Raw genomic sequence first — 72,089 nt, 5'->3', positions numbered from 1 at the left:
CCAGCCGGAACCCAGCTCCTCTCCTCAGGACCATACCCCTCCCAGTCCACCAGGTAATGGAGCCATCCCCCACAAAAGCTGGAGTCCAGCATGTCCCTCACCGCAAACGCCGGACTCCCGTCAATGTCCAGGGGTGGGGGGGGGGGGGGTCATACCCCGGGTGCAGCATCCGCCAGAGGACCAGGAACCACCGGCCTGAGGAGAGACACATGAAAAGTGGGTGAGACACAGTAGTGAGGGGGAAAAGCAGCCGGTATGATACCTCATTTATCGGCCAGAGGACCTTAAACGGCCCCACAAACCGGGGTCTCAGTTTCTTGCAGGGCAGGTGGAGAGGGAGGTTTTTTTTGTGGACAGGCTGGAATACGGGGGGCCTCACTGCGGTGGCAGTCGGCTTCGTCCTTCTGCCAACGAATGGCCCTCTGGAGATGGACATTGGCGACGTTCCAGACCTGTCTGGCCCTGCGGAACCACTTGTCGACAGCCGGCGCATCAGTCTGGCTTGGTGCCCAAGGGCCGGCTGGTACCCCAGGACGCACTGGAAGGGAGTGAGCCCCGTGGAGGAGTGAACGAGGGAGTTCTGGGCATATTCTGCCCAGGGAAGAAACCTCGCCCACTCACCCTTCCGTTCCTGACAGTGGCAGAGGATTAGGGTGCGTTGGGTTTCCATTCCAGTGTTGCCGAGGTGGTGCGCTCAGACCGGTGGCTCAGTAGACCGGCGAATCAGAGCGCCGGAGGTGAGCAAGGGGAGGAGACGTGACACAATGAGCCCGTCCTCCTAAAGCCCTTCCCACCAGCCTCCTCTGACATTGACCCATATATTATTTCACCAGCCGAAACACATAAAAAAATGTTTTGCTATAAACTTGCATTGAAGAGAATAATCTAAGCTTTCCAGTGGCCAGTGTCCTTCATAATTGTGTATGTGATAATGACACAATCAGGGGCTGCATTACCCAAAAGGGCTTCCAAAAATCCCTTTAGTTTTTACACTGGGATGGCATGCATCATTGATGATTAAATAGTTGGGCTAGTGGTAGACCTGCCAAGGTCAGAAAATACATAATTTTGACCACTATGTTTGTTAATAGCTGTCACCCACAGAAAGTCAATGTTCTTTCAGCCCCCAATAAAATTAAGCATAGCAACTATACACAGGGTACTGGTGAGTGTGGGGCTCTCTGCTAAGTAATTACATATTAGTTAGTGTTCCGTGGCATAGGTTAGTACAGAAGTGGAGCAAGGTATGGCGAGCAGGTCTCTCCAGGCTGAAGAGAATGTGGTTTAAGGGCAAGTTAAGGTTGTGTTACCAAAAGCTGGGTCTCAATGTGTTGAGTCTGGGGCCTATCATGGGTTTAATTGATGAAAAAAAGATTTGGGTTTCTATTGTCATATACTATTGATCTGATTGGTTAATTTCTTTGTTGCATATTGCAGATTTGCACAGGGGCTACACTTGAGGCAAGTTGATATGATAGAGGATGGCATTGCACGGAGCTCAAGGACCCTGACAAGAATGACGAAAAGCCTGAGAAAGGTGAGAGGTGCTTTGTGATTGTTACAGTTGTCGATCAACATAGAATTATGAGCAATTTTGACACTAAAAAAGCCACCAGCTTTGTTTACCTATATTCACTCTGAGGACATTTAAGCTCACTTACAAACTGTATGTGAAAGGGTGTTTTTAATAATCAGGCTTTTGGGATATTTCATGCGTTATTTACTGGACATACTTATGGGGCTCTCCAAGATTTTCAACATTTAGCTTGCTTTGCCACCCATCCTGACCAGTGTTTAGGTTAATTGTCATGGTGGCAGGCCGGGAAGGGCAGCATGGCGCGCTGGGGCGGCTTGCACCACTGCTGCTGCACTCATTTATTATTCTTGTGAGCCTACACTATTCAGACAAATGAAGTAAAAGCTGTTACAAATGTGTTTTGAATACTGTTTTTAGAGATGCAACTGATTACTCAAGTTGTTTGAATTTCTAAAAGCCTGTTTTGATGACTGAATATAGGCTGAGCGTTTTATCAAATATTAAAATGTTTACAGTGCATTACAGTACAAATAGCAACAGACAAACTGAAACTCAGTTATTTTGTGACAACTTCCATTGAAGTGTATTTCCACATGAGACAGTCAGCTCAAGACGATTTAGGACCCTAAATGAGATTTGATTTAGGTGCCCCTCCTATAGAAGTTGATGGTCATGCTTCCCTGGGACACTCAAGTCTTCTCATTTCACTAACATTTGTCTTACCTCTCATTATTGAAGGTCTGCAACAAAGCCCTGAGGAGGTTCAAGAGGAGGAAGGGTTTCCAAATTGGGTCAAGTTGGTGGTGATAGATGAATCCAAGTTCTCACACAAGAGAAAGGTATAGCATTATCCATTTTGATGTAGTAACATTCATTATCTGGGCTTTGGAACTGAGAGATAATTTGTTGAAATATCTAACTTATGGTAATCAGTTGCCTTTTAAAGTTCTCCTCAGCAGATATACTGATATGGATTTAAAGAAAGAGAGGGCATACCCATTTCATATAATGGATTATTTGATAAATACATCTCTGTGCTCTTGGACACATAATCAGTGATGTTTCTTAGGATCATGTTTCGTGTCTTTCAACACTATAAAACTTCACCCATTAGACCTTAGCTTGTGTCATAAGTGACATTATGCTAGTTCCCATGGATTTACTGATCCACCGCCATTTCAAGGCATGACGAACCACTGGCCAACTCCCTGTCACAAAATAACGATATGCAGTTGTTCCTATCTTTCAGTACAATCGTGGAAGGATGGGGCCAACGTGGAGAAGACAGGTTTGGGTGTTTGGGATGATGGAGGTCAAACACAACAGACGGCACCCAGTTCTTAAAATGGTGGAAAACCGTTCACATGAAACCTGTGCGAAGAGGTTCCACCAGTCTGAGTGACTGCTGGAGAGCGTATGTCAGGTCTCTGAATAGGCTGGGTTACAATCACCAGACAGTCAACTACACAAACAACTTTGAGGATCCTCACACAGGATGTCACACACAACACATGGAAAGAGCGTGGCAGACAATAAAGGGACAGGTCTGGAGGCTAAGGGGCAATCGGACAAAAAAAAGCTGAAAGAAGCATCTCCATTTTATTGAGTGGATGTACTGGTTGGGTAAAGAAAATAAGAAAAGAGTACTCTCTCAACTCTTCAAAGACATCCAATTAGTATCAGCTGTAAGATTTTCACTCTTAGCATGCACCCCCTAGAGGAACTGTTTTGTCAAGATCATTCCAAGCTGTAAGATCAGACATTGTTTTTCACATAAGTAGGGTCAATGTTATCTTTCAAAAAAGAGCCTACTGTGATGAACTATCCAAGTTATAACTGAGACCTTTCCATTTCCTTTCAATGTGAATAGAATACTTACAGATGAGTTGTTTGTTGCACAGGACATTCAATTCCAAATATTTTTAGATTTTTATTTTTTTAAAAATATAAACATCCAACCAATTTCAAGTGTGGTTGCATTTGTGAAAAAATGCCAAACACTTGCCAGAAGGAGCTGGGAGTACCCGGTGCCGGGTACTTTGCAGAGTCAATTTAAATAGCGGTCAATACCGGCCCTTTAAATGCATGTAACCCCTGAAAGGTCTATTTTGCCGAAAACAACAGAATCTCAACTTTTCATTAATATCAACCAATACGATGTCTTTGGAACTACGATCCTACAGCAAATGAATGTGTTTAATTCTTTTGACAGGGTTATAAGCATGTTTTGTTGCTATCAGCGTTTTTTGGGTCACTCCACGTAAAAATGTCTGATATCACATGAAACGGGAGACTCTGGATTCCATTGCTTCCAAACATATAACTGTCTGATCAACAGGCTATGCACCAACCCTCAAGAAAGTGTATTACCAAACTTCACCTACTACAATCAAAAACACGCTGTAACGTAGTAACTACATATTAATTACATGAGTAAATCAAATGCGTTTCACTTTAGATTAAGTTGCTTGTTCCTGTGTAGAAACATTGTAGTTATGATACTTTTCTTTAAAACGACATTGTAATAACAAATGTTGATATACCCTGCAAAATGTTGAATAATGTTGAAAGTACATAGTAATTACACTTAAATGTGCTGTAACAACATTTTTCCTAGATTGAGATGGATGCTCTTTGATCACAACTACAAGTACTGTATAGGGTGTCTGCCATAGTTGTAACATAGTAATTGTATGAGTAATTCACAGTACATTTTACTTTACATTAAGTTGCTTATTCCTGTGTAGAAACATTATAATTACAATACTTTTCTTTATAACAACATTTTAATAACTGACATTTTTATATACCCTGGAAAATATTTAATAATATTGAAAGTACATATTAATTACACTTAAAGGTGCTGTAACAATGTTTTTCATAGAATGAGATGGATTCCCATTGATCACAACTACAAGTACTGTATTGGGTGGCTGCCATAGTTACATTTTACATTTTACATTTTAGTCATTTAGCAGACGCTCTTATCCAGAGCGACTTACAGTTAGTGAGTGCATACATTTTCATACTGGCCCCCCGTGGGAAACGAATCCACAACACTGGCGTTGCAAGCGCCATGCTCTACCAACTGAGCTACAGGAGACTAGTTGTAACATAGTAACTACATAGTGATTACATGAGTAATTCACAATGTGTTTCACTTTACATTAAGTTGCTTGTTCCTGTGTAGAAACATTGTAATTACAATAGCAACATTGTAATAACTGAGATGCTTCTATACCCTGCAAAATATTTAATAATATTGAAAGTACATATTAATTCCACTTAAAGGTGCTGTAACAATGTTTTTCCTAGATTGAGATGGATTCCCATTGATCACAACTACAAGTACTGTAATGGGTGTCTGCTGTCATTGTAACATAGTAAATAACCACATTTTTCTTTATAACAACTGTGTAATAACTGACATTTTGATATATTCTGTGAAATATGTAATTGTATTGAAAGTGCAGTGTAATTAGACTTATAGGTGCTGTAACAACAGTTATTCTACATTGAAGTGTATTTTCCCAATGATTGTAATAAAAGGTTTACCCTACTGTGTTTCACTTGACTTGAAGCTGCTTGCTTATGCGTACATTAACATTATACATTATATTATTTTGAACAACATTTCACTTACATTACACCTACCGGTACCCCCTGTATATAGCCTCGTTATTGTTATTTTATTGTGTTACTTTTTATTTTATTTTTTACTTTGGTGTGGTCCTCTGTAGCTCAGCTGGTAGAGCACGGCGCTTGTAACGCCAAGGTAGTGGGTTCGATCCTCGGGACCACCCATACACAAAAATGTATGCACGCATGACTGTAAGTCGCTTTGGATAAAAGCGTCTGCTAAATGGCATATTATTACTTTATTTTATTTAGTAAATTTTTTCTTAACTCTATTTCTTGAACTGTATTGTTGGTTAAGGGCTTGTAAGTAAGCATTTCACGGGAAGGTCTACACCTGCTGTATTCGGCGCATGTGACAAGTACATTTTGATTTGATTTGATTTTAAATAAACCCTTACATCCCTTTTCAAAGGCAGGTACATAGTATTTATAAAAGTCATAACATTATGTGTTTCACTTTACATTAAGTTGCTTGCTCCTGTGTAGGTACATTATAGTTACATGCATATCCATTGTAAATACGTTGCTCTTACATTTAATTCAGTGCATCCTTTAAGCCAAATAATATGGAAATAAGATAACTGAAGCTGTAATTAATGATAGGGTGTGCATTGTTACAACAGCTGATGGGGTCCTAGCCTAGCTTATTTTGGTGGTAGTGACTTATGTAGTTACATGTAACAAGGTTTCATATTAGGATGCATTGTTAACATGGTGCTACACAGGAGACTGCAAAAGTGTAATTACAGAACATGTTAGTTACATTTGGAACAAGACATCTTGTAATTACATATACATAAATCATGAGTATTACACATGTGGAATAACCTCTGACAAGCTGATTTGTAATTACATATCCCTGTTCCACTTGTGTAATAACCTATACCGTTAAACCCTTATTACAGTGTAATTACATAGTATTTACATAGTAATTACATGTAACTAGTATGTTATAAATACATGTATTACTATTTAGTTACATATTAATTAATGTACACTTAAGGTAAAGTGTTACCAACAAGTTATATCTAGAACCTAAAAGGGTTCTTCGGCTTTTCCCATACTCGGAGTTGATATTCACGTAATAATAAGGAATTCCCATCCTACGGTTCGCAATGCTCCCACTTAGGGAAATAGAGCCTGTGAGAAGAGCCCTGTGGCTTCAGGCTATTTGGCGTGAGAGAGTATAATTTTTCAAAACATTTTTGTGAATCTTGCATTCAATTGCCTCTCCCTTTTGCACACAAGCTTGTCACAAGGGGATTCATGGCTGATTTAACCAGGGGCGCAACATTGGTTTTAGAAGTGGGGGGGACATAAATGTGTATTTGTATTTTTTATCCAGTTGGACAAACACTCCAAACAGCCTACCCGACCGCTTGGAGGCATCCACATGGTGCTAAAGCACACCGTTGCCTCAGTTTGTATCACATTACAATGATAAAACTGTGGGGGGGACAAAAATACAATTTCAGAAGTTGGGGGGGGGGGGGGGACATATCCCCCCGTCCCCGGTGAAAGTTGCGCCCCTGGATTTAACTAGTAATTACCAGTTGGCGGGCCATTCAAGTGGATTTTTCCCAGATGTGGTAAATTCCTACTTCGTTACAAAAGCACCATAATGCCGCTAACCAACTACTGTCGAGCTGTATAATACCTCTCATTGGAAGCACATGACATACAAAGTATAGTTTTGTTTAAATCGATAAAAACTAAAATAGAAAAAAAAAAAATAATAATAATAATTAAGCTGAAGAGAGGCACTTACTATTTATTTATTTTTACTCACCATCCCTATTTAAATTATATCACTAGCTAAGTTTCCATCTAATTGGCGACAGATTTTCATGCAAATATTCTAAAATCTGCATAAATCAATATGCACATTTTCCCACCAGAGATGTATTTCCATCAAATTGACTTGCAGATAAAAATACCCTTTTCTGTTAAATTCCCATGTACCAAATAAAAAAATACAAGTTAAATAGGTTTCCATCGCATTTTCAACTCAACTGATGATTTTCTCACAAAAATGTTTGCATTATATAGCGAGTGTGCCCACTCTGGTATTGGCACGTGTGCCCTAGCCAACAGCTCGCAGATTCAGAGCGGGTATAGCCTACATGACGAGATTATTATGTACAAAAATAATCATGTCACCAGAATAAGATCCTCGATATTTATTGGAAAGGAACATCAAGCCTTGCACTTTCACCACCCTGTGAAGTTAGTCATAACTAATTTAATCTGCAAGCCTAATAAACTGCATGCTTTCCCGATGAGTCATAATGGGAGGACCACACAACATGTCATAGCGTGACTCCAAGTTTACTCCGATATGATGGTTATTGTATCAATATTTGCGCATAAAAGCGTTTCCACCGCATAATACATTTTACCAGACACAAAAAGATCCCACCTTGTCTAGCATATTTTATTTTGTCGACATATGGAAAGTTTACAGACAAATGTTCTGTTTCCATGAGGCCTGTCGTAACATTTACTTTACTCACATTAAAGGTTGGATGAAAACCTAGTTACCTAGTTAAGTTTGGTGGCTCGGTGGCCCAAAAAATGATCTCTATTGATCAATATTCAGAGTAATTTAAGAAGCAAAATTAGGAACCACTTTGGCCACCCTGTAGACTAGATGTCATAGCCATGCATTTCTGGAATATTGTCAGACATTACATGCATTTGAGCAAAGATGCAAATGTCTCTACATGTATTTGAAATACATTTTATGTGAGGTTAAATATATTCAAATGTATTTTTTTCCACATGGGTACAAAAAAACATTACATGGAATTCAACAGTAACAACATATTAATTGTTTGTTTCTTTTGCAATAGGCTAACTAAAGCAATCAGCCCCACTAGGCATACTGTGAACTATTCACTAAGAGGAATATAAGAGTTGGTCATCATTCTTTCAGTTTTAAAAGTACAAGCTTGTGATACCAATAACATAACCAGTTCCTATAAGCAGGAAAGGCTCTTATTGTCCGGGTCACATGACCTTATTAGGCAGTCTACTCTGGAATTGACACTGCCCACAACACACCACAACAACAGCAGGCAGGGAGCTCCTTTCTTTTATGATGGAGAGAAGAGCTATATGGTGGTTAGGGAGAGGAAGAGATACCGAGAGAGGAAAGGTGGGTGAGCGAGCGAGAGAGGGGGGGAGAGAGAGAGGAGGAGGAGAGAGAGAGAGAGAGAGAGAGAGAGAGAGAGAGAGAGAGAGAGAGAGAGAGAGAGAGAGAGAGAGAGAGAGAGAGAGAGAGAGAGAGAGAAAGAAAGAGAGAGAGAGAGAGAGAGAGAGGGTGTGAAAGAGTGGTAGAGGTAGAGATGATCTGTGACTTTGTCCCTAAGAACCTAGTATAAAATCCAGAGCAACAAGACCAAGATTGAATGGCTGCTGAGATCATTTTCATTTATTATTTTCTCATAGCCTGACAGAGGCTGGTAGTATTAATAAAAACACAGTTCAGTTTAGGGCCAACCACAGTAGATTTCACCGTCATTGTTAATCTTATCACTAGAGTCTTGTGAAATGCCTATATGATTGCCACAGAGTGACGCATGGAAAAACTTTGTATCTCTATAGTCAACAGTCGACATTGTCCAATTCTCCTACCAGCCTCCATGATCTGTAACCATTAGAATTGTTCTTAAAGCGAGTTTGATTGAGGCTTGTCTGTCTACTCTGGGTTTTGACTGTGCATTGCTGTGTTCATGCACACAATGCAGTTATCAATAGCCCTAACAGACGTCTTCAGGACAGAGCAGGTCGATACAGTGCTATTCCAGTCCCAGCTTCAGATCTTTTTATAGAGATAAAAGCCTGAGAATCGTGTGGATTTTTCTCTGTGGTTCATTTATGAGAGAAGGATGGAGGAAATGATTGATGCTCAGTAGTACTGCTGATAACTTTATCTCAGTAGTCCTCGTTTCCTTTCCTTCATCTGATTCTGCACTGAGAAGGCGACCCTATTGCTTTCACCTCTACTGTTATTTCAAATCAGTGAAGACAAAGGGAAAGGAGATAAGAAGACGAAGTTAGTGTAGAGAATTGAGACACTCCCAGGAGTATTCAAAGGTTTGTGAGTTGTTAGACTTAATATCCAGGAGGTGGCAGTATTGATTTATATCCATCCTCCCCTGTTACTGTCCCCTCAGCAATAGCTACAGTATCTACAGTACCAGTCAAAAGTTTGGACACACCTACTCATTCAAGGGTTTTCCTTTATTTTTACTATTTTCTACATTGTAGAATAATAGTGAAGACATCAAAACTATGAAATAACACATATGGAATCATGTAGTAACCAAATAAGTGTTAAACAAATCAAAATATATTTTATATTTGACATTCTTCAAAGTAGCCACCCTTTGCCTTGATGACAGCTTTGCACACTCTTGGCATTCTCTCAACCAGCTTTATGAGGTAGTCACCTGGTGCCATGCTCTTACGAACTGAGTCACGTACAGGACCACTACAATACATAAGTACAACACAATACCGTAAAATACAATACATGATTACAAGACAGGTGGAAGATGTATCATTGCCATCCCCTAGATGGGTGGTACACCCTCCTTCAGGCCATGGATAAGGCAATGATTTCAATCCAGATCTACAGTACCAGTCAAAAGTTTAGACACACCTACTCATTCAAGGGTTTTTCTTTATTTTTACTATTTTCTACATTGTAGAATAACAATGAAGACATCAAAACTATGAAATAACACATATGGAATCAACCAGCTTCACCTGGAATGCTTTTCCAACAGTCTTGAAGGAGTTCCCACATATGCTGAGCACTTGTTGGCTGCTTTTCCTTCACTTTGCCGTCCGACTCATCCCAAACCATCTCAATTGGGTTGAGGTCGGGGGATTGTGGAGGCCAGGTCATCTGATGCAGCACTCCATCACTCTCCTTCTTGGTAAAATATCCCTTACACAGCCTGGAGGTGTGTTGGGTCATTGTCCTGTTGAAAAACAAATGATAGTCCCACTAAGCCCAAACCAGATGGGATGGCGTATCACTGCAGAATGCTGTGGTAGCCATGCTGGTTAAGTGTGCCTTGAATTCTAAATAAATCACACAGTGTCACCAGAAAAGCACCCCCACACCATAACACCTCCTCCTCCATGCGTTACGGTGGGAAATACACATGCGGAGATCCTCTGTTCACCCACACCGCGTCTCACAAAGTACGGCGGTTTGAACCAAAAATCTCAAATTTGGCCCAAGCAAGTCTCTTCTTCTTATTGGTGTCCTTTAGTAGTGGTTTCTTTGCAGCAATTCGACCATGAAGGCCTGATTCACACAGTCTCCTCTGAACAGTTGATGTTGAGATGTGTCTGTTACTTGAACTCTGTGAAGCATTTATTTGGGCTGCAGTTTCTGAGGCTGGTAACTCTAATGAACTTATCCTCTGCAGCAGAGGTAACTCTGGGTCTTCCATTCCTGTGGCGGTCCTCATGAGAGCCAGTTTCATCATAGTGCATGATGGTTTTTGAGACTGCACTTTAAATGTTCCTTATTGACTGTCCTTCATGTCTTAAAGTAATGATGGACTGTTGTTTATCTTTGCTTATTTGAGCTGTTATTGCCATAATATGTACTTGGCTATTTGAAGAATCTCAAATGTAAAATATATATTGATTTGTTTAACACTTTTTTGGTTACTACATGATTCCGTATGTGTTATTTCATAGTTTTGATGTCTTCACTATTATTCTAATAAATGTAAAAAATTGTAAAAATAAAGGAAAACCCTTGAATGAGTAGGTGTGTCCAAACTGTTGACTGGTAGTGTATGTCAGGTTTGAAATCACCATGCCAAAAGGTTTTAGAAAATTCACCACGTACTTGTGAAAATAGGACTTGAAAAAAAATAGTGATTGAAAAAAACTCTACCTTGATAAATTACTTGTGCATGGTTTAATTTAGTGACATTTGTGTGTATGTGTGTGTGTGTGTGTGGACCTGCATGCCCATGTCTGTGTCTAACTCTTAATAATTGGTGCCGCTTCCCTGGTAATTTGAGAGGAAAAAAAGTTCTAGTGGTGGAGCCCTATCCCCTCCTGTCACACACTGTCGTACACACCCTGGCACGTACACACACACACACACACACACACACACACACACACACACACACACACACACACACACACACACACACACACACACACACACACACACACACACACAAACACAGTCGGCTCTCAACTTTAATCTATACTTGATGAAAATGAAAATGTAATGAAAAAGCTACTCATCTGTGTGAGGGGGGTGTGTGTGTGTGTGTATGTATAGTGTGTGTGTGTGTGTGTGATTGCATTCATGTTCTTATGAGTCAAGTGAATTGAAGTTCTAACCGTTGCAGGGCAACAACATATTCAAGGCTGTTAAATCTTTCAAGGGTAAATATTGTTCAAAGAGATTAGATAATCAGATCTTAGTGCAGATTACAGCAGCGTTTCATCCGACATGTATTCCTAGACAGTGTCATGACTCTCCTGGCTGAGGATCCAAAGGCCTCAGATCAGCTCTGCAAATGGCTGATAACAACCAGACCCCATCTCACCCACAGAAGAGGGGAGGGGTGGGGGGGCTGTGCCGGTTTTGACACCTTAACACTCTTCCATAAATTATGGAGGAGGGTAATCTCCCTTCTGCTCTGCAGTATTACTAAAGGCTTTCTTTGTTCCAGAGAGTTTTGCCACCCAAAACCTTTTATGTCCAAAAAGTTAACATTGGAACATTATTTCTATCATCCGAATGTTAAGAATGGTCAGTGGGAATCTAAAGAATAATCATGTCATATTGTTTATTATTTTGTGATGTTATTAAAACCAAATACTGTAATTTAGGATGGATACCCACTTTACCTGTCAAGTTTCCATCCAATACGTTGTCTATGTGATATGAAAATGGATGAAACTATTTTTGTTAAGATAGGAATGTGATATTAGGAGTCTTAAGAGATAACTTCTAATCATATCCTTTGCACAGTAACTAGCCACGCCCCAAGTGCCATCAGAAATCGTGTCACCATAAAGGATTGAAAGACAAATTAACATTAGACCAGAAAACATGAGAGTGGCATCTGCACGTTTAGAATGGTTAGAACTTTGAATGAGAAAGACCAGGAAGCTTGGAGCTGTGGCTACACAGCTTAAAATGGTCAGGCCAGAAAGACAAGCTGACGTGAAGCGCAAGCTAGTCTAGAACTTTCACTAAAGACACGAGTTGGGAAGGACAATCCCATCTCAGACAACCGTTGGTACATCTGAAGTACCTATTCTAACAACCACTTCACTACCAGAGAAGCTCTACAAAGGACATTGTGACCTCTGGTGGACAAACCAGAGCCTTACACCCATCGACACCTTCCCCATAGGAGTGATTGGTTTCAACAGAGAGACGACAGAGAAGACATTCTACACGTAAATACATTGCATTTCTTACCCAAACGGGCGGTGGTTCGGGTGCTAAGTATTCTGATTACCTTGAGCGTAGTTTCCAAATGTATGTACGATAAGTTTGACTCTCTTTGTCCCTCTCTCCCCTCCTTCTATTGACCCCTCCCTTTTTGATACCCAAGCAGTCATGCTGTTGTTAGTCCGCTAGGGACTTTTCTCATGTATTAAGTATGTATGTATTCTGTGTTATTATTTAGTTAGCTAGTAAATAAACAATTAAGCCAATTTGTGTATTGCTGACTCATAAGTAAGGTTAGGGTTCTTGCAGGTTCAAGGATTATGTGACGTTCAGAATGAGACTGATGAGGTAATGATTAATAGGTGACTGTTATCGATATATAACATATATATATATACAGTATATCTCTTCTAAGAGTTTAATTTGGGAGATGGTAACTCGCTAAACAACTTCTTCCGTGGTGCCCCAAATTCCTAATGAGTTCATTGTTACTTGATTAATTTAATCGAGTAACAATTAAACATAGTTAATTGATTTGACAAATAACAGTCATCACATTAATGCAAGTCACGTCACGACAACAGGATAATGAGTTAGTACCCACTGGGCACAGACGTCAATTCAACATTCATTCCATGTTGGTTTTAATGTAATTTCATTGAAATGACGTGGTAACAATGTTGATTCAACCAGTCTGTGCCCAGTGGGTAGGAACCTATGAAGTTCGCTAATGCTAACAGATAGAGAGCTAATAGGCTAGAACAAATTAAGCTCGCTAACACTAGCAGGCAGCACCACTCTTAGTAGTGAGTTAGTGGTAATGTAAATGTATGAAGCTCACTTGCATTAACAGAACACTTATTTGCCACAACACATTGAGCTAGCTAACGCTAGCAGCCAGGCAGCATCTTAGTAGTGAGTTAGTGGTCATGTAAATGTATGAAGCTTGCTAGCGCTAACAGAGAGAAAGCTAATTAGCTACAACACATTGTGCTCACTAACGCTAGCAGGCAGCTCTAGTGCATTAGTGGTAATGTAAATGCATGAAGCTTGCTAGCGCTAAGAGACAGAAAGCTAATTAGCTACAACACATTGAACTCACTAACGCTAGCAGGCAGCCAGGGTTGGGGAGTAAAGCATTACATGTAATCTGTTACATGTAACGTATTTTAAAAAATCTAACTGTAATCCATTACGTTACCAGCAAAAATATTGTAGTCATTTTACAGACACTTTAGGATAACTTTTAAATTCAGAAAGGATGTTTGCGCAACATTATTTGAAACCTTTCAGTTTTCTCAATGACATTCAAATCAGCATTAAAATAAGTTTACGTTTGTTCCGCCTGAACGAGTCTGAGCACAAATTAGAGACCACTATGACACACCAAATGCGTTTGATGGATCGCAGGAAAAGAGCAGGAATAGGATTTTGTTGGCTACAGTCTAAGCTATGTCTTCTAATGGTGTGTGCTGTCGGCATCCAAATATTATCCAACTTGAATAAACGCTTGGAGGTAAGGACGACAGCAGTGGTGTGGCCTACGGGCGATACGGATATCACTTATTATTGATATCTAGGCTACATAGCGCATTGATGTGATTCACACAGCTGCATCTCTCCTTTAACAATTTGCGACTTACGGATTGTGGTTGTTCTGGATGGCTGTTCACAAATGTATATGTGTATTTTAACCAGTGGGGGGGGACATAATATTTTTATTTAGTTTTTGGGGTAGATCAGCTTAATTTTGCAGATAGATTCTATGGAGAGAACAGCGCCGGAGAAGATGGCTGCCGTTTTACAGCCCTCTAACCAATTGTACTATTATGTGTGTTTTTTCCGCGTTACTTGTAATTTATTTTGTACATAATGTTTCTGCCATCGTCTCTTATAACCAAAAAGAGCTTCTGGATATCAGGACAGCGATTACTCACCTCGTATTGGACGAAGATTTTTTCTTCAACGAGGCGGCCGCGAAGGATATCCTACAGACACCCGACAAGGCCCAAATCCCCGTCATTCGCATGAGGAAGAGACGGAGATATCGTGGACGTAGGTCGGGGTGCCTTGTAAGGATCCGACGGCGAGCGAGTAAACTGCCGCTCCCATCAATCCTATTAGCCAATCTTCAATCATTGGAGAACAAATTGGATGACCTAAGATTACGGTTATCCTACCAACAGGACATAAAAAACGGTAATATCTTATGTTTCACCGAGTCGTGGCTGAACGACGACATGGATAACATACAGCTAGCGGGCTATACGCTACATCGGCAGGATAGAACGGCTGACTCCGGTAAGACAAGGGGTGGCGGTCTGTGTATATTTGTAAACAACAGCTGGTGCACAAAATCAAATACTAAGGAAGTCTCGAGGTTTTGCTCGCCTGAGGTAGAGTATCTTATGATAAGCTGTAGACCACACTATTTACCAAGAGAGTTTTAATCTATATTTTTCATAGCTGTCTATTTACCACCACAAACCAATGCTGGCATTAAGATTGCACTGAATGAGCTGTATAAGGCCATAAATCAACAGGAAAACGCTCATCCAGATGCAGCGCTCCTAGTGGCCGGGGACTTTAATGCAGGGAAACTTAAATCCGTTCTACCTAATTTCTACCAGCATGTTAAATGTGCAACCAGAGGAAAAAAAACTCTAGACCACCTTTACTCCACACACAGAGACGCATACAAAGCTCTCCCTCGCCCTCCATTTGGCAAATCTGACCATAACTCTATCCTCCTGATTCCTGCTTATAAGCAAAAACTAAAGAAGGAAGCACCAGTGACTTCGTTAATAAAAAGTGGTCAGATGACACAGATGCTAAGCTACATGACTGTTTTGCTAGCACAGACTGGAACATGTTCCGGGATTCTTCAGATAGCATTGAGGAGTACACCACATCAGTCACTGGCTTCATCAATAAGTGCATCGATGATGTCGTCCCCACAGTGACCGTACGTACATACCCCAACCAGAAGCCATGGATTACAGGAAACATCCGCACTGAGCTAAAGGGTAGAGCTGCCGCTTTCAAGGAGCGGGACTCTAACCCGGACGCTTATAAGAAATCCCGCTATGCCCTCCGACGAACAATCAAACAGGCAAAGAGTCAATACAGGACTAAGATTGAATCGTACTACACTGGCTCTGATGCTCGTCGGATGTGGCAGGGCTTGAAAACTATTACAGACTACAAAGGGAAGCACAGCCGCGAGCTGCCCAGTGACACAAGACTTCCAGACGAGCTAAACCACTTCTATGCTCGCTTCGAGGCAAGCAACACTGAAGCATGCATGAGAGCACCAGCTGTTCCGGATGACTATGTGATCACGCTCTCCGTAGCCGATGTGAGTAAGACTTTTAAGCAGGTCAACATTCACAAGGCCGCAGGGCCAGACGGATTACCAGGACGTGTACTCCGAGCATGTGCTGACCAACTGGCAAGTGTCTTCACTGACATTTTCAACATGTTCCTGACTGAGTCTGTAATACCAACATGTTTCAAGCAGACCACCATAGTCCCCGTGCCCAAGGACTCTAAGATAACCTGCCTAAATGACTACCGACCCGTAGCACTGACGTCTGTAGCCATGAAGTGCTTTGAAAGGCTGGTCATGGCTCACATCAACAGCATTATCCCAGAAACCCAAGACCCACTCCAATTTGCATACCGCCCCAACAGATCCACAGATGATGCAATCTCTATTGCACTCCACACTGCCCTTTCCCACCTGGACAAGAGGAACACCTATGTGAGAATGCTAGTCATTGACTACAGCTCAGCATTCAACACCATAGTGCCCTCAAAGCTCATCACTAAGCTAAGGATCCTGGGACTAAACACCTCCCTCTGCAACTGGATCCTGGACTTCCTGACGGGCCGCCCCCAAGTGGTAAGGGTAGGTAACAACACATCTGCCACACTGATCCTCAACACGGGGGCCCCTCAGGGGTGCGTGCTCAGTCCCCTCCTGTACTCCCTGTTCACCCATGACTGCATGGCCAGGCACGACTCCAACACCATCATTAAGTGTGCCGACGACACAACAGTGGTAGGCCTGATCACTGACAACGATGAGACAGCCTATAGGGAGGAGGTCAGAGACCTGGCCGTGTGGTGCCAGGACAACAATTCTCCCTCAACGTGACCAAGACAAAGGAGATGATTGTGGACTACAGGAAAAAAAAGAGGACTGAGCATGCCCCCATTCTCATCGACGGGGCTGTAGAGAAACAGGTTGAGAGCTTCAAGATCCTTGGTGTCCACATCACCAACGAACTATCATGGTCCAAACACACCAAGACAGTCGTGAAGAGGGCACGACAAAGCCTATTCCCCCTCAGGAGACTGAAAAGATTTGGCATGGGTCCTCAGATCCTCAAAAAATTATACAGCTGCACCATCGAGAGCATCCTGACTGGTTGCATCACCGCCTGGTATGGCAACTGCTTGGCCTCCGACCGCAAGGCACTACAGAGGGTAGTGCGTACAGCCCAGTACATCACTGGGGCCAAGCTTCCTGCCATCCAGGACCTCTATACCAGGCGGTGTCAGAGGAAAGCCCTCAAAATTGTCAAAGACTCCAGCCACCCTAGTCATAGACTGTTCTCTCTGCTACCGCACGGCAAGTGGTACCGGAGTGCCAAGTCTAGGTCCAAAAGACTTCTCAACAGCTTCTACCCCCAAGCCAAAAGACTCCTGAAAAGCTAATCATGGCTACCCGGACTATTTGCACTGCCCCCCCACCCCATCCTTTTACGCTGCTGCTACTCTGTTAATTATTTATGCATAGTCACTTTAACTCTGCCCACATGTACATATTACTTCAACTACCTCAACTAGCCGGTGCCCCCGCACATTGACTCTGCACCGGTATCCCCCTGTATATATAGCCTCCCTACTGTTATTTTATTTTACTTCTGCTCTTTTTTTCTCAACACTTTTTTTGTTGTTGTTTTATTTAAAAAAATAAATGCACTGTTGGTTAAGGGCTGTAAGTAAGCATTTCACTGTAATGTCTGCACCTGTTGTATTCGGCGCATGTGGCCAATACAATTTGATTTGATTTGATTTGAGATTGTGCCTTCCATCAATGTAACTGTCTGAATAATTTTCAATCCCCCATATATATTTTTGGAAATATATATTTAAAAAATATACATTTTCCTTTATTATTTTCCCCTAACCCTACCATCCCTCCCCTAATTGGAGTAAACTAATGGACAACAACATTTAGGCTTCTACTTCCAGCTTATACATACTATATACATTTAACGGACACAGTATATTTTACAATAGTTATCTTTTGTTAATTTTTTGTCCCATCCTTTAGCTCCCCTCAACCCCTCCCATCTATCTCTAAACACCATGCAGTTTTGATTTCTATTTGCCATATATTTTTCAACTGCGCCGACGAAGATGGCAGCCTCGCGACTAGCTCTTAGGAAACTTTGCAGTATTTTGTTTTTTTATGTATAATTCTTTACATTATTAGCTCAGAAAGTGTTTTGTATCATTACATACAGCCGGGAAAAACTATTGGATATCAGAGCGGCGGTAACTCACCAACATCACGACCAGGAATACGATTTCTCGAAGCAAATCCTTTTTTTGCTATCCCCAGGGCAAGTGAACTGAGCAGTTGACCCAAAACAGTGCCGGCAGAGGAGAGGCACTCGGAGCGGCCTGCTGGTTCGACTTAGGAGGCGCACACACCACCCACCGCTTCCAAGTATACTACTCGCTAGTGTTCAGTCTTTGGATAACAAAGTCGACGAGCTCAGGGCAATGATTTCTTTCCAGAGAGACATCAGGGCTTGTAACATACTTTTTTTAACGGAAACATGGCTCTCTGGGGATATTCTGTCGAAATCGGTCCAGCCAGATGGGTTCTCAGTTCATCGCGCAGACAGAAATAAATATCTCTCCGGGAAGCAGAAGGGCAGAGGTGTGTGTTTCATGATTAACGACTCATGGTGTAATTGTAGTAACATACAGGAACTCAAGTCCTTTTGTTCACCCAACCTAGAATACCTCACAATCAAATGCCGACCGTATTATCTCCCAAGATAATTTTATTCGATTATAGTCACGGCCGTGTATATCCCCCCTCAAGTCGATATCACGACGGCCCTCAAAGAACTTCACTGGACATATCCTGAGGCTACAGGATATTTATTGTAGCCCGGGATTTTAACAAAGCAAATTTGAGGACTGGCTGACGAATTTCTATCAACATATCGACTGTTGTACTCGGGCTGCTAAAATCATCTACCATTGCTATTCGAACTTCCGGGATGGTTATAAGGCCCTTCCCTGCCCTCCTTTTGGCATATCTGACCACGACTCCATTTTGCTTCTCCCTTCCTATAGGCAGAAACTCAAACAGAAAGTACCCGTGCTAAGTACTATTAAACGCTGGTCTGACCAATAGGAATCCACGCTTCAAGATTGTTTTGATCATGCGGACTGGGATATGTTCTGGGTAGCTTGCGAAACGAATTTTTATGAATACACTGATACGGTCACTGAGTTTGTCAGGAAGTGAATAGGAGATGTTGTGCCCACTGTGACTATTAAAACCTACCCTAACCAGAAACCGTGGATAGATGGCAGCATTCGCGCGAAACTGAAAGCGCGAACCACCGCATTTAACCATGGCAAGGTGACTGGGAATATGGCAGAATACAAACAGTGTAGCTACTTACTCCGCAAGGCAATTAAATTGGCAAAACATCAATATAGAGACAAAGTGGAGTCGCAATTCAACGGCTCAGACACGAGATGTACAGTGGGGAAAAAATGTATTTAGTCAGCCACCAATTGTGCATGTTCTCCCACTTAAAAAGATGAGAGAGGCCTGTACTTTTCATCATAGGTACACGTCAACTATGACAGACAAATTGAGGAAAAAAAATCCAGAAAATCACATTGTATGATTTTTTATGAATTTATTTGCAAATTATGGTGGAAAATAAGTATTTGGTCACCTACAAACAAGCAAGATTTCTGGCTCTCACAGACCTGTAACTTCTTCTTTAAGAGGCTCCTATGTCCTCCACTCGTTACCTGTATTAATGGCACCTGTTTGAACTTGTTATCAGTATAAAAGACACCTGTCCACAACCTCAAACAGTCACACTCCAAACTCCACTATGGCCAAGACCAAAGAGCTGTCAAAGGACACCAGAAACAAAATTGTAGACCTGCACCAGGCTGGGAAGACTGAATCTGCAATAGGTAAGCAGCTTGGTTTGAAGAAATCAACTGTGGGAGCAATTATTAGGAAATGGAAGACATACAAGACCACTGATAATCTCCCTCGATCTGGGGCTCCATGCAAGATCTCACCCCGTGGGGTCAAAATGATCACAAGAACGGTGAGCAAAAATCCCAGAACCACACGGGGGGACCTAGTGAATGACCTGCAGAGAGCTGGGACCAAAGTAACAAAGCCTACCATCAGTGACACACTACGCCGCCAGGGACTCAAATCCTGCAGTGCCAGACGTGTCCCCCTGCTTAAGCCAGTACATGTGAAGTTTTCTAGAGTGCATTTGGATGATCCAGAAGAGGATTGGGAGAATGTCATATGGTCAGATGAAACCAAAATATAACTTTTTGGTGAAAACTAAACTCGTCGTGTTTGGAGGACAAAGAATGCTGAGTTGCATCCAAAGAACACCATACCTACTGTGAAGCATGGGGGTGGAAACATCATGCTTTGGGCTGTTTTTCTGCAAAGGGACCAGGACGACTGATCCATGTAAAGGAAAGAATGAATGGGGCCATATATCGTGAGATTTTGAGTGAAAACCTCCTTTCATCAGCAAGGGCATTGAAGATGAAACGTGGCTGGGTCTTTCAGCATGACAATGATCCCAAACACACCGCCCGGGCAACGAAGGAGTGGCTTCGTAAGAAGCATTTCAAGGTCCTGGAGTGGCCTAGCCAGTCTCCAGATCTCAACCCCATAGAAAATCTTTGGAGGGAGTTGAAAGTCCGTGTTGCCCAGCGACAGCCCCAAAACATCACTACTCTAGAGGAGATCTGCATGGAGGAATGGGCCAAAATACCAGCAACAGTGTGTGAAAACCTTGTGAAGACTTACAGAAAACGTTTGACCTGTGTCATTGCCAACAAAGGGTATATAACAAAGTATTGAGAAACTTTTGTTATTGACCAAATACTTATTTTCTACCATAATTTGCAAATAAATTCATAAGAAATCCTACAATGTGATTTTCTGGATTTTTTTTTCTCATTTTGTCTGTCATAGTTGACGTGTACCTATGATGAAAATTACAGGCCTCTCTCATCTTTTTAAGTGGGAGAACTTGTACAATTGGTGGCTGACTAAATACTTTTTTTCCCCCACTGTACATACTATATACATTTTATGGACACAGTCAATTTTACAATCATTCTATTTTGTTTGTTTTTACTCCTGAACTTCCTCTACCCTCAACCTCTCCGATCATTTTCATGATGTCCATCCGGTTTGCTTCTATATGCCATATCTTTCTAACTGTGCTCTTTCACAAAAGCTCTCAACCTATAACCTATATACTTATTATGCATATTATGGACACAGTATGTGTCACGCCCTGACTCTGAGGACTTGTATTTGTTGAGTCAGGGTGTGTATTTTCTGTGTTGTGTTTGCTATGTTGTTTTCTATGTGTTAGATCTAGAATGTGTAGATCTATGTTGGCTGGGGTGGTTCCCAATCAGAGGCAGCTGTAGATCGTTGTCTCTGATTGGGGACCATTCTTAGGCAGCCTTTTGGCACCTGTTAGTTGTGGGATCTTGTTCCGTGTAAGGTATGTTGTGTGTATGCTACCTTGGACTTCACGTTTCGTTTGTTGTTTTGTCGTGGTGTTTATTCGTTAAATAAACATGTATGCTTATCACGCTGCGCCTTGGTCCTTCTCGTTCGTAAACGATCGTGACAGTATTCTTACATTATTAGTTATCTTGTTGTTATTGGTTGTTGTTATTAGTCCCATCCTTCAACTCCATTCAACACCACGCATCTAACTCTTAACACCATCCATATTGGATTTCTATTTGCCATATATTTTTCAACTGTGATGTTTTACAAAAGTTCTGAACCTTTCTATTCTCATTGTTTCTACAGATTGTAAATTGAAAATAAACATTTTTGCTAAAAGTATTATTATATTATTGATCGATTGACTATGACTTTTCAGATCACCCAGGACTTCATGTCTTAAAGTAATGATGGACTGTCATTTCTCTGCCTATTTGAGCTGTCCTTGTTATAATATGGAATTGGTCTTTAACCAAATAGGGCTATCTTCTGTATACCACCTCTACCTTGTCGCAATACAACTGATTGGCTCAAACGCATTAAGAAGGAAAGAAATTCCACAAATTAACTTTTCACAAGGCACACCTGTTAATTGAAATGCATTATAGGTGACTACCTCATGAAGCTGGTTGAGAGACTGCCAAGAATGTGCAAAGCTGTCATCAAGGCAAACGGTGGCTACTTTGAAGAATCTCAAATATAAAATACATTTGGATTTGTTTAACACTTTTTTGGTTACTACATGATTCCATATGTGTTATTTCATAGTTTTGATGTCCTCACTATTATTCTACAATGTAGAAAATAGTGAAAATAAAGAAAAACCCTGGAATGAGTAGGTGTGTTCAACCTTTGACTGGTACTGTATATGATATTGGGATTACTCCGAATATCACACATGGACATTTCCTATGGCTGGATATGTACTCATTTGATATCCAGATATATGTGACATCCTATTTTCTGTCTTCATGTTGACAAAATACACACCGTATACATAGCATATCTGTGTTCTCTCAGCACATTCAAGATAGGAAGCTACATTGAGTCCAGATATGCATATCTTGGCTGGGGTCCATATCCAGATTTTGATATGCTGAAAATAAGGACGATTTCTGATGCATTTCCGAGTTTTTAGTACATGCTCAATAATTTGACAAAATATGAAATCCATATTTTTCTTTCATGCACATATTTGGATTACCTCCGGATATTATACAGTGCCTTCAGAAAGTATTCATACCCCTTGACTTATTCCACATTTTGTTGTTTTACAGCCTGAATTCAAAATAGTTTATATATCTTTTTTCCCCTCACCCATCTACACACAATACCCCATAATGACAAAGTGAAAACATGTTTTTAATTATTGTTCCTAATTTATTGAAAATGAAATACATAAATATCTTATTTACATAAATATTCACACCCAGGAGTCAATACATGTTGGAATCACCTTTGGCAGCGATTACAGCTGTCAGTCTTTCTGGGTAAGTCTCTAAGAGCTTTGCACCCGGATTGTACAATATTTAAAAATATCTTCAAGCTCTATCAAGTTGGTTGTTGATCATTACTAGACAGCCATTTTAAACTCTTGCCATAGATTTTCAAGCCGATTTAAGTCAAAACTGTAACTAGGCCACTCAGGAACATTCAATGTTGTCTTGGTTATCAACTCCAGTGTATATTTGGCCTTGTGTTTTAGGTTATTGTCCTGCTGAAATGTGAATTTGTCTCCCAGTGTCTGTAGGAAAGCAGACTGAACCAGGTTTTCCTCTAGGATTTTACATGTGCTTAGCTCTGTTCCGTTTATTTTTATTCTAAAAAAAGTCTGTAGTCCTTGCCGATGACAAGCATACCCATAACATGATGCAGCCACCACCATGCTTGAAGATACAAAGAGTGGTACTTAGATTTGCCCCAAACATAATGTTTTGTATTCAGGACATGAAGTAAATTTCGTTGCCACAATTTTTGTAGTTTTACTTTAGTGCCTTATTGCAATCAGGATGCATGATTTTGAATATTTTTAATTCTGTACAGGCTTCCTTCACTCTGTCATTTAGGTTAGTATTGTGGAGTCCATGCAACTTATTATGTGATTTGTTAAGCACATTTTTACTCCTGAACTTATTTAGGATTGCCATAACAAAGGGGTTGAAGTCTTATTGAATCAAGACATTTAAGCTTTTCATTTTTTATTAATTTGTAAAAAAACAAAAAAACAAAAACATAATTCCACTTTGACGTAATGTAGTATTGTGTGTAGTCCAGTGGCAGAACATCTCAATGTAATTATTTTTAAATTCAGGCTGTAACATAACAAAATGTGGAAAAAGTCAAGGGGTGTGAATACTTTTTGAAGTCACTGTAGGTATAATGCCAGGAGCCACTTAAATAAGGACAATTTCTGATGCTTATTTGAGTTTTGAGGACATGCTCAATAATTTGACAAATATTAAATCCATTTAATTCTTTCAGACACTATAATTTTTGTATTACCTCTAGATAAAAGCACACGCAAACTGCAAGCTAAAACCACTGTAACAGGTAGCATACCAACAAGAATCATGTATTTTCTGCTGTGGAGTTCCAACTGTCATTTTTGAATTTGGGCTCCACAAATGAGTGTGTAAACGATGTGGTTGAACTGACATCTGGAGAAACAAAGAAGTGAGAAGCTGTTCAGAAAATACCTCAAAGAAGTTGACGGTAGACTGAGTAGCTAATTTGAGATATGTTCTTAGTAACTTGAATCAAGAATGCTCGCTAATTTGGCCAGTAGCCAGTAGGGCTAGCTAGCTAGGCTTGATAGGGGGGTAAAAGCAAAGTGGTAGTCTAGCTAGCTAACAAATAACGAAATTGCCCCCACATTTTTGGGGGGGCTAGCAAGCTAGTTCCAGTTAGTTCTCGTCATGAATGAAGCAGGTAGAGTAGCTACCTTGTGGTATGGTTATGTGAAATGACAATATTTTCTTGCAACATCGACACAATTTTGACCCTTACTGAAAAAACAGGCTTCTGACAAAAAGTTTTGGCAAAACTTTGGCCAATTTGCCACAAATTTGTGGTAAGTTCATATTTTCACATGCAAATTAGTTTTGTGGCAAATTGTTGCGGTAAATTTGCAGCAACTTGTGAACTTCTGGCAAACAGTTCTGGGAAACTTGTGGCAAACATTCTGTTTGCTGCAAACTCAGTATGAATATGCAAATTCGTTCTGATTTTTGGTTACTGTGTGTTAAACATTGAAACGTATCTACATAAACTGAATCACATAACTTTAAATGAACTTACTTCACAGAGAATAAAACTAAACATACTACATGTAGTAAATATACTAAACAACATGTATTCAATGTCTTTAACAGATATAAATTAATTCAATACAACTTGAAATCATCAGCATGGTAATTAAGAAAATAGCAAAGACTGGGATGTTGACCTTAGGATGTTTAAAGGGACAACTACATAATTATTTACACAAGCCAAGTGATAACTGAGCAATAGATTAACCAATGGATTTTTAAAAGATCATTAACAATTTTTTAAATAATTAAAGCAACTGAAACTAAATCAAACCCAGTGCAGAACTATTGCCTTTTTGAGTGAACTTTGGAGATGGCGGCCCTGTGGAAGTCCTTCGTCCAAAGCTTGTTGAATGCATGCACTGAAACAATCCAGAAAACTAAACTAAATTAGGATACTGAAAACAATTTCTATTTTGGAATCTTAAAAGGTAGAAATTGAGTTATGTCTAATATGGCAATTCATATTATTTTTCCAAAAACGGATTAGTGTTACTCTAAAAATGATGGGTTGAAAATAACCCAATTTGGGTAATTTCGGCAACCCAGCGCCTTGGGATGAGCGCTTGACCCAACTGCTGGGTAAATTAAAAATATGTTGCTGGGTTATTATCAGTGTAATCCTAATTACAATTTTGTATATTATAGCCTTCCCTACCATCCCACCCCCTCCCTTTCCTACACACAATCAAGATTCAATGTTAAATGTCAAATAATTAATTTGTATTGCCTGCATTTCAGAACAGACATCATTCAGAGAATGTACAAGAATATATACATTTTTTAAATAGCACATTGAAACAAAGCCCTATTGTCTAAATATGTATTATTTCACAAGATAGGATTTCATTATTATAATTTTTCTATATTATTTCGTGAACCAAACCATCCAAACATCAGACTAAAGCCTCAGTTGAACTTGATGTGCACAATCAGATTACCATCTGAGAAAAACAAAGCATGCATGCGTGTGACACTGTCTGTCTTAAGTGATATAAACACAGATCTGTTTATCAGACAGGCTATCTTAGGTGACAGCACACACACACACACCATACTGTTTGGCCATACAATAATGGTAAAAACATTGTTGTAAAGAACAAGTGAAAAATATTACATTTGAAGGTCACTCTACTAAGGACATCGACTAATGACTAGGGCTGTGGCGGTCACAACATTTTGTCAGCCGGTGATTGTCAAGCAAATAACTGTCGGTCTCACGGTAATTGACCGTTAACTAACATAAACACATTTAGCATCTCCTGGCTTCCACACATATCCTACAAGCCATTTTAAAAAGTCTAATAAATCCATGTAATATAGCCTACACCTTCACAATAAATCCATTATTTATTTTAGACAGGTCTAAATAAACATGATATGAAGAAAATGTAGTCTATTTCAGAAGAACAGAATAGCATACTCAGAGTTGTCCATATGTTAGGTCCTGATGTGTCTATGCCATATGGCTGTGGGCTACACTAGTTCATTTAGCAGACAAGATTTGCTTATAATTCCGTGGCATTATTTTATATTATTTTATAGTATGAAGAATACAATTGAACAAAAGTGAATAAAATATAAATATTACTGTCAAGATCGTCTAACAGAGTGGACCAATGCGCAGCGTTGAATGCAAACATATTTATTCTCACTGAAGGCAACACGAACAAAACAACGAACGATACGTGACAGTTCACGGTTACCATAAACAGACTCGAAACAAAAACCCACAAACACGAATGAAAACCCGACTGTTTAAATATGGCTCCCAATCAGAGACAACCAGCTGACACTCGTTGCCTCTGATTGGGAGTCACTCAGACCAACATAGAAATAAGTAACCTAGACCCACAACAAAAACATAGAAACTACCACCCTGGCTCAACATACGAGAGTCCCCCGAGCCAGGGCGTGACAGTACCCCCCCCTAAAGGCGCGGACTCCGACCGCGCCAACGAAACACAACAGGGGAGGGACCGGGTGGGCACTCCGCCTAGGCGGCGGATCCGGCTCCGGGCATGATCCCCACTCGCTCTCTAACCCCCCAAAGTACCCCTGGTCCGGTCTGGTCCTGCTGACCGGAGCTGGACTGCACACTGGTGGAGCGGATTGCTCTAGCTCCGGCGTAACGCATCTGACCGGCGCCGGACCAGGCACCAGTGGAACAGGCACGTGCCGTGCCGGACCGACGACGCACACCACTGGCTTGGTGTGGGGAACAGGCACGGGCCGTGCTGAACTGACGACGCACACCACTGGCTTGGTGTGGGGAGCAGGAGCGGGCCGGACAGGGCTGACGAAACGCACCACAGACTTGGTGCTGGGAGCAGGAATGGGCCGGACTGGGCTGGCGACGCGCACCACAGACCTGGTGCGGAGAGCAGGAACGGGCAGAGCCGGGCTGACGAGACGCACCACAGGCTTGGTGCGGGGAGCAGGAATGGGCCGGACTGGGCTGGCGACGCGCACCCCAGACCTGGTGCGGGGAGCAGGAACGGGCAGAGCCGGGCTGACGAGACGCACCACAGACTTGATGTGGGGAGCAGGAATGGGCCGGACTGGGCTGGCGACGCGCACCACAGACCTGGTGCGGGGAGCAGGAACGGGCAGAGCCGGGCTGACAAGACGCACCACAGACTTGATGCGGGGAGCAGGAATGGGCCGGACTGGGCTGGCGACGCGCACCACAGACCTGGTGCGGAGAGCAGGAACGGGCAGAGCCGGGCTGACGAGACGCACCACAGACTTGGTGCGGGGAGCAGGAACAGACCGGACCGTACTAGGGACACACACCACTGGCCCTACACCGGGATCTGGAACGGGCCGGACCGGACTGGTAACACACCCCAGTACCTCTCGCCGTGCCTCTACACCTTCCATCCCCTCTTCTACCAGTGGCCCCCGTAACCTGGCGGCCTCCTCTGCAACCCCGCTGGACCGCTCCCTAGCGGCCTCCTGCTGCCCCGACGTCGTGAGCCCCCCCTAAAAATTTTCTGGGGGTCTCTCCTCCCCGTGGGCCAGGCCTCCATCGTTCTCGCCCACCTCTCGCTCCTCTGTCTCCAACCCTCGTCACTCAGCTCCTCAATGGGCTTGACCCAGTCGAAGCTGCCACGGAGATCTGCCAGCGATTTCCCTGGCGATGGCTCCTCGACTCGCTGCTTGGTCCAGTAGAGGTGGGTTTTTCTGTCAAGATCGTCTAACAGAGTGGACCAATGCGCAGCGTTGAATGCAAACATATTTATTCTCACTGAAGGCAACACGAACAAAACAACGAACGACACGTGACAGTTCACGGTTACCATAAACAGACTCGAAACAAAAACCCACAAACACGAATGAAAACCCGACTGTTTAAATATGGCTCCCAATCAGAGACAACCAGCTGACACTCGTTGCCTCTGATTGGGAGTCACTCAGACCAACATAGAAATAAGTAACCTAGACCCACAACAAAAACATAGAAACTAACACCCTGGCTCAACATACGAGAGTCCCCCGAGCCAGGGCGTGACAATTACTCCAAATGATTTGTGGGAGTGCGCATATGCGGCTATTCTGTGTTGAGCGGTTAACAAAGAAATAGGTACTCCTATATGCTTAATTTAGAGTTATTAATGCAACTTTAGTTGTTCTACAAACGTTGGGCTATGTGTTTTGATTTTTAATACATTGTAAGGCTGCATGATGAGACTCTAATGATGATTTGAAAAGTCGCATGATAGGCATGAGCTCTGTTTGTTTTTTGCGCAGGCTGTACACACTCCAATAGTCTCTCATTCACAATTTGACAAGCACTTGATAATGCCTCCAATTTCACGGCGGCATCCCCTTTGTGGCCGTAATGCACCCTAAACAAATCCATGCCTTTTGCGGCCCGGAGTGCTGGAGTGCTGCGTTGTGCCCTTCTCCCTGAGTTTGCTGCGCAATGCAAAGCGTCCCTCCGTCATGTGATTGGGTCTTTCTCACAGGCTACAAGTGAAGACAGACACATCGGGGATGCAACTGCGCACGTCCTTATCCAATTCCGAGGTGCATATTGAAGATATTGGAAGAACTGTCCACATGTGCTTCCTCCTGTCACTTCTCACATTCCATACTAATCCACTATTGTTCAGTGGAAAAAATACATTCTCGCAACAGTCTTACTGCTTGGCCTGTAGGAATTCCCATGTTGGGGCACAGTGGGAAAGTTGATATCAAACACATAATAGGACTTGAAGCACACATCCAGTGCCCCAAGCAGTGTACCTTGCTCCAATGCCGGTCCACTAATGACTGTAAACACCTGTGAGCAGTCCCAAAGAGCCAACACAAATGGGTAGGGTCTGGTCACCTCTGAATGGTGGAGGTACTCAACCATGTTGGTCCCAATCTGTTAGAGAAATCATTTGATTTTAGAATATGAGGCTGGGGCTCATAGGTTCATTTACACACAACCACTAACCACGTTCCCATCCAACCATTTCATGCGGATGAATTACCTGGTGCATGAAAAAAGTCACGACCGGGCTGATGGAAAAATGAAAAGCCTACAATTTTATAAATGCCTACAGACAATTTGTTCGTTAGACATGGTGTGATCTTTTTGCGTCGTTAAAATGTATAATGCGAGAAATGGAGGTGGAAACTCCTTAATACGCAAATATTTATGTAATAATCATCATATCAAACTTGGAATAGCAATGATATGTTGTGTGGTCCTCCCACTATGACTCGGGAAAGCATGCAGTTTATAGGGCTACAGATTAAATAAATGATGAACTTCACAGGATAGTGAATGTGCAAGGTGATGAGCTTGATACGCCTTTCCAATAAATATTGAGGGTCTTATTCTGGTGACATGATGATTGATGCTTGGCTGCCGTTTGACAAATAAAAATAATATCACTCTTATCCATAATAATCTCATAATGTACAGCGTATTCGGAAAGTATTCAGACCCCTTGACTTTTTCCACATTTTGTTACGTTACAGACTTATTCTAAAATTCATTAAATAGTTTTTTCCCCTCATCAATCTACACACAATACCCCATGATGACAAATAAAAAAACAGGTTTTTAGAAATTTTTGCAAATGTAATTTCTTTTTAAAAACGGAAATATCACATTTAGTATTCAGACCCTTTACCTAGTACTTTGTTGAAGCACCTTTGGCAGCGATTATAGCCTCAATTCTTCTTAGGTATGACGCTATAAGCTTGGCACACCTGTATTTGGGGAGTTCCTCCCATTCCTCTCTGCAGATCCTCTCAAACTCTGTCAGGTTGGATGGGGAGCGTTGCTGCACAGCTATTTTCATGTCTCTCCAGAGATGTTCGATCAGGTTCAAGTCCGGGCTCTGGCTTGGCCACTCAAGGACATTCAAAGACTTGTCCCGAAGCCACTCATGCATTGTCTTTGCTGTGTGCTTAGGGTCGTTGTCCTGTTGGAAGGTGAACCTTCACCCCAGTCTGAGGTCCTGAGCGCTCTGCAGCTTGTTTTCATCAAGGATCTCTCTGTACTTTGCTCCATTCATCTTTCCCTTGATCCTGACTAGTCTCCCAGTCCCTGCTGAAAAACATTCCCACAACATGATGCTGCCACCACCTGCTTCACTCTAGGGATGGTGCCAGGTTTCCTCCAGACGTGACGCTTGGCATTCAGGCCAAAGAGTTCAATCTTGGTTTCATCAGACCAGAGAATCTTGCTTCTCATGGGAGTCCTTTAGGGTCATTTTGGCAAACTCCAAGCTGGCTGTCATGTGCCTTTTACTGAGGAGTGGCTTCCGTCTGGCAACTCTACCATTAAGGCCTGATTGGTGGAGTGCTGCAGAGATGGTTATCCTTCTGGAAGGTTCTCCCATCTCCATAGAGGAACTCTAGAGCTCTGTCAGAGTGCCCATCGGGTCCTTGGTCACCTCCCTGACCAAGGCCCTTCTCCTCCGATTGCTCAGTTTGGACGGGCGGTCAGCTCTAGGAAGAGTCTGCAGCATTGAAGTCCAAACTTCTTCCATTTAAGAATGATGGAGGCTACTGTGTTCTTGGGGACCTTCAATGCTGCAGACATTTTTTGGTACCCTTCCTCAGATCTGTTCCTCGACACAATCCTGTCTCGGAGCTCTACGGACAATTTCTTCGATCTCATGGCTTGGGTTTTGCTCTGACATGCACTGTCAGCTGTTGGACCTTATATAGACAGGTGTGTGCCTTTCCAAATAATTTCCAATCAATTGAATTGACCACAGGTAGACTCCAATTAAGTTGTAGAAACATCTCAAGGATGATAAATGGAAACAGGATGCACCTGAGCTCAATTTCGACTCTCATAGCAAATGGTCTGAATACTTATGTAAAAATTAATATTTCAGTTTTAAAAAAGTAAAACATTTGCTAAAATTTCTGGAAAGCTTTTTTGATTTGTCATTATGGGGCATTGTGTGTAGATTGATGAGGGAAAAAAACAATTTAATCAATTTTAGAATAAGGCTGTAACGTAACAAAATGTGGAAAAAGTCAACGGGTTTGAATACTTTCTGAATGCACCGTAGATAGCCTACCCCCACTGTATGTGCGAGCTGTTCCAAGACCAGAGTGGGCACATTTGCTATATAACGCAACAGTTTGTGACAAAACCATCAGTAGAGTTGAAAATGCAATGGAAACCCATTTCACCTCTTAAGGATCGGACCCTTTTTTTCAATTTTCGCCTAAAATAACATACCGAAATCTAACTGCCTGTAGCCCAGGACCTGAAGAAAGGATATGAATATTATTGATACCATTTAAAAGGATACACTTTGAAGTTTGTGGAAATGTGAAATTAATGGAGAATATAACACATTAGATCTTGAAAAAGATAATACAAACAAAACACGCGTTTTCAAATTTGAAATGCAAGAGAAAGGCCACAATATAATATTGCAATTTAGGCGCAATTTAGATTATGTGTGCAAAGTTTCAGATTGAGCCAGTGAAGCATTGCAATACTGGACTATTTTGTATCAAGTCTACCCAAATGTGCCGAATTTGTCAATTGATACATTTTCAAGTACATAACTATAGAGAACATACAAAAATGATATGGTAATACAAAATGTAAGCTTACACACTCCCAGGAATGTCATACATGATGGATCATTAGCTTATACACTAACTTTCACACATCTAGATGGCCGGGCGGGGTGGGTGTGGAGCCAGAGACAGCAGGGTTTCAAACTGTAGAACCCAGTTCCTACATTTGAATATAAACATTGATTTTATCGAACAAAACTATGCTACATTTTATCTCTGGGACCCTTATGATGACAAATCAGAGCAAGATTACTGAATGTAAGTACATTATTTACCTTCAGAGGTGAATGTATCAAACCAGTTGCCGTGATAAGTTTTGTTGTTGTTGTGCACTCTCCTCAAACAATAGCATGGTCTTTTGTCACTGAAATAGCTACTGTAAATTGGACAGTGCCGTTCGATTAACATGAATTTAAGCTTTCTGCCCATATAAGACATGTCTATGTCCTGGAAAGTTTGCTGTTACTTACAACAGTCATGCTAATCACATTAGCGCACGTTAGCTCAACCGTCCCATATACGGGACACCGATCCATTAGAGGTTAACTTGCATTTATTTATTTGGTACATGGGAATATAACAGCAAAAGTGATATTTTTATGTGCACTACGTCATCAAACACTGCCTTTTATCCGCAAAAAGTCAGTTTGCTGGAAACATCTCCGGTGAGAAAATGTTTTATGCAGATTTTTGAATATTCGCATGAAAATCTGTCAAATTGGATGGTAACCTTCCTAATGTCTTTGAGTGTGCAGTTATCCATAATAGATTATGGAATGCTGTTCCTTTCATGCAAGGTTGACAAAATGCCATCATCTAATTTCCCCATCAATCTCCTTATGCCTTTCCACTATTTAAACTTACAGGCTACAAGTCAATGAAGGACTTTCTGGTCTCATTGAAGCTGGGTCGAAATGTCTTCCTCCCTATCTTGTAGACTGGTGTCGGGAGCAGAGGCGATTTTAGCATATACATCTTGGTGGGGCAAACTCTTTTTTTTGTTGTTGATGCATGCCAACAAAGCCACTACACTACACGACACAACATTAAACAATACATTAATTGCACTATAATGGTGACAAACGGTGCACACAAACTGTTAGGGTCTACATAAAGCTGTCCCAACAGCAGAGCTTTCTTTTCAGCACCATGGAGTGAATACCACCGCTACACCTGGCTATCAGCGGAGCCTCATCTGGCAGCAAAACAGTTATTTCAGCCTAATTTATTGCCTTTTTAAAAAACATAGCTGATATGGCTGACTTGCTTAAACAAATGTGGTTTCTACTGACAATTGTGATGTACAAACTATGGCATAAGGGAACGATGAGCGGATAAGAGGCAATCCGTAATTTTGATTAAGACATTAATGAGCGAGTTAAGATGGACGTAGTCAATATAACTATTTGTTCAGCACCTTTGAAAAGTACAGTGACAGAATTCAGAACATGGGCCGTTCTTACAGTATTCTCTATGTACACCAAGTCAGAACCGTAGGATAAATAAAAGGGGCATATAAGCAGACAATGAAAGCTCTTACAATATTCAATGATTACATTTCTCTAAAACAGGTTATAGGCTACATGTGCACCACCAACTCAGAACAGAAGGCTAAGTTATGAGGGGGAAAGGGACCAAATTATTAGGGCTAGGCACATGGGCTACTAACAGCTTACAACAAAACATACACTTAGTATTACTTTCTTCACTACAGTATACTTATCTCCCTGGCATATTACATCATTTATGCAGCAGCATACAATACATTTTTGGAGTCACCTTGTGCTGTGCTCACTTGAACAGGAAGGTGGCACGTTGGTCCTTCTTGTGGGCAGATTTTGTCATCAAACTTTGTCATCAAAGTCTGGCATTCTCTGGATTTATGGTGCTTTCAAGACAACTGGGAAAAAACAAGGTTGATTCATGACGTCAGTGATCTTCAGGTCGGAGCTCTAGAAAGAGGCCAGAGTATCCGAGTTGGAATTCCGAGTTGGATGACCGTTCAAAACGTATTTTCCCAGTCAGAGCTCTTTTTTTCAGAGTTCCCAGTTGTCGTGAACTCACTGAAGTCTGAGATTTCCCAGTTACGAGTTTCCAGTTGATTTGAACGCGGTAGAATTCATGCTGGATTGACTGCATGGCCAATGTATTCAACCTTTTCTGGCCCACGTTGTTGTATGTGAATGTTTATCCTTTTAAGCTTGGAAAATAGACTCTTAAACCCAGACTTGGACCACACACCCTCACCACTGAAAAGCAGGCTAGTGATTGCTTTGCAACACTTGCTGTTAGCCACTGATTCCTTCCAACCACTCATTGTTGAATTTGCGATTTTCAACTTGTTGTGTAGTGTTTATGTACAATGGCCAATGAGCACTGATACGTTTTATCTATAATTTCTCTTCATATGACAAGGATTGAAAAGGATTTGCCAGTAGATTGTCGACTTGATTCAGGATGATGACTGCTTGTCTTGCTTGTTAGCTAAGATTTTGAAAGTATGATGTTGACATGATCAGTCCAATCAAAGCTACGGTAGATATAATGTGATTTGACGTCATTTTATCTGTGGCCTAGAGCCTTCTTGGATGGGCACTTCTAATGTAAATCTATGGCAGCACCCAAGGGGCTTGAACTTTGTAGCTCTCCCTGAAGATCTTGCGGTGATGTAGTGTCCCCATGAGTGACAGAACACTGAGACAATCACGGCGCAACTAGAGAACATTACCAACCCCTATGCTCTGTATTTTCCGCTGGCTGCCCCACAACCACCACAGAAAGCACTGAGCTTGGCTGAAACACCTGCATTTTGTAGCTGCCTTACTCAAGAAAGCAAAAAAGAGATCATGTTTGTATGCGGCTTTATTAACTCTAATATTGTTTTTTACAATGTTTGCAAACTGATATGCGACACATATTAATGCCAAAATAACATGCAAAACAGGCAACAAAAAAACAGGTGGGGCTCAAAACAGGTGGGGCTCTGCTCCACTTGCCCTGAATGACGGGTCGCCACTGGTTAGGAGGACCACTGGCAGAAGTCTTAAAGCGATATCACCTTGTGTATCTGGAAAGAAGAAAGTTTAGTGAATAACTTCAAAAATAAATGAGCATCTGCATTTTGAAGAGAAGATCTTGGGCCTGCTATTTTCTGGGCTGGCTAAGCAAAGTTTTCTGTCCTTGAAGACCTCAATCCAGTTATCAGTGAGTTTCCCCGAGCAGTCCGGGTTTAAAATGTAGAAGTCCTGAGCAATCTGTAGTAAAGCAGACAATTACTTTTTTTGTAATATTTTATTTTACCTTCTGTTTTGACCAACAAAAACATACATTGACTAAAAAAATTGACAACTTAACATTAACATTTACATCCACAAATATTAATGACATCACACTTGCTCAGATCAAATCAAATCAAATCAAATTGTATTGGCCACATGCGCCGAATACAACAGGTGCAGACATTACAGTGAAATGCTTACTTACAGCCCTTAACCAACAGTGCATTTATTTTTAACAAAAAAAGTAAAAATAAAACAACAACAAAAAAAGTGTTGAGAAAAAAAGAGCTGAAGTAAAATAAAATAACAGTAGGGAGGCTATATATACAGGGGGGTACCGGTGCAGAGTCAATGTGCGGGGGCACCGGCTAGTTGAGGTAGTTGAAGTAATATGTACATGTGGGTAGAGTTAAAGTGACTATGCATAAATAATTAACAGAGTAGCAGCAGCGTAAAAGGATGGGGTGGGGGGGGGGGGCAGTGCAAATAGTCCGGGTAGCCATGATTAGCTGTTCAGGAGTCTTATGGCTTGGGGGTAGAAGCTGTTGAGAAGTCTTTTGGACATAGACTTGGCACTCCGGTACCGCTTGCCGTGCGTTCCCACTGTATTCACACCCAATGCTGTTTCTAATGCTTGTAAGACTCTGCCCCATATGACTTCAAATTGTGTTTTGTTGTAGCCATTGCAGTTAATCACTAGTCTGGCTAACACCTAACTCTTGAAATCCTCATGACTTCAGAGTCTGGAATGGCTCTTTGATGTTGTTGTCACAATGCGTTGATAATGAAGGGGGCTGTGTTCTCACTCAAACACCCACAGTCACACACAGCCCTTGAGCTTCGCCCACTTCTATTTCAATGGTTGGATTTTCTAATCCAAACTATGAGAGGTCTCAACATTTGAGAGAACCAATCAAACCCCGTCGCACAATTTATTAGTGAATATTGCATTACCCCTAGAGTCGGTTGACGCACCGGTATGTCAATCTAAGTAAAATAATAAAAATTATCCATCAAAATCTGTTAGTTTAAGCTAGAGATATCTGTTTTTTTGCATTGGATGCGTCTCAATCCACCTCATCTGCCGATGTCGCACTTCCGCATCTGCGGTGAGAGTTGGCAGAGCTAGAGTGGTGTTTGTCAGACCATGAGACATCCCGAAATTCGGTCTTCTCACGAAAATGTCTGTAGTGTCCGAACAAGATGGTGTTCTCCGTTTTGCACTACGACCCCCACAAGTGTCACGGCGTCTCGGCTGAAGGTAACCGGTACCGGTAAAAAAATAATAATGGGGGCATCCCGAGTGGCGCAGCGGTCTAAGGCACTGGATCGCAGTGCTTGAGGCGTCACTACAGACCAGTGTTTCGATCCCAGGATGTGTCACAATTGGCTGTGACCGGGAGTCCTGTAGGGCGGCGCACAATTGGCCCAGTGTCGTCCGGGTTAGGGGAGGGTTTGGCCGGGGGACTTTACTAGGCTCATCGCGCTCTAGGGAGTCCTTGTGGCAGTCCGGGCGCCTGCAGGCTGACTTCAGTTGTCAGTTGTACAGTGTTTCCTCTGACACATTGGTGTGGCTGGCTTCCGGGTTAAGCGGGCGGGTGTTAAGAAGCTCTGTTTGGCAGGTCATGTTTCGGAGGACGCATGACTCGACCTTCACCTCTCCCAAGCCCGTTGGGGAGATGCAGCGATGAAAAGATCGTAATTGGATTGCAATTGGATATCACGAAATTGGAGAGTGCATTCGTAAAGTATTCAGACCCCATTTTGTTACGTTACAGCCTTAATCTAAAATTGATTAAATTGTTTTTTTTTCCTCATCAATTTACACACAATACCTGATAAGGACAAAGAAAAAACTGTTTTTTAGAAATGTTTGCTAATTTATATACAGTGGGGAGAACAAGTATTTGATACACTGCCGATTTTGCAGGTTTTCCTACTTACAAAGCATGTAGAGGGCTGTAATTTTTATCATAGGTACACTTCAACTGTGAGAGACGGAATCTAAAACAAAAATCCAGAAAGTCACATTGTATGATTTTTAAGTAATTAATTTGCATTTTATTGCATGACATAAGTATTTGATCACCTACCAACCAGTAAAAATTCAGTCTCTCACAGACCTGTTAGTTTTTCTTTAAGAAGCCCTCCTGTTCTCCACTCATTACCTGTATTAACTGCACCTGTTTGAACTCATTACCTGTATAAAAGACACCTGTCCACACACTCAATCAAACAGACTCCAACCGCTCCACAATGGCCAAGACCAGAGAGCTGTGTAAGGACATCAGGGATAAAATTGTAGACCTGCACAAGGCTGTGATGGGCTACAGGACAATAGGCAAGCAGCTTGGTGAGAAGGCAACAACTGTTGGCGCAATTATTAGAAAATGGAAGAAGTTCAAGATGACGGTCAATCACCCTCGGTCTGGGGCTCCATGCAAGATCTCACCTCGTGGGGCATCAATGACCATGAGGAAGGTGAGGGATCAGCCCAGAACTACACGGCAGGACCTGGTCAATGACCTGAAGAGAGCTGGGACCACAGTCTCAAAGAAAACCATTAGTAACACATTATGCCATCATGGATTAAAATCCTGCAGCGCACGCAAGGTCCCCCTGCTCAAGCCAGCGCATGTCCAGGCCCATCTGAAGTTTGCCAATGACCATCTGGATGATCCAGAGGAGGAATGGGAGAAGGTCATGTGGTCTGATGAGACAAAAATAGAGCTTTTTGGTCTAAACTCCACTTGCCGTGTTTGGAGGAAGAAGAAGGATGAGTACAACCCCAAGAACACCATCCCAACCGTGAAGCATGGAGGTGGAAACATCATTCTTTGGGGATGCTTTTCTGCAAAGGGGACAGGACGACTGCACCGTATTGAGGGGAGGATGGATGGGGCCATGTATCGCGAGATCTTGGCCAACAACCTCCTTCCCTCAGTAAGAGCATTGAAGATGGGTCGTGGCTGGGTCTTCCAGCATGACAATGACCCGAAACACACAGTCAGGGCAACTAAGGAGTGGCTCTGTAAGAAGCATCTCAAGGTCCTGGAGTGGCCTAGCCAGTCTCCAGACCTGAACCCAATAGAAAATCTTTGGAGGGAGCTGAAAGTCCTTATTGCACAGCGACAGCCTCGAAACCTGAAAGATCTGGAGAAGGTCTGTATGGAGGAGTGGGCCAAAATCCCTGCTGCAGTGTGTGCAAACCTGGTCAAGACCTACAGGAAACGTATGATCTCTGTAATTGCAAACAAAGGTTTCTGTACCAAATATTAAGTTCTGCTTTTCTGATGTATCAAATACTTATGTCATGCAATAAAATGCAAATTAATTACTTAAAAATCATACAATGTGATTTTCTGGATTTTTGTTTTAGATTACGTCTCTCACAGTTGAAGTGTACCTATGATAAAAATTACAGACCTCTAAATGCTTTGTAAGTAGGAAAACCTGCAAAATCGGCAGTGTATCAAATACTTTTTCTCCCCACTGTATATATATATATTTTTTTTTAAATATCACATTTACATAAGTATTCAGACCCTTTACTAAGTACTTTGTTGAAGAACCTTTGGCAGCGATTACAGCTTTGAGTATTCTTGGGTATGACGCTACAAGCTTGGCACACATGTATTTGGGGAGTTGTGGGACCTTTTATAGACAGGTGTGTGCCTTTCCAGATCATGTCCAATCAATTGAATTTACCACAGGTGGACTCCAATCAAGTTGTAGAAACGTCTCAAGGATGATCAATGGAAACAGGATGCACATGAGCTCAATTTCGAGTCTCATGGCAAAGGGTCTGAATACTAATGCAAATAAGGTATTTCTGTTTTGAATAACCACCAAGGCTGTAACGTAACAAAATGTGGAAAAAGGGAAGGGGTCTGAACACTTTCCGAATGCACTGTATAGGCTATGTGCAGCACTTTCTTCAATTTATCGAATCAGTTATTGTTTTCTTGCTCAACACCTGTCAAACTCAGACATTTCTCTCAAAACACAGGGATGTCAATTCGCAAAGGCCTAGTATTATCAGAGGATTTTGGAGATTGCCCAAAAACTGTAGGTTATTCTGGCTGGAATTGTTACTCTCCTGCCATGTAAAAATTACTGACATGGCAGATTCGGACGGGACTAAATCTACAGATGTGGTGTTTTATGCTAGTGCACATAATTACGTTGCCCGACCTCCCCCAGTAAAACTAATCCCGTCCGAACAGGGTTTAAGTAAGTAAATCTTGTGCATTTTCATATGTCGGGGTTGTAACAATGTGTGTGAATGAGTGAAGGAAGATAACAATGCACTCTGAGTGATAGCGCAGTAATGCGCACTTGAGGTATAGGCTTTACCGGCATTTAAATCGCACTTACGGGTTTTCCGATCGCGAGTAAATCCGTTTACGAGTATCATGTGTGATAAAACGGATACGATTATGAATACGAGTATGATGAGATCGGCACACCCCTAGAGTGTATCATTCAACGCTCGAACTTGCCTTCCTCCTGGGCAATTATGTGTAAAACACATCCTACTGACCTAGAAATGCCTCAGACATTATTAAAACATGCCCTGATTCCCCCAGGGTGAAATTCCCCTTTAAATACGGTGTACAGTTAATTCGAATTTTGTCGACAGACTAGAATACGTCGAGAGAACGGGTTCAGAAAATTGTGATTAATGAAAGAATGCCATCTTTGCAACTTCATCTCCTTTTCAGCACCAACTGGTAGATAAAAAAATACTCTGATCTTGTATATTATTAAGGCAAGTATGTATGAATGGAGAGCCTTTATGCACAAAATATATTGATGAATAAAAAATACAGTTGTTTGATTCATCCAGAAAGTGGTCATATTCAAGTTCAATCCACAAAATATTCAATTCCAGTCATCGTGAACCATGTGCCAGGCTCCAGGTTTAACCTGCTACAGTGGCTTGCGAAAGTATTCACCCCCCTTGGCATTTTTCCTATTTTGTTGCCTTACAACCTGGAATTAAAATGACTTTTTGGGGGGTTTGTATCATTTGATTTACACAACATGACTACAACTTTGAAGATGCAAAATAAATAAATGCTAACAAGAAATAAGACAAAAAAACAGAAAACTTGAGCGTGCATAACTATTCACCACCCCCCCCCCCCCCCAAAGTCAATACTTTGTAGAGCCACCTTTTGCAGCAATCACAGCTGCAAGTCTCTTGGGGTATGTCTCTATAAGCTTGGCACATCTAGCCACTGGGATTTTTGCCCATTCTTCAAGGCAAAACTGCTCCAGCTCCTTCAAGTTGGATGGGTTCCACTGGTGTACAGCAATCTTTAAGTCAAACCACAAATTCTCAATTGGATTGAGGTCTGGGCTTTGACTAGGCCATTCCAATACATTTAAATGTTTCCCCTTAAACCACTCGAGTGTTGCTTTAGCAGTATGCTTAGGGTCATTGTTCTGCTGGAAGGTGAACCTCCGTCCCAGTCTCAAATCTCTGGAAGACTGAAACAGGTTTCCCTCAAGAATTTCCCTTTATTTAGCGCCATCCATCATTCCTTCAATTCTGACCTGTTTCCCAGTCCATGCCGATGAAAAACATCCCCACAGCTTGATGCTACCACCAACATGCTTCACTGTGGGGATGGTGTTCTCGGGGTGATGAGAGGTGTTGGGTTTGCGCCAGACATAGCGTTTTCCTTGATGGCCAAAAAGCTCAATTTTAGTGTCATCTGACCAGAGTACCTTCTTCCATATGTTTGGGGAGTCTCCCACATGACCTTTGGCGAGCACCAAACGTGTTTGCTTATTTTTTTCTTTAAGTAATGGCTTTTTTCTGGCCACTCTTCCGTAAAGCCCAGCTCTGTGGAGTGTACGGCTTAAAGTGGTCCTATGGACAGATACTACAATCTCCGCTGTGGAGATTTGCAGCTCATTTAGGGTTATCTTTGGTCTCTTTGTTGCCTCTCTGATTAATGCCCTCCTTGCCTGGTTCATGACAGTTATAAATGAATGTGTGTATTACTGATAGTGGCTAATATTTAACATGATACAAATAGTAAAATAAAATGGAGAAAAAGCCTATGGCATAGGCTATAATTAAAACATTGTAAATCACATACATCAACTCTGCAGGTTCAGCCCTACAGAAGCCTATAACTTGGGTGTCCAAATTTCATCCACGCAAATTATAAGGGCACACTATATACATTTGGAATAACGGCACAGCTATTTGAAGCCTATTTCACTGTTGAAAAGGGGCCGCAATACATGTCATGTTGATATGATTTTCAGTTTGCTTCCATATGGCTGGTTTCACATTCATCTCCATAAGGAAAAATTATTTAAAAAAATGGCTATGTGTATTTACAATCCCCTTCTCCAAATGGATTACTCATTTACCTTTCTCTTATCAATAGCTCTTATCCATTTATCTATTTCAGTGCATGGAGAATAATGTTATTTCTATCTGAAAAAATTAAGTAGATGCTTTTTCCACTTGGAACTGGCAGGTTCGCGCAAGGTTATTCATGGTTTCCTCGGGCGTAAATGTAGTGGAATTATAAGGGAAAGTCAGAATACAGTTTATCTGTAGACACACCTCTGCCACACCTTCATTTCTTAGATCTCCACCTTGAACGAATAGCAGTTGAATAGCATGGTATTCTCATACTTAAGTTCAAACTCAGAATACGCATAGAAAGAAAAGTGCATAAAAAAGGAATTACGTTCCATTTACGCACACTCAACTCGGGTCTGAATCGGGCCCATGTGCACTCTGAGCAATAAACAATGAAGGGATAAGTAAATGTTTTGGAGGGCCAAAAGTATTGGTCCTCATACATTTTACATTTTTCATTCCAGGTTGTACAATATTCAAGGGTATATCCTATGATCTGCTCTGCCCTTGCACTCTTTATTTTACATTCAACAGGCGGAGCACAGGCATGGTTTGAATAATGCAGGAATATTGTTAGGCGGACCACTGATGATGTTGCCCACTGAATGTGTTCAGGCGGGCCTGAATGGATTTACACTGAGCTGAGATCAGAACACAATGTGAGCTCCTCACCTCTGGAGGGGGTCAGGCAAATCTGCCAACATTCTGAACACTATGTGCATTTACATCTGGCATTAACATGTGTTTCTTGTTATGCGAATACATACGGAGCCCTGCAGGTGACATTGACTAAAATTTTATTTTTAAATATGCTCATGATTTATAAAACATGCTCACAAATGACTAAAACGTCTGTATTAATTGTTATAAAACGCGCTCGTGATTTATAAAACGAGGGAGGTGGACGTGAGCAGCGTTCCACATCTCCTCCGCACGCCAAAACCAGTCATCCACTGCAGGAGCTTCGGTCGGGCTCTGATGCCACAGTGCCAGAACCGGCTGATAACCAAAAACACATTGAAATGGCGATAGGTTAGTGGAAGAGTGGTGGAGAGAGTTCTCGGCATATTCGGCCCATGGCAAGATCACCGACCATTCCCCCGGCCGGTCCTGGCAGTAGGACCGCAGGAACCTACCCACATCCTGATTAACCCATTCCACCTGACCATTAGACTCGGGGTGAAAACCAGAGGTCAGGCTGACCGAGAACCCCAGACGTTCCATGAATGCCTTCCAGACCCTGGATGTAAACTGGGGACCCCGATCAGACACTATATCCTCTGGTACCCCGTACGCCGGAAGACGTGAGTAAACAGGGCCTCCGCAGTCTGCAGGGCCGTGGGGAGACCGGGCAGAGGAAGGAGGCAGCAGGCTTTCGAAATGCGTTCCACAACGACCAGGATGGTGGTGTTACCTTGAGAGAGGGGAAGATCAGTAAGGAAGTCAATACACAAGTGGGACCATGGCCATTGTGGACCTGGTAAGGGCTGTAACTTACCCGCTTGGAGGTGCCTAGGTGTCTTACTCAGTTGCACACTGAGCAGGAGGAGACATACAGTGGGGAAAAAAAGTATTTAGTCAGCCACCAATTGTGCAAGTTCTCCCACTTAAAAAGATGAGAGAGGCCTGTAATTGTCATCATAGGTACACGTCAACTATGACAGACAAAATGAGATTTTTTTTCTCCAGAAAATCACATTGTAGGATTTTTAATGAATTTATTTGCAAATTATGGTGGAAAATAAGTATTTGGTCAATAACAAAAGTTTCTCAATACTTTGTTATATACCCTTTGTTGGCAATGACACAGGTCAAACGTTTTCTGTAAGTCTTCACAAGGTTTTCACACACTGTTGCTGGTATTTTGGCCCATTCCTCCATGCAGATCTCCTCTAGAGCAGTGATGTTTTGGGGCTGTCTGGGGCAACACGGACTTTCAACTCCCTCCAAAGATTTTCTATGGGGTTGAGATCTGGAGACTGGCTAGGCCACTCCAGGACCTTGAAATGCTTCTTACGAAGCCACTCATTCGTTGCCCGGGCGGTGTGTTTGGGATCATTGTCATGCTGAAAGACCCAGCCACGTTTCATCTTCAATGCCCTTGCTGATGGAAGGAGGTTTTCACTCAAAATCTCACGATACATGGCCCCATTCATTCTTTCCTTTACACGGATCAGTCGTCCTGGTCCCTTTACAGAAAAACAGCCCCAAAGCATGATGTTTCCACCCCCATGCTTCACAGTAGGTATGGTGTTCTTTGGATGCAACTCAGCATTCTTTGTCCTCCAAACACGACGAGTTGAGTTTTTACCAAAAAGTTATATTTTGGTTTCATCTGACCATATGACATTCTCCCAATCCTCTTCTGGATCATCCAAATGCACTCTAGCAAACTTCAGACGGGACATGTACTGGCTTAAGCAGGGGGACACGTCTGGCACTGCAGGATTTGAGTCCCTGGCGGCGTAGTGTGTTAGTGATGGTAGGCTTTGTTACTTTGGTCCCAGCTCTCTGCAGGTCATTCACTAGGTCCCCCTGTGTGGTTCTGGGATTTTTGCTCACCGTTCTTGTGATCATTTTGACCCCACGAGGTGAGATCTTGCGTGGAGCCCCAGATCGAGGGAGATTATCAGTGGTCTTGTATGTCTTCCATTTCCTAATAATTGCTCCCACAGTTGATTTCTTCAAACCAAGCTGCTTACCTATTGCAGATTCAGTCTTCCCAGCCTGGTGCAGGTCTACAATTTTGTTTCTGGTGTCCTTTGACAGCTCTTTGGTCTTGGCCATAGTGCAGTTTGGAGTGTGACTGTTTGAGGTTGTGGACAGGTGTCTTTTATACTGATAACAAGTTCAAACAGGTGTCATTAATACAGGTAACGAGTGGAGGACAGAGGAGCCTCTTAAAGAAGAAGTTACAGGTCTGTGAGAGCCAGAAATCTTGCTTGTTTGTCTGTCATAGTTGACGTGTACCTATGATGAAAATTACAGGCCTCTCTCATCTTTTTAAGTGGGAGAACTTGCACAATTGATGGCTGACTAAATACTTTTTTTCCCCACTGTACACCCTCACATCCTTAGCCAAGGTAGGCCACCAGTACTTCCCGTTCAGGCAGCACACTGTACGACCGATGCCTGGGTGACCAGAGGAGGGGGACGTGTGTGCCCAATAGATCAGACGGTCCCAGACAAGAGACGGCACGTACCACAGCCCAGCTGGACACTGAGGTGGAGATGGCTCGGTGCGTAACGCACGCTCTATGTCCGCGTCCACCGCCCACACTACCAGCACCACAATGCAGGAGGCCGGGAGTATGGGAGTGTGGTCTATGGGCCTCTTCTCTGTGTCGTACAGCCGTGACAGTGCGTCTGCCTTCACGTTCTTAGTACCTGGTATGTACGATAGTGTAAAATCAAACCAGGTGAAGAACAGGGCCCACCTGGCCTGGCGAGGGTTCAGCCTCCTCGCTGCCCAGATATACTCCAGGTTACGGTGGTCAGTCCAGATGAGGAAAGGGTGTTTCGCCCCCTCGAACCAGTGCCTCCACACAGTCACGGCTCTGACAACAGCCAACAGCTCCCGATCACCAATGTCGTAGTTGTGCTCCGCCGGGCTGAGATTCTTGGAGAAGAAGGCACAGTGGCGGAGCTTGGGTGGCGTGCCCGAGCGTTGAGATAGGACAGCGCCTATCCCTACCTCAGACGCATCCACCTCACTACGAATGGTAGTGATGGATCGGGATGGGCCAGTACCGGGGCTGAGGTGAACAGAGCCCTCAGGATACTGAAAGCCCTATCAGCCTCAGCAGACCAGCGGAGCCGGGACGGCCCACCCTTCAACAGAGAGGTGATGGGAGTTGCGATCTTGCCAAAGCCCCGGATAAACCTCTGACAGTAATTGGCAAATCCAATAAAGCGCTGCCCCTCCTTTACCGTGGTTGAAGTCTGCCAATCACGCATGGCTGAAATGCGGTCTCCCTCCTTCTCCACACCTGAGGTGGTAATGCGGTATCCGAGGAAGGAGACGGACTGCTGGAAAAACAGACACTTTTCTGCCTTGGCATAAAGGCCATTTTCCAACAGTCGGGACAGCACTTTGCGAACCAGGGACACATGCTCGCCGCATGTAACGGAATACACCAGAATGTCATCGATGTAGACCACCACACCGCGACCAAGCATGTCCCGAAACACCTCATTCACAAAGGACTGGAAGACTGATGGAGCATTCATCAGTCCGTACGGCATCACCAGGTATTCGTAATGCCCTGTGGTTGTGCTGAATGCTGTCTTCCACTCGTCCCCCTCTCGGACATGCACCAGGTTGTACGCACTCCGGAGATCTAATTTTGTGAAGAAGCGCGCCCCATGCATTGACTCGATTGACAGATGGAATGAGGGGTAGAGGACAGGGGATATACATGACTCCTGGGAGGCACAGCATCTACCCTGAGGTTTATCGCGCAATCCCCCGTCCGATGAGGTGGTAATTCGGTCACCTGCATTTTGGAAAATGCGCACGGTGGAGGTAGTGTCTGGACTTTCCACTGTGGTTGCACCAACGGAAACAGCCAGACACCTACCCTGACACCCTCGTGACCACCCCGTGAGAACCCTCTGCGGCCATGAAAAGGTGGGGTTGTGTAGTAATAACCAGGGAAGACCCAACACAACAGGGAAATCAGGAGACTCAATAATACAAAAAGTGACTTGCTCTCTATGGGTCTCTTGTGTAACCATCGTAACTGGTGCTGTAACCTTCCTAACAAACCCTGACCCTAATGGTCGACTCTCAAGTGCTTGGATGGGCAGTGGAATGGATAGGGGAACCAGTGTAATACCTAGACTATGTGCTAACGACCAGTCCATAAAGTTCCCAGCTGCGCCTGAATCGACCAGCGCCTTACCCTGGGGAACTACCGGGTAATCAGGAAAGTGGATGTGTAGGGTACAGTGTGCAGCAGAGGGCTCTGAACGAGTGTGGGTGTTCGATACCTGGGGTGATGTGAGAGTGCCCTGCCTGCCGCCTCCAGACCCAAAAGAAAGTTGACAACAGCGTGCAGTAGAATGTCATCTCGTGCCACAAGAGTGACACTGGCGCTGTCGTCCTCCGCTCTCCCGGATCGCCGCACCGCCCTGCTCCATCATCTCGTGATCCGGTTTGGGGGGGTGGAATGGGCAGTCCCCTTCCAGGACGTCCTCTAGAAGCAAGCAGTTTGTCCAACTGGCTGGCCATGTCCACCAGTTGATTGAAGGATAACGTGGTGTCCCGGCAGGCTAGCTCCCTTCGGACATCCTCTCGCAGGTGGCACCGGAAGTGGTCGATGAGGGCCCGGTCGTTCCACCCGGACCTAGCCACTAGAGTCCTGAACTCCAGAGCAAAATCCTGAGCGGTCCTCGTCCCCTGCCTCAAATGGACCCTTTGTGAGGGTGATCGAAGACGGCCCAGAAGAGGTGAGTGAACTCCCAGTAGTTGTCCAACGCGTCTCCTCCTTCACCCCAGACCACGTTGGCCCACTCCAGGGCTTTGCCCGAGGGAGCCGGGCTGATGGTGGAGAAATAGAGGTCCAGCTGCAGGAGGAAACCCTGGCAGCGGGCCGCTGTCCCGTCGTACTCCCTTGGTCAGGAATGGTGAATCCCTCTGGGTGCTGGGGTGTGGGTGGCTGGATCCGGTAGCCCAGCTGGAAAGATCGGGTCCTCTCCCCTCCAGGCGTTGGACGACCTGGAGAACCTGATCCATCGCTTCGCCCAAGCTGGCTAGCATATTCGAATACTCCCGGACCCAGTCCACGACTCCAGACATATTCCCAGTTCCTGCTGACTCCATGTATTCAGGTGTGTGATTCTGTAGCGGGTGATGATGCACGGAGTCAGACGCAGGAGAGGAAATCATGGAATAAATGGTTTAATCAATAAACAGAGGTACGCAGCAATGCGTAATACACACCAGTGCGGACAAACGGCGCAATGGGGAAAATAAGGCACACGGGTGAATAACCCAGCGATACACAATAGAAACGAGTTCCACCGAGCTATAATCTCCTCTACAATAAACAATCACACACAAAGACAAGGGTGCAGAGGGAACACGTATACAGGGACTGATGAGGAGATATGAACCAGGTGTGTGTATAAACACTAAGTAATATATGAAGATGAAAAATGATCAGGCCTTTTGTACATAGGTTGGAACTGTTGCAAGTAATCATTTTTATTCTGAACTGTATTAAACTGATTGAAGCAAGATGCTTATTGAGACAAACACACTCACACAGTTCGGGGTTGCTCATCTACATCAGGAAGCGGTCTCCTGCCTGACTTAGAAAACAGTAGATGTTCTGATTCAGTTTGGCACCACATACCTATACGAGTCAGGGTTCTCAATTCTGGCATACTTAAAAAACAAGTACATTAACAGACTCAATGCTGAGCATAACCTGAGGGTTGCACTGTCAAAAACTGAGCCCAGAATAGACGTTTGTTGAAAACTTCAACCAGCCACACACCTCTCATTAGGACTGTGTGTGTGTGTGTTTTCTGGTCTACATCTGTGTGAAGTGATCAATCAGTTTATTCCAGCTTAAATAGTTCCAACCTAGACTTTTTTTCAACAATACTTTATACAGTAAGATGTTTCATCTGTACTGATTTCTTGTATTTTAACAGCATCAGTTCCAACCTAGACAGATATGTAAGAGTGTTTTTAATGGGGAAAAATAAACATGAATTGCATTCGGAAAGTGTTAAGATCCCTTCACTTTGTTCACATTTTGTTACGTTACAGCCTTATTTTAAAATTGATTAAATAGTTTTTTCCCCTCATCAATCTACACACAATACCCCATAATGACACATTTATAAAAAATGTCAAACTGAAATATTACATTTACATAAGTATTCAGACCCTTTGCTATTAGACTCGAAATTGAGCTCAGGTGCATCCTGTTTCCATTTATCATCCTTGAGATGGTTCTACAACTTAATTGGAGTCTACCTGTGGTCAATTCAATTGATTGGAAATTATTTGGAAAGGCACACACCTGTCTATATAAGGTCCAACAGCTGACAGTGCATGTCAGAGAAAAAAGCAAGTCATTAGGTCGAAGGAATTGTCCGTAGAGCTCAGAGACAGGATTGTGTCGAGGCACAAATCTGGGAGGGTACAAAAAAAATGTCTGCAGCATTGAAGGTCCCCAAGAACCTTTCCATTCTTAAATGGAAGAAGTTTGGAACCACCACTCTGACAGAGCTCCAGAGTTCCTCTGTGGAGATGGGAGAACCTTCCAGAAGGACAACCATCTCTGCAGCACTCTACCAATCAGGCCTTTATGGTAGAGTTGCCAGACGGAAGCCACTCCTCAGTAAAAGGCACATGACAGCACGCTTGGAGTTTGCCAAAAGGCACCTAAAGGACTCGCAGACCATGAGAAACAAGATTCTATGGTCTGATGAAACCAAGATTGAACACTTTGGCCTGAATGCCAAGTGTCACGTCTGGAGGAAACCAGGCACCATCCCTATGGTGAAGCATGGTGGTGGGAGCACCATGCTGTGGGAATGTTTTTCAGCGGCAGGGACTGGGAGACTAGTCAGAATCGAGGGAAATATGAACAGATCAAAGTACAGAGAGATCCTTGATGAAAACCTGCTCCAGAGCGCTCAGGACCTCAGACTCGGGTGAAGGTTCACCTTCCAACAGGACAACGACCCTAAGCACACAGCCAAGACAATGCAGGAGTGGCTTCGGGACAAGTCTCTAAATGTCCTTGAGTGGCCCAGCCAGAGCCATGACTTGAACCTGATCGAACATCTCTGGAGAGACCTGAAAATATATGTGCCGCGACACCACATCCAGTCCTGACTGATCTCCTTCTTGTCTCATCTCCCTTCCCTTTTGCCTAATTTTTGGTTATATTACCCAGAAACACCTTGATGTTGTCACTTAAAAGCTCCCCTGTGTTGTTGTGGAATTCTGAGTCAGGTTTGACAGAAGATCAGAGGAGCTGGGAGTGTGTGTGTGTGTGTGTTTGTTTATGGTAGTCATGGTTACATATCATGTCTGGCGCAGATTCCACCTGTGAGGCACCTGGAAGGTAACTGCTTACACACAGCACACATGCACAAATACATGCACACCCGCATATTCCATGCCTATATCTAAACAGAAACGTGATCACTATCCTATCCTGCTGTTTAGAAGATGAACTAACTTGATTTAATGAAATGGATCTGACAGTGAGTGTGTAGACGAGAAACATACTCACCATCCTGATTCCTTTACAGTATTTGATTAAATGTTACCTTGAAGAGCGTCATCTGCCTTTACCATAAGACATCTGCTTAGAGAGTTTGTGTGTGTGTGTTTTGTGTTCGTGTGTGCGCACATGTGTGACAAAACACAGTAGTACAGTGACAGTTTATTACAACCCACCATCCGTCGTGGCTCATCAGAAAGAACAGGCACGCTGAAGAATAGTATACACAAATGGAGGAAGGAGACACTTTTTCCTTCTTAGCTGAAGTAGATTTATGCAGTCTGTCTATTGTCCTTAGATACCTCTAGTCTCACAAGAGAAGACCTTGAGAAGGATAAGTGTGTTGCTGTGTCCTTGGCCTTTGTTTTACATTACCTTGTTAAAATGGTATAATATGCCCTGGCAAATATTCTTATACTTGCCAGTGTAACCTACAATACACAGGAGATTGGTGGCACCTTAATTGGGAGGACGGGCTTGTGGTAATGGCTGGAGCGGAATTAGTGGAATGGTATCAAATACATCAAACACATGGTTTCCATGTGTTTGATGCCAATCCATTCGCTCTGTTCCAGCCATTATTATGAGCCGTCCTCTCTTCAGCAGCCTCCACTGCTACAACATTATCCCAGTTTGATATGCTGCAGAATGTATTCACCCCCAAATCAGCTAAAAATAGAATGTCATATTTTTTGCTCATGGAGAAAAAGCACATGGGTAGAAGCTGTTTTTACTGCTTCAAAATAGCCTAGAATCATGTAGTTATTACTTCTAAACAAGATACAGTTTTGTGGGGATTCTAATACACTGAGTGTACAAAACATTAGGAACACCTGCTCTTTCCATGACATAGACTGAACAGATGAATCGAGGTGAAAGCTATGATCCCTTATTGATGTCATCAGTTAAATCCACCTCAATCAGTTTAGGTGAAGGGGAGGAGACAGGTTAAATAAATATTTATAAGCTTTGACACAATTGAGACATGGATTGTGTCTGTGTGCCATTCAGAGGTTGAATTGGCAAGACAAAACATTTAAGTGCCTTTGAACAGGGTATGGTAGTAGGTACCAGGCACACTGCTGGGAACTGCAACACTGCTGGGTTTTTCACACTCAGTTTCCCGTGTGTATCAAGAATGATCCACCACCCAAACGACATCAAGCCAACTTGACATAACTGTGGGAAGCTTTGGATTCAACATGGGCCAGTATGCCTGTGGAACGCTTTCGACACCTTGTAGTCCAACCTGGTCTCAGAGCATTGTGTAATATTCTTTACGTAAATCCGGGACATTTGAAATTTGTGGATGTCCATCTCCCATTTCGTATGAAATGTTACGGATTACAATTCATATTATATGTTACGAATTTGCAAAACGTACAATATGTTACAAATTTGCTAAACGTATGATATGTTACGAATTCTAGATAGGCGGCTAGGTAGCTAACGTTAGCTAGCTGGCTAACTTTAGCTAGGCTAGGGGTTAGGGCTAGGTTAGGGTTCAGTTTATGTCAGGTTTTTGCCATGACTGTTCGGGTTTTGGTCACTAGATGTCCCCATTGCACCTTTTTGTACCTTTTGTTTTTCTTGCTCTAATTATTGTTTGCACCTGTAGGTCATTCCCTTGTTAGTATTTAAACCCTGTGTGTTCCTCAGTTCCTTGCTCAGTGTTTGTAAGTTAGCACCCAGCCCCAGCCCAAGCCTTGTTTTTATAGATATTTCTCTGGTGGGATTTTCCAGAGGTTCTCTGGTTTAGTTCTTGTGTTTTGTTTGAGTAGTCTTTTGAGGTTTGTTTTTCCCTGCTGTTTTTTACCACTTTGTGGAGTTTCTTTTGTTTTTGGAGGTTTTCCTCTTTGTGCATCTTGGCTTTATTTTTGGACATTGTGGTTTTAGCTTCTTTGCCTGAAGATTTTGTTCTTTAATAAACCACCATCTCTAGTACAGCTGTGTCTGCCTCATCTTCTGGGTTCTGACTATTATTAGTGACTGTTTCTCGCACCGGGTCGTGACAGAAACACTGAGCCACTATTATGAACCCAGAGGCAGCCAGTACCCAGGATCTTTTTTCCATGCTGTCCCACCATGAGGGGACTGTCCAATGCCACGAAGCTGCTCTGGTTCAGCAAGAGGCCTTAATGGCTAGACATTCTCAACTTCTGTCAGAGATGCTGACTTCCATAAAGCAGATTTCGGATCGACTTTCCCCGGCAACCGCTTCTGCTCCAGTTCATCCGATTCAAGGGCCCCTGGCAGTTAATCCCCTGGCTGAACCTCGTCTGCCGCCTCCCCAACGGTTCTCAGGGGATCCGAGTGTTTGTAAGGGGTTTTTCACCCAATGTTCTCTCTCCTTTGAGCTGCAACCATCGTCGTTTCCCACCGACCGGTCCAAGATAGCATATATCATCACCCTGCTGTCGGAAAAGGCCCTAGCCTGGGCTACTGCTGTGTGGGATGCCCAAAGTCCCTGCTGTGCCAGCTACTCTACCTTTGCTGAAGAATTCAAGCGAGTGTTTCAAGGTCCTACCAACGGCCCTGACTCAGCCAAACAGCTCCTGACTCTCCGCCAAGGTCGGCGCAGCGTGACGGACTATGCCATCCAGTTCCGCACTGTGGCAGCAGCAAGTGGCTGGAACGACGAGGCGCTCACAGTGTGTTTTTTGAAGGGTCTTTCTGACACCATCCAAGATGAACTGGCCACTCGGGAACCACCGGACAACCTCGAGTCCCTTATCAAGTTGGCTTCACGCATAGACCAGCGTCTGAGAGAGAGAGAACTAAACCATAGACCGCTCACCCCAGCTCCTATCGGTTCCAGCTCCGAGTCTCCACCTTTATCCTCGCTGGCTCCACCAGAACCCATGCAGGTTGGACGCATCTCCCAGGCTGAGAGAGACCGCCGGATGAGGGAGCGATGCTGTCTATATTGCGGCAAACCGGGCCATTTCCGCTCCACGTGTCCCGGGCTCCAGGGAAACGCACTCTCCCGTGCAGGCCTGGGAGGACTGTAACGGGAAACATAACCTCCTCCCATCCATCCAACTCCCGCCTGCTCATTCCAGTTACCCTCTCCTGGGACGACCACGAGTTTTCTCTTCAAGCCTTGGTAGACTCTGGAGCCGCAGGTAACTTCATGGATGGGATCTGGGCGAAGGAGAATGGCGTTCCTTCTGAACCTCTAAGTGACCCCATAAGGGTTACTACGTTGGATAGAAGTCCTTTGGGATCTGGACTTGTCACTCGTGCCACTACCCCCTTACGACTTTCAGTTTCCCAACACCAGGAAGTGATGAACTTTCATCTGATCTCCTGTTCCGAGTTTCCTCTCGTCCTTGGTTATCCCTGGCTTCACAGCCATAACCCTCACATCGACTGGTCTGTGGGCACTATCAAGCAGTGGGGTCCTACGTGCCAAGCCACTTGTATCTTCCCGAGTTCCCAGAGTTCTCCTTCCGAGTCTCTAGAATCCATCGACTTGTCCCGAGTTCCCGAGTGTTACCATGACCTCAAACTGGTATTTAGCAAACAGAGGGCCACCAAACTACCACCCCATAGACCTTACGATTGCACCATCGACCTGTTGCCGGGGACCTGCCCTCCCAGGGGTCGGATATTTTCCCTTTCCCCTCCCGAACGAGCTGCTATGGATACCTACATCAAGGACGCTCTGACAGCAGGCCTCATGCGTCCATCTACCTCGCCGGCGGGAGCAGGGTTTTTCTTTGTGGCCAAGAAAGACGGTGGATTACGACCTTGCATCGACTACCGGGAACTCAATGCCATAACCGTCCGTAACCGCTACCCGCTACCTCTTATGGCCACAGCCTTTGAGCTGCTCCAGGAAGCAGTTGTCTTCACTAAGCTTGACCTGCGGAACGCATACCATCTTGTGCGGATCAAACCCGGGGACAAGTGGAAGACCGCTTTCAACATGCCTACTGGTCACTACGAATACTCGGTGATGCCCTTCGGACTGACCAACGCTCCGGCTGTGTTCCAAGCGCTCATAAACGATGTGCTTAGGGATATGCTTAACATCTTTGTGTTTGTTTACTTGGATGACATCCTCATCTTTTCGAGCTCCCTTCAAGAACACACGAAGCATGTCAGACAAGTGCTCAAACGCCTCCTAGACAGCCATTTGTACGTTAAGCCGGAGAAGTGTGAATTCCATTCCTCTCGAGTACAATTCCTGGGATTTATAGTGGAACACGGACGAGTCCAGATGGACCCCAAGAAGGTAGAGGCGGTAGCGGATTGGCCCACCCCCAAGTCCGTTAAGGAAGTTCAGCGTTTCCTGGGCTTCACCAACTTTTACCGCAAGTTCATCAAGAACTTCAGCTCGGTGGCAGCCCCTCTCTCGGCGGTAACCAAGGGTGGCAACACAAGGTTTCTGTGGGGAAGAGAAGCTGAGACGGCCTTCCAAGGACTCAAGCAGCGCATCCTCTCTGCTCCCATCCTGACACTACCAACGGCGGATGAACCTTTTGTGGTGGAGGTAGACGCATCAGAGTTTGGGGTTGGAGCTGTCCTGTCTCAGAGGGGTGAAGACAAGAAGCTTCATCCTTGCGCCTTCTTCTCTCACCGGCTTACCCCGGCCGAGAGGAATTACGATGTGGGGGATCGTGAACTCCTAGCGGTTAAGATGGCATTGAAGGAATGGAGACACTGGCTCGAGGGGGCTTCTCAACCGTTTCAAGTGCTTACGGACCACAAGAATCTGGAGTATATCCAGCAGGCGAAGCGGTTGAACGCCAGACAAGCTCGATGGTCTCTTTTCTTCAGCCGATTTCAGTTTATCCTCACCTATAGACCCGGGTCGAAGAATCTCAAACCGGACGCCTTGTCACGAATCTACTCTCCTGCCATTCAAGAAGATACTGACATGACTGTCCTTCCGGCCGCTAAGATCGTGGCTCCGATCTCGTGGCAAGTGGAGGATACCGTGAAACAAGCTCAAGCCATCGAACCGGGCCCTGGAGGAGGACCTGCTAATCGGTTGTTTGTTCCCAAGGCAGCAAGGTCCCAAGTCCTTCGGTGGGGGCACTCCTCTCGCCTCACCTGTCACCCGGGCGTAGGCCGCACCTTGGAGTTCATCCAGCGTAAGTTCTGGTGGCCCACCATAAAAGAAGACGTTGCCACTTTCATCAAGGCCTGTTCCGTGTGCTGCCAGGGCAAATCTTCTCACCTCCGCCCTCAAGGACTCCTTCACCCTCTATCTATTCCCCACCGACCCTGGTCCCATATCTCGTTGGACTTTATTACTGGCCTTCCTCCGTCCCATGGTAATACTACGATCCTAGTCATCATCGACAGGTTTTCTAAGGCGGCCAGGTTTGTTCCTTTGACCAAATTACCGTCTGCCAAGGAAACAGCTGAGTTGGTGATTAACCATGTGTTCCGAGTCTTTGGGATTCCGCAAGATATGGTTTCCGACAGAGGTCCCCAGTTCGCCTCAAGGTTTTGGAAGGCCTTCTGCCAACTCATAGGGGCCACGGCCAGTTTATCTTCAGGGTACCATCCGGAGTCCAATGGCCAAACTGAGAGGATGAATCAGGAGCTGGAAACCACCCTCAGATGCATGGTTTCCAACAACCCGTCCACTTGGTCATCCTTCATTGTTTGGGCCGAGTACGCGCACAACACCTTGTGCTCCTCCTCCACTGGTATGTCCCCGCATGAGTGTCAGTTTGGCTATGCGCCTCTATTGTTCCCGGACCAGGAGGCAGAAGTCAGAGTGCCTTCAGCCTCGAGGTTCATCAGACGCTGTCGGCTTACGTGGAAGAAGGCACGTCTTAATCTTCTGCGTTCCTCTCAGCAGTACCAACGACAAGCCAACAGAGGTCGCCGTCCCGGTCCTACCCTGTACCCCGGCCAGAGAGTATGGCTCTCAACTAAGAACCTACCACTACGGGTGGAGTCTCGCAAGCTGTCCCAGAGGTTCATCGGTCCCTTTAAGATTGCCAGGAGAGTCAATCCCGTTACTTTTCGCCTGCACTTACCCAGATCACTTAAGATCAATCCAACATTTCACATTTCTTTATTAAAACCTGTTGTTTTTTCTCCCCTTATCCGGGCAGGCAGACCTCCCCCTCCGCCCCGTGTCATCGGTGGCCAGTCGGCTTATACCGTCCACCGGATACTGGATTCCCGCCGGGTGCAGCGGTCCTGGCAGTATCTGGTGGACTGGGAAGGCTACGGTCCCGAGGAGCGCTCCTGGGTTCCTGCCAAGGACATACTGGACCCTGACCTCATTCGTCAGTTCAGGGCCCTCCACCCGGAGAAGGCTGGTAGGAACGTCAGGAGCCGTTCCTAGGAGGGGGATTCTGTCAGGTTTTGGCCATGACTGTTCGGGTTTTGGTCACTAGATGTCCCCATTGCACCTTTTTGTACCTTTTGTTTTTCTTGCTCTAATTATTGTTTGCACCTGTAGGTCATTCCCTTGTTAGTATTTAAACCCTGTGTGTTCCTCAGTTCCTTGCTCAGTGTTTGTAAGTTAGCACCCAGCCCCAGCCCAAGCCTTGTTTTTATAGATATTTCTCTGGTGGGATTTTCCAGAGGTTCTCTGGTTTAGTTCTTGTGTTTTGTTTGAGTAGTCTTTTGAGGTTTGTTTTTCCCTGCTGTTTTTTACCACTTTGTGGAGTTTCTTTTGTTTTTGGAGGTTTTCCTCTTTGTGCATCTTGGCTTTATTTTTGGACATTGTGGTTTTAGCTTCTTTGCCTGAAGATTTTGTTCTTTAATAAACCACCATCTCTAGTACAGCTGTGTCTGCCTCATCTTCTGGGTTCTGACTATTATTAGTGACTGTTTCTCGCACCGGGTCGTGACAGTTTAGGAGTTAGGTTAAAGGGTTAAGGTTAGGGTTAGGGGAGGGGAGGGGTTAGCTAAAAGGGTTAAGGTTAGGGTTACGGTTAGCTAACATGCTATGTAGTTAGAAGCTAAAAAGTAGTAAGTAGTTGAAAAGTTGGAAGTTATCTAAAATGCTAAAGATGTCCATGATAAGATTATTTTTCTTGCCTGAAGGAACCATCTGTCTTATGTTACCATACCAAACATAACATATCATACTAATTTCAGTGTCATGGATTTAAATTTACTATGTTATGTGTAGTCTATGAGACCAGGTTGTGTAGTCCATGCCCCAACAAATTGAGGCTATTCTGAGGGCAAAAGGGGGTGCAACTCAATATTAGGAATGTGTTCCTAATGTTTTGTACACTCAGTGTAAGGCTACAATGTTGTTTGGTTTATTGTTTGAACAGTCGCTGAGATTATATTTGGTTATCAATGCATAATAGGCTACTTTGATGCATATAGATCAGATCAAGGAATGGCTTTTACACTTTCATCACTTTTGTTTTCACGGATTTATAGTAACACTAGTGCATATTTTTTAGAGCAGTTAAAAATGATAGCTGTAGAGTTAATTCTTTTGTGAAACGACTTTGTGCCAAAAGAGAAAGAGGAACAAAATAAATGTTTCTGGTTCCATTTCAACCAAGGGAGTTTGGTGGTAAAATACAGCTTCGTGGTAAAATACAGCTTCATATGGCTTCATTATCTACACAACACACTGCTCCCACAGCAGCGCAAAGAATAATACGTTCCGTCAAAGAATTTGAGCAGAAGAAATCTGCATTGAAAGCACCGTAGGCAGGCCTATGTACTAGAAGGAGCTGCCCATTTTGTGACAAAAAACAACATTCACGTACAGCGTTGCGCTCCGAACCCAGCTGCCCAGTGACACAAGCCCATCAGACGAGCTAAATGACTTCTATGCGCGCTTTGAGGCAAGCAACACTGAAGCATGCATGAGAGCAACAGCTGTTCCGGACGACTGTGTGATCACGCTCTCCGTAGCCGATGTGAGTAAGACCTTTAAACAGGTCAACATTCACAAGGCCGCAGGGCCAGACGGATTACCAGGACATGTACTCCGAGCATGCGCTGACAAACTGACAAGTGTCTTCACTGACATTTTCAACCTGTCCCTGACTGAGTATGTAATACCAACATGTTTCAAGCAGACCAACATAGTCCCTGTGCCCAAGAACACCAAGGTAACCTGCCTAAATGACTACCGACCCGTAGCACTCACGTCTGTAGCCATGAAGTGCTTTGAAAGGCTGGTCATGGCTCACATCAACAACATAATCCCAGAAACCCTAGACCCACTCCAATTTGCATACCGCCCCAACAGATCCACAGATGACGCAAACTCTATTGCACTCCACACTGTCCTTTCCCACGTAGACAAAAGGAACACGTATGTGAGAATGCTATTCATTGACTACAGCTCAGCATTCAACACCATAGTGCCCTCAAAGCTCATCACTAAGCTAAGGACCCTGGGACTAAACACCTCCCTCTGCAACTGGATTTAGTAATCTCAAGAGACTGTCTAAAATCCGAGATGGTCTAATGAAATAACACGAGTGAGAGAGTGAGAGGGGGCGGGAGGGAGGGAAGAGAAAGAGAGAGAGGCCGAGCGTGAAGGGAGAGAGAGGGACAGGGTGAAAAGAGGGAGAGGGAGAAGAAGGGATTAAATAACATGAGAGTGTGAGCGAGAGAGAAACTTCTTAGTTTCTTCTTCTTCCATTACATTTGACCCTTTCAAGTTAAATGTCTCAGAAAACATTCAATTAAACTGCAATAACAATCATAAATTGATTGGTGAATTCGTCAGCAAATATTCTGTTTTCTGGCAGAGAGTTCCACAGTAGTTATCTTGTGAAGCACTAATGACTAATGCCTTTGATCCCACCACACTCAGCACACACACACACGCAAACACACACACACACATACACACACACACACACAAACACCACCTCCCCACACACCAGCTCAGATCAACATTACTCTTTCACGGATATACAATATTAATGTCCTGTTAAATAAAGATATATCAGTGTTACATTACCCTCCCTCCAGGTTTGCCATGCCTGCCCCATTCATATGACCTCACAGGGGGGAACAAAAGGTTTCAGGGAGCAGGTTCGCACCTTAGTGCAGCAGCTGTGAGTGATTGGCTGTGCAACGTGTAGCTGCATCTCCTGAGGAACGACTTTGGCTCTATTGACCTTTGTGTGTGTGTGTTTGTGTGTGTTTGTGTGTGTGTGTGTGTGTGTGTGTGTGTGTGTGTGTGTGTGTGTGTGTGTGTGTGTGTGTGTGTGTGTGTGTGTGTGTGTGTGTGTGTATGTGTGTGTGTGTGTGTGTGTGTGGGTGTGTATACGCCTGTGTGTGTGTGTGACCTTTGCATGGTGAATTACTCCGCCTGTTTGACATTATACATTACATTACACATTCATTATTAGTCAACCACAAGCCTGGTGAAAAAGCTGTTTGTCACCGTATTTGACTGTACATATTGTGTGGGTTTGTACATTCCTGTATACGCTATTATATATCATCAGAGGCAAAACAAGCTGTGTTTGGAAGCAGCTTCCACTTTGATATGAGCCTCTCATATAACATAGTGTAGGCCTGCTGAGCCAAGCCTTTGGTCATTATTCACCTACACAACAAGCCTACACCATCCAGTATCCCTATCTACCCTATTCCCATCCTCTGTAGATGTGAAATTAAGGGATAGCTGGACTGGAATATCATTGATTTACAGTATGAGATAACTGATTGATTTCCCCTCATATGGATTGTAGAATCCCCTGGACCCATTAATTAATTTACCTTACAGAATTCATTTGTGTGTATTATTGGGTTTTACTATCCTTGTGGGGACCAGAAGTCCTCACAAGGATACTAAAACAAGGACAATTTGGACAAGTGGGGACATTTCGCCGGTCCGCACAAGGAAAAAGGCTATTTTAGGCTTAGGTTAGGTTTAGGGAAAGGGTTACAATTAGGGTTATATTAGAATTAGGGGTTAAGATTAGGGTTAAGGTTAGGTTAAGGGTTAGTTTAGGGGTTAGGGAAAATAGGATTTTGATTGGAATCCATTGTTTGGTCCCCACAAGGATAGTAAAACAAACGTAATGTACGTTCGTGTGTGAGTCAGTGAATCCTATAGGACTGAGAAGGGGGTTGAATCCTGTGAGCTCAGCAATGTGGGAGAACTTCACTCTTAATTGGATGGAGGTGGAGCTCAGGGATTGGTTAAGAGTCTGGCTGGAGGCGTGATGATTCCCTTTGCACTGGACCAGATTTGATCTCTCTCTCTCTCTCTCTCTCTCTCTCTCTCTCTCTCTCTCTCTCTCTCTCTCTCTCTCTCTCTCTCTCTCTCTCTCTCTCTCTCCTCCTGTTTGGGGGTCTGATCAGGAGAGGTTGAGAGGAAGAGAAAAGGGCAGCTCTATCCCAGGAGACTAATTTGTGCTTCAGAGCAAAGACCTCAGAGCCACAGTGTCTTAGACTAGCCTGCTCTCTCAATGCCCAACCATTCTCTCTTCTTATTTTCTCTTTCTTTTTCTCTCTCTGGAAGTTGCCACTCTATCTCACCCTTCTGCACGTGTACGTGTTGGAATGTGTGTGTGTGTGTGTGCATGCGCGTGTGCTCCTTGTGTGTGTGCATGTGTGAGATATATGGTTATCTTTGTAATTTCTAATCATTTATTTATAGAAGAAGTGTTATGTTGTGCTTGTTTCGGCCAATAGAGGGGGCCGCTCGCTCTAGTGGATGCTTCACGAGCTCTCACTCTACTGTAGTTCTCGCACTAGCCCGCGTTGTTGTCACTTGAATGAGTCAGAAGCCAATGGTGAACTGTACTAAGTGAAGACAACCTCGAAACTTGACTTTCAAGCTGAGCGAGTAGAAAAGCACATGAAGAAAGTAAATGCTGAACTGAGCGGAGTCTCGTTATACTATTGTTGTGCTGGTTAAAGTTGTTTGTAGAAGTCCGCTAAGTTAGCAATCTCCTAAACCAGAATATAATTACAATCATAATAATAATAATTTATTACACTTTTATAGCGCTATTCATTACATAAAGAATCTCAAAGCAATTTAAAGCAACAAAAAAAGACAAGCAATTTAGAAAAACAATAACAACATAATTTATGAGAGGAAGCTCATGAGAGGGCTGGGAAAGTTCATGGCTTGAGTGGTCATCGGAGGAAGGTGGTCAAAGGGGGAATAAATCAAAGATGGTCACTGAAGCAAGTCCGGGGTGCAGGCAGGCAGGCAACACAGTGTCATTAAGGTGTCTCGCCGTCCCTGCCGTCTGTGTGGCTACTCCACCACTCAAGATCAAGTTCGAGCTCAACCACTGCATGGACTCTGTAGTAGTGTAGCTAGCTAGCTACTCCTTCATTACAACGAAAATGAAGCACCCACTTGGGTGAAGCTATGGCAGTCACATGGCACCAGAAGCACACCACATTTCAATAATAATTCAAGAATAGCATTGTAACTTAGTGCTCCCTACGATCCTCATCACTTCTCTCCATCCTCAACCTCCGGACACTGGCTGGCATTTGAATGAAAACAATTGCCAGCTAGTCAGAGAACATTAGCTAGCTAGCTAGCCAAACAAACAAATTACTTGCTAGCTTCAGTCTTGAAACTCTGTGTAAATTCTAATGATATTAATTATCTATATTAATTATACATTCTTAAAACTAAAAGTTTGTAGGGAAAAAATACCATAAATATTTACAAAATGTACAGCAGCTCTCTGCCTAGGCAACCTCACTGTACCATGGCAACCGTTGTATGACACATTCATCCTACTCCTGAAGCCAACAAAAAAATTGAATATCCACCTAATTTTCAAACGTTGCTATGGGCACAGCCAAACAATGTAAGTAATGGATTCGACTTCCACTTTCCTTCCCCAATGCTGTGCCCAAATTTAACTTTACATATTTACATTTAAGTCATTTAGCAGACGCTCTTATCCAGAGCGACTTACAGTTAGTGCATACATTATTCTTTTTTATTTTCATACTGGCCCCCCGTGGGAATCGAACCCACAACCCTGGCGTTGCAAACGCCATGCTCTAACAACTGAGCTACCTCCCTGCCGGCCATTCCCTCCCCTACCCTACCCTGGGCCAATTGTGCGCCGCCCCATTGGTCTCCCGGTTGCGGCCGGCTACAGCAGAGCCTGGATTTGAACCAGGATCTCTAGTGGCACAGCTAGCACTGTGATGCAGTGCCTTAGACCACTGCGCCACTCGGGAGCTACTTTCCCAGAGTTTGTGAAACATTTCTATGGAGTCAAATATCTGAAGGACGCAATTTATAGAGTATAAATTAAAGTATAAGTGTTAGTGAATAAGTGTAATTTTATATTTATTTAATTCAAGTTCGCTAACGTTAGCTGCTAGTAGTTCTGTTGTGATAATAACGTTAATATTAGTTTTGTTGTGTCAAGTGTTAGCCGGTAGCTATCTAGCTAGCTATTCCCCACAGGAGTGGTCAAGACAGGAATGTTTCGACCACAAGCCACAGACCAAGGCACAATGTTCATGTCAACAGGGGTTTTCTTTTCAAAAGATTCCTGTGATTGACGTCGACAAGAGGCAATGGCTGAAGGCTTTAAATCTGCAGAAGCCACAAAACAATTTGTATGTGTGCTCATTCCACTTCCTCAACAAGCAACGCACCATGGAACACTCCTATCCGGTACCTCGGGTACGACGACCCGTTGTGAAGAAGAGTAGAATTGATACCAATTCTGTCCAGCAGAATTGGGATCAACAGGTAATTGTAGTTATGTAATAGCTATTGTTAGTGTATGCATAAACAAGACGTGTTGATGCTGATTCCTGAACGTGTGTGTGTGTGTCTGCCTGCCTGCCTGTCTCTTAATATTAGTATTTAGTATTTTATTAGGATCAGCTGCTGCCTCTTCCTGGGGTCCAAACGGGAATAAAACAATGAATCATAATAAAACAATATATCATAAATAAAATAATACATCATACAAGACTTTGTGCCTTATACAAATGTACATTTCTCCATATTTACACATTTACGAAATACATTATTACAATAATTCAATTTTAGAGTGTGTTTGTGTTAGTGTGTGTGTATATGTGTGTCTCTCTTCACATTCCATGTTGTGTCGTAAGGTGTTGTTTTATCTGTTGTCAAAAAAAAAATCAGATTTGACTGCTTACTTGAGTTACTTGAGGTGGAAGAGAGTTCCATGTAGTAATGGCTTTATATAGTACTGTGCGTTTCCCAGACTCTCTGTTCTGGACTTGCGACTGTGAAGAGACCCTTTTTTATCTAAATGAAAGTCGATATGAAATTGTAAAGTGTGTGAGTGAGACACTGAATGAAAGAGACATTGCATAATTTAAGTTATTTTAACATGAATGCATGTGATGTGTCTGTAATGGCAATGGCGGCAATCAACATACCGATGCTCAGACCCAGTGGGAGGAGCCAATCTTTGCAGACCACTCTTATGTAAAAGAATGGTCCTGAGAATACCACCTCTACCACCACCACAGACACAGCATCACAATATGACGACAGTGTGATATCAGCAGCTTCCACCATGTTGACAGATGCCTCTGGTTCACTGCTCTACACAGGACTACCCCTCAATACTCTGGTTTCCTGTTTGGAGCCTATCAAGTGCGATTCAGTAACCATGAGTGTGGTTGACCAGATCTTAATGACACTGATGAAACTCAAACTGAACCTTGTCTTAGACAATCTAGCCCGCCGTTTCAAGGTGTCACAGGGTGTGATAAGCAAGGTCATATCCTTCTGGATAGATGTGATGGCAGATACATGACATGTGAAATACTTGTTCCATGGCTCCCAAGGGAAACTATTCGAGCCACCATGCCCGGAAACTTCAAAAAGAGATATCCCAACACAACATGCGTGATTGCCACTCAGAAAGCATTCTCCAGAAAGCAACAAATCTGGTTGCGAGAGAGCGTCCTACAACCATTACTACTACAACAACACAGTAAAGTATCTTGTAGCCATGGCTCCAAATGGCCTGATTATGTTGATATTAATTTTTATTTTTTGGTATTTGTTAGGGATGCCAAGGCAGCACCTACTATCCCTGGGGTCCAAACACATTAAGGCACTTACATCACCCATAAAACCAAAGATAAAACAGTATATTATATAACATTATTAAACCACTACATATCTACAATACAAAATGTATAATAACACCATACAACAATATTACAATATACGTGTGTGTAGAGTGTGTGTGCTAGCATGTGTATGAGTATGCGTGTGTCTGTACCTGTGTGTGTGTCTACGCAGTTCCTGCTGTTCCATAAAGTGTATTTTTATCCATTTTTTAAATCTGATTCTACTGCTTGCATAAGTTAACTGATGTGGAATAGAGTTCCATGTAGTCATGGCTCTATGTGGTACTGTGCGTCTCCCATAGTCTGTTCTGGACTTGGGGATTGTGAAGAGACCTCTGGTGGCATGTCTTGTGGGGTATGCATGGGTGTCCATTCAGCTTGTTAACACTTCTTACAAAAACAAGTAATGATGTAGTTAATCTCTCCTCCACTTTGAGCCATGAGAGATTGACATGCATATTATTAATGTTGGCTCTCCGTGTACATAGGGCCAGCCGTGTTGCCCTGTTCTAAGCCAATTGTAATTTTCATAAGTCCCTCTTTGTGGCACCTGACCACAAGACTGAACAGTAGTCCAGGTGCGACAAAACTAGGGCCAGTAGGACCTGCCTTGTTGATAGTGTTGTTATGAAGCCAGAACAGGCCTCCCGAGTGCAGTGCTTGAGGGGTCACTAAAGCCCCGGGTTCGATCCCAGGCTGTGTCACAGCCAGCCGTGACCGGGAGACCCATGTGGCGGTGCACAATTGGCCCAACGTCATCTGGGTTAGGGGAGGGTTTGGCCGGCCGGGATTTCCTTGTCCCATCGCACTCTAGCGACTCCTTGTGGCGGGCAGGGCGCCTGCAAGCTGACCTCGGTTGTATGGTGTTTCCTCCGACACATTCGTGCGGCTTCCGGGTTAAGCGAGCAGCGTGGCTTGGCAGGGTCATGTTTCGGATGACGCATGGCTCTCGACCTTTGCCTCTCCCGAGTCTGTATGGGAATTGCAGCGATGGGACAAGACAGTAACTACCAATTGGATATCACAAACTTCGGGATAAAAAGGGGTAAAAAAAAAGAAAGAAGGCAGAACAGTGCTTTGTTATGGACAGACTTCTCCCCATCTTAGCTGCTGTTGTATGAACATGTTTTGACCATGACAGTTTACAATCCAGGGTTACTCCAAGCAGTTTAGTCACCTCAACTTGCTCAATTTCCACATTATTCATTACAAGATTTAGTTGAGGTTTAGGATTTAGCTAATGATTTGTCCCAAATACAATACTTTTAGTTTTTGAAATATTTAGGACTAACTTATTCCTTGCCACCCATTCTGAAACTAACTGCAGCTCTTGTTAAGTGTTGCAGTCATTTCAGTCAATGTAGAAGCTGACGTGTATGGTGTTGAGTCATCCGCATACATAGACACACTGGCTTTACTCAAAGCCAGTGCCATGTAATTAGTAAAGACTGAAAACAGTAAGGGGCCTAGACAGGTGCCCTGGGGAATTTCTGATTCTACCTACATTATGTTGGAGAGGCTTCCATTAAAGAACACCCTCTGTGTTCTGTTAGACAGTTAACTCTTTATCCACAATATAGCAGGGGCTGTAAAGCCGTAACACATACGTTTTTCCAGCAGCAGACTATGATCGATAATGTCAAAAACCGCACTGAAGTCTAAAAACAGCCCCCTTTTTATCACCAATTTCTCTCAGCCAATCATCAGTCATTTGTGTAAGTGCTGTGCTTGTTGAATGTCCTTCCCTATAAGCGTGCTGAAAGTCTGTTGTCAATTTGTTTACTGTAAAATAGCATTGTATCTGGCCAAACACACATTTTTCCCATAAAGTCTACTAAGGGTTGGTAACAGGCTGATTGGTCAGCTATTTGAACCAGTAAAGGGGGCTTTACTATTCTTGGGTAGCGGAATGACATTTGCTTCCCTGCAGGCCTGAGGGCACACACTTTCTAGTAGGCTTAGATTGAAGATACGGCAAATAGGAGTGGCAATATCGTCCGCTATTATCCTCAATAATGTTCCATCCAAGTTGTCAGACCCCAGTGGCTTGTCATTGTTGATAGACAACAACAAAAAAATCCCCTCTTCCACACTCACTTTACAGAATTCAAAATGACAATGCTTGTCTTTCATAATTTGGTCAGTTTGTTGCTGGCATGTCATGCCGAAGTTAGCTAATCTTGTTTCTCTGGTCTAATGAAACCAAGATTGAACTCTTTGGCCTGGATGCCAAGCGTCACGTCTGGAGGAAACCTGGCACCATCCCTACGGTGAAGCAAGGTGGTGGAGGCATCATGCTGTTGGGATGTTTGTCAGCGGCAGGGACTGGGAAACTAGTCAGGATCGAGGGAAAGATGAACGGAGCAAAGTACAGAGAGATCCTTGATGAAACCTGCTCCAGAGAGCTAAGGACCTCAAACTGGGATGAAAGTTTACCTTCCAAAAGAACAACGAACCTAAGCACACAGCCAAGACATCACAGCAGTGGCTTCGGGACACATCTCTGAATGCCCGTGATTGGCCCAGCCAGAGCCCGGACATGAACCCGATCGAACATCTCTGGAGAGACCTGAAAATAGCTGTGCAGCGACGCTCCCAATCCAACCTGACAGAGCTTGAGAGGATCTGCAAAGAAGAATGGGAGAAACTCCCCAAATACAAGTGTGCCAAGCTTGTAGCGTCATACCTAAGAAGACTCGAGGCTGTAATCGCTGCCAAATGTGCTTCAACAAAGTACTGAGTAAAGGGTCTGAATACTTATGTAAATGTTATATTTCCATTTTTTAAATGTATAAAAACCTGTTTTTGCTTCACCATTATTGTCAAACCCTGATCTGTTTCACCTGTCTTTGTGGTTGTCTCAACCCCACTCCAGGTGTTGCCCATCTTCCCCATTATCCCCAGTGTATTTATACCTGTGTTCTCTGTTTGTCTGTTGCCAGTTTGTTTTGTTTCGTCAAGCCTACCAGCATTTTCCCCCTTGCTCCTGTCTTTTTCAAGTTCCTGTTTTCTAGTTTTCCCGGTTTTGACCATTCTGCACGCCCTGACCCTGCGCTTGCCTGCCGTTCTGTACCTTATTGACTCTGATCTGGATTACTGACCTCTGCCTGCCCTTGACCTGTCGTTTGCCTGCCCCCTGTTTTTGTAATAAGCTTTTGTTTCTTCGACACTGTCTGCATCTGGGTCTTCTCCTGAAACGTGATAGTTCGAACTGGCCTTGACTGACCCAGCAGACTCGGACCAGTTCCGCAACACCATCTCCTCCCAAGGAGCCACCATTGGAAGGCACGAGGAGTTGCTTCATGGTCTCATGGAAGGATTCCAGACCTTGGCCGAACTCCATGACCGAGCGTTTAACACATTGCTGGAGCAATTCCGCGGGTTGTCTGTTAGGCAGCCTACCACGACGGTAACCTCCCAGCCCCTCAGTAACCCGGCTATTAGCAGAGCGGCCTCCCTGGCCACCCCGGGTTCACGAGAACCCCGCTTACCTCCCCCAGAATGCTTCGCTGGAGAGTCGGGAACCTGATGGGCATTTCTCGCTCAGTGTTCGCTCATCATCGAGCTGCAGCCCTCTTCCTTCGCCTCGGAACGCTCAAAGATAGCGTACCTCATTACGCTGATGTCCGGGATGACTCTTGCTGGGGCTACGGCAGTGTAGGAACAACAGTCGGCCGTATATTTGAGTCTGGAGGAGTTCATTAAGGAGTTAAAGAAGGTTTTCAATGCTCCATTGTCTGGGAGAGAGGCTGCCCGGAAGTTACTCCAGCTTCGGCAAAGAATCCCGCCATGTGGCAGACTATGCTGTGGATTTCGCACGTTGGCAGCTGAGTGTGCCTGGAATCCGGAAGCGCTGTTCGACACGTTCCTGCACAGAGAATCAGAGGAAGTAAACGACGAGCATGCAGCCCGGGAGCTTGCAGCCCGACGGATCTCGACTCGCTCATCACCAGGACCATTCAGATCGATGGTCGACTACGGGAATGAAGGAAGGAGAATAAAGATTCCACCTCGCCTCCGAGGCATCCCGGAAGTCCCCGACGGCTCCGTTGCCGAGAGAACCTGAGGCTACCCGAGTTCCCCCGAAAGTCTCCAAAGTCTGCCGATTCACCTCTTCCCGAGCTGATGCAACTAGGCAGAGCTAGGCTGTCTTCAGCCGAACTGCAATACAGGCTTTACACGAAGACTTGCCTGTATTGCGGGACCACTGGTCATTTTGTGTCCATCTGTCCACTAAAAGACCAGGCACACCGGTAGGAGCGAGTACTCTGGTGGGCCAAATGGATAACTTTTCCTCTCCCCTTACTCACATCCCCTTTCATGCCATCTTGCTGTGGGGGAACCAGTCGAAATCTCTCCGGTGACTCATCGACTCTGGGGCTACCCTGGCGTCCGAGCTGGGCATCCCCACTCAGCCCCTCTCCATTCCCATGGACGTTAGAGCGCTGGATGGGCACTCTATAGGCCGGGTCACCCACAATACCACCCTCATCAACATACGAGTATCAGGGAACCACAGCGAGACGATCCAATTCCTGATAATTAAGTCTCCTCAGGTTCCCGTGGGATTGGGTTTCTCTTGGTTCCAGTGATAAAACCCCTTTATTGACTGGTCTACTGGTGCCATCATGGGCTGGAGCCCATTCTGCCACACTCATTGCCTGAAGTCAGCGCAGCCTGCCCCGGGACATCTTCCTGGGGGCTTGGAAGTTGCGTCGGACCTCTCCGCCATTCCCGCGGAGTACCAGGACCTCCGGGAGGTGTTCAGTAAGGCGCAAGCCACTTCACTTCCGCTGCACTGACCCTACGACTGCAGAATCTACCTTCTCCCAGGCACCACTCCGCCCCGTGGACAACTGTACTCGCTGTCGGGTCCGGAGACCAAGGCTATGGAGACCTACATTGAGGACTCCCTAGCTGCCGGGTTCATCCATCCTTCTGCCTCCCCCACCGGCACAAGGTTCTTCTTTCTGGAGAAGAAAGACAAAACCCTGCACCCGTGCATCGACTCCCGGGCCTCAACGACCGGGCTTACAGCACCCTGGCTTCCCCCCTGTCTGCACTCACCTCTCCCAAGGTTCCGTTCACATGGTCCCCAGCTGCTGACCGGGCGTTCCGGGACCTCAAACACCATTTCACCACTGCTCCCATCTTGGTTCATCCTGACCCGTCCCGCCATTTCGTGGTGGAGGCCGATGCTTCGGATGTCGGAGTGGGGGCGGTCCTGTCCCAGCGTTCGGCCCTGGACCTCATGTTACATCCCTGCACCTTCTTCTCCCATCGCCTCGACACCACGGAGAGGAATTATGATGTGGGGAATCGTGAGCATCTAGCGGTGAAGATGGATATTGGAGGAGTGGAGGCACTGGCTGGAGGGGGCGGAACATCCGTTCATTGTGTGGACAGACCACAATAACTTGGAATATCTCTGCACCGCCAAGCGTCTCAATTCCAGGCAAGCTAGGTGGGCCCTGCTTTTCACCCGGTTCAACTTCTCCCTCTCATACTGACAGGATCCAAGAATGTCAAGCCAGATGCGCTGTCACACCTCTATAGTCCCACAGCTACACCCCCGGAATCCTAGACCATCTTTCCCACCTCGTGCTTGGCAACGGCACTCAGTTGGGGAGTAGGAAAGTAGGTCCGGGAGACGCAGCGTACCCAGCCGAACCCTTTTCCTGATGCTGTCTGCTCCTCAGTCCTGGAGTGGGCCCACTCCTCCAGGCTTGCCTGCCAACCGGGCTCCCGTTGGACCCTGGCCTTTGTGCAACAACGCTTTTGGGGGCTTACCATGGTTCCTGACGTCTCCGCGTTCATCTCCGCCTGCACGATCTGTGCGCAGTACAAGACTCCTCTGCAAGCTCCGGCTGGTCTCCTCCAACCTCTGCCTGTTCCTCACAGTCCCTGGTCTCACATATCCCTGGACAGGGTCTTCCCCTGTCTGATAGCAACACCGCCATCCTGACAGTTGTGGACTGGTTTTCCAAAGCCGTACAATGACCAGTCGGAGCGAGCTAACCAAGACCTGGAGATGACTCTGCGCTGCCTGCTCTCCGCCAACCCCACCACCTGGAGCCAGCAACTAGTGTGGGTTGAATTCGCCCGCAACCCCCTTCCCTGCTCTGCCACGGGTCTTTCGCCCTTTAAGTGTTCCCTGGGTTATCGGCCCCCGCTCTTCCCCAAGCAAGAGGTCGGCATAATGTCGGCCCAGATGTTTGTCCACCGCTGTCGTCGTACCTGGAGGAGAGCCCGATGGGCTCTTCTAAAGACCACCTGCAGGTATCGACGACAAGCGGACCGCCACCGGATCCCGGCTCCCCGGTATCGTCTCGGGCAGAAGGTATGGCTGTCCACCCGAGATCTGCCCCTCTGGGTGGAGTCCCGCAAACTTTCCTCCCGGTTTATTGGCCCATTCCCCATTTCCAAGATCATTAGCACCTCTGCTGTTTGTCTTCTGTTGCTCCGTACCCTCCGTTTACATCCCACTTTTCATGTGTCTAGGATCAAACCATGTCCAACAGCCCTTTGTCTCCTTTTTCCAGGTCCACCCCTCTCCCCCGTCTTATCTACGGCCAACCGGCGTACACGGTGAGGCGTCTCCTGAAGGTTCGACCTAGGGGCGGGGGATTCCAGTACCTGGTTGACTGGGAGGGTTATTGCCTTGAGGAGAGGTGCTGGGTCCCTGTCACGAACCCCGTGGCTTTAAAAGTCTAGGGTGGATGGAAAAAAGTCCCGTCAAGGAACAGTGAGAACAAAAAATACACTGACCACCAAAAAGCTTCCGTCAAACACAAAAATGTTTATTATAAACACACGATAAAGGCTTGGGGAAAAGGGGCTGAGCAGGACCCAAGGAATTCAACATTAAAGTCAACAAAAAAAACTATACTGATCTTGCCTGCCTCAAGAACCGCTAAGCTACTGCTAACCATACAAAAATACAGTGGGTGGTCCGCTCAGGTCTAACTAGTGTTTTTAGACAAAGTTTTCCTACGGGTAGTGTATGCCCAAGGGCGACTTGCTAAAAATCCCCTTTTCCCAGGAACACACAAACAACATCAAATCAAATCAAATTTTATTGGTCACATGCGCCGAATACAACAGGTGCAGACATTACAGTGAAATGCTTACTTACAGCCCTTAACCAACAGTGCATTTATTTTAAACAAAAAAGTAAGAATAAAACAACAACAAAAAAGTGTTGAGAAAAAAAGAGCAGAAGTAAAATAAAGTGACAGTAGGGAGGCTATATATACAGTAAAATAAAGTGACAAGTAGCTACCATATGGAGTAAACAGCAAATGAGTGAGTACACAAAAAACAAGACACCACAGTATCCATACTCACAAACAAAAAGAGTCTCTGTCAGAAAACACAACTGACTGGCTTTTAAAGCAAGAGGTTGTGTGATGTGATTAGGTATGAAAACCAGAAACAGGTGGTGCAATCAGGAGAAGTGGCCACTGATTGGTTCACCTCAGCAATCAGCAGATGAACTGATGACTGACAGGTGGGACACACCAACGACCTCCAATCAGGAACACAAAGGACACCTGTGATTAGGGCAGAAGGAGAGGAAAAAAACACAAATACACATACAGGATACCTGTATCCGTAACACTCCCACCCTCAAAACAGCAAACCACAATGGTTTGCGACTCAAGTACTATCACAACACACAAAACAAATTCAAAGAGCAAAATACATCCTCATGGGATAGAAAATAATGTCTAAACACGAGACAAAGCATCTGCCATCACATTATCCGAAACCTTTTTATGGTGGATCTCCAAATTATAATTTTGCACAACAAGTGCCCAACGCATAAGGCGTTGGTTCTGGTTGTACATACGGTGGAGAAAAACTAAGGGGTTATGGTCAGTATACACTATCACTGGTAGTGCACTGGAACCAACATAGACTTCAAAGTACTGTGGAGCTAACAACAAAGCCAGAGCTTCTTGTTCAGTGGTTGAATAGTTAGTTTGACATTTGTTAAATTTCGGCAAAAAATAACAGACAGGATGGTCCACTCCACTCTGGTCCGGCTGCAGTAGAACAGCACCAGCACCTCTGGCACTAGCATCTACCTCAAGTTTAAACGGCCGTTCAAAATCTGGAGCAGCAAGAACAGGGGTACTACATAAGAGTGCTTTCGTAGTGTTGAAAGCAGAATGACAATCCGCAGACCATACACATTTTCTCGCAGGACTGAGCAAATTCGTTAATGGAGCAACTACCGCAGATCACTTTTTACAGAAACTACGGTAGTAGCCAAACATCCCTAAAAAACGGCGTA

This window comes from Coregonus lavaretus (genome assembly GCF_964263955.1).
Source record: "Coregonus lavaretus genome assembly, chromosome: 36".
Lineage (NCBI taxonomy): Eukaryota > Metazoa > Chordata > Actinopteri > Salmoniformes > Salmonidae > Coregonus > Coregonus lavaretus.
This window is presented reverse-complemented; position numbering follows the sequence as displayed.